The sequence below is a fragment of the Phytophthora cinnamomi genome (genome assembly GCF_018691715.1).
Source record: "Phytophthora cinnamomi strain GKB4 chromosome Unknown Contig90, whole genome shotgun sequence".
NCBI lineage: Eukaryota > Oomycota > Peronosporomycetes > Peronosporales > Peronosporaceae > Phytophthora > Phytophthora cinnamomi.
The window spans coordinates 151,578-210,898 of record NW_027151023.1 but is presented as its reverse complement, the minus strand read 5'-3'; the positions used below and the strand labels follow the sequence as shown (position 1 = coordinate 210,898).

The following is a 59,321-nucleotide window of genomic DNA, read 5'->3' as shown; positions in this document are numbered from 1 at the left end:
ACCTGAACGGATACACGTCGTTCCGTGTGCCCGAGAGTCTCAAAGAGCTCCGTGCTAAGTTCTTAGCACGTGAGGGTTCGGGCGCTGGCGATGATCGCAGCGCTCGTGTTACTTCCACTGCGCCAGCGCGTACTGCTCTTCGTACGCCCTCACCATTTCCGGAACGTCCTCCAGCAAGACGTTCCGCGGCTCCCATGTATCTCGATGGGGAGGAAATCCTCTCCAACGAATACGAAAACGAGCCCCTTGAGGGTTCGTTTTCGGGATACTATGGTCAACAATCTGCTCAACAATCCAGCGGGTTGAGCCACGGGCGTCACGGATCGGTGGTGGCGGGGGTGGGAACATGCCCCGGGTATGATCAGCCCCGGGCTGATCAGTATGCGCCTCTCCACGACCGGGTGACCGCCGTGGAGCGTCTGCAGGGCGCTGAGTTCGCCGCCCTGAAACAGGAGCTGGCGAACCAGAAGGCCCAAGTCGCGGCGGTCTCGCAGACCGCCTCGAATATCCAGGTCGAGCTGGGGACCCAGATGAAGGGGTTGCTCCAATGCGTCCGCGCGCTGGAGGAGAGGCTGCTCGTCGCCGAGGCCAAGTCCTCCGCTTCTGCCTCGGCTCCTGCCGAGGCTTCGGGTCAGCCGAGCTAGATGGCTCGTGCTGCAGGTATGGCTTCAGCCGTCCGACGTAAAAGGTCGGATGGAGGCGCATGCTAGACGGTATGTCTAGCGTGTATGCGTTGCCGTGCCGTGCCAACACAGTGAACGGCCCGATGAAGCGCGGAGCAAGCTTGCTTGCTCCGAAATCCGAAACTGCATGTCTAGGCAGGTTTTGTGTAGCTAACAAAACTAATGAACCAACTTTAAATTCATTTGTGTTGCCTCTGCCCGCATTGTCTGCGTTCAGCCTCTGTTGGTCAACAGAAGCTGCTATAGTGTCTTGGACAAACCGGATTACGGCTTGTCTTTTGGTGATGAAGTTGATTGCATCCGAGCTGAAGTCATTCAGCTCGCTCTCCGCTAGAGGCCCGGCCTCTGCGTGGTTCTTTGCGGTGTCTGCGCCCTGCGCAGACCCGTGGTCTTTGTCCTTGTTGTTGGGGGAGTCTGCGCCCTGAGCAAACTCATGTGGTTTGTCCATTGTTGCAGCTGACACTGTGCAAGTGTCAGCGGTTTTCTGCGGCTGCTGTATTGCAGTCGTAGATCCTCCCCCACTTAAAGTGGAAGCCATCACTCCGAGTAAACTCGGTAGGCGTGGATGCCGCATGGCATTCACGTAGAACGGTGTATGCCCGGTCGAGGCATGCACTGAGTTGTTGATGGCAAACGCTGCCATCGATAAGCACTCGCTCCAGTATTGGAACGAGTGAGCGTAGCTCTTCAACATATCGACGAGCACGCGATTCACGCGCTCGGTTTGACCGTCCGTCTGCGGATGATCCGCAGTCGACATGGAAAACTGGCTCCCAAGAAGTGTAAACACTTCTTGCCACAGATGTGCTGTGAAGCGCGGGTCTCTGTCCGACACGATGTCGGTCGGCATGCCATGGTGTTTGAACACCATGTCGACGAACAGACGGGCCGTCTGCTCCGCGGTCACTTCTGCCGGCACCGCAGCAAGATGTACCATCTTGTTGAAGCGGTCGACGAAGACCACAACACCGGTATTCCCTCCCCTGTCCGGGGGAAGACCAAAGATGAAGTCCAAAGACATGGACTTCCAACACTCCGACGGAGTCGGTAGTGATTGCAGTGGAGCCTGCGCAAACGGCGCAGGCTTTACGCCTTGGCATACCTCGGAAGCACGGATGTACTTGCGCACCCACTTATACTGGTGGTGCCAGTAGAAGTCGCGCGTGAGAAGGACGTAAGTCTTCTCACGTCCGAGATGTCCCGCAGTCGGGGCATTATGATACTCGTACATGATCCTGAGTCGCAGGTCATGGTCATTTGGCACGACAACGCGATCCGCGTTGTCGTCGACTGCATTGTAAAGCAGTAATCCGTCGTGCACTCGAAAGCGGTGTGCACGCGCTCGAAGGTGCTTAGGCAGCTTCTGACGGGACTTGTCAGAAGGCGCTGTGCCATAGGCCAGCAAGAGCTTCGTGTCCGCGTCGTGCGCGTACGCGGCCTTCACACCATCCAACAGAGATGATGTGGGTTTGCTCGATCGCATGGCGTCAATGGCATTGACGTCAGCAGCTTCTGCGTAGTCCGGCCGACGTGATAACGCGTCGGCCACCACGTTCAATCTTCCGGGTTTGTATTCGACCCGGAAGTTATACTCCGCAAAGAATGAGAGCCATCTCGCCATTCTTTGTGATATGTGTGGCGACTTCACTGCGGTGCGCAGTGATGCATGATCGGTGTAGACCACAAATGGTCTACTCCCAAGCAAATACACTCGGAACTTTGCGAGTGCATACTTCATGGCAAGGGGTTCCTTGTCATGCACCGGATAGTTGCGCTCATCTGGCTTCAGCTGACGCGATTGGTAGTAGACGACACGATCACGGCCCTCGTGATCGTACTGCATCAACGCGCATCCGATCGCGAAATCGGATGCGTCACACACTACGTGAAATGGGCGCTCTTGGTCAGCCACTGCCAAGAACTGCGCCTCAGTCAAGCCCCGCTTGACTGCATCGAATGCCTTTTGGCAATCGGGTGTCCAATTCTACACAGCTTCTTTCTTAAGAAGTTGTGACGGCGGGCGGATCTTGCCCGCATAATCCTCCACGTACTTGCACAAGTACGTGGCCAAGCCAAGGAACTGCCTCAGTTCCTTGACACTTGAAGGCGTTGGCCATTCGTTAACCCGTCTGACCTTTTCTGGGTCAGGGCGAACACCATTCTTCCCTACGAGACACCCGAGGACGGGTATCTCGCTCGCCCCGAAGATACACTTCTTCAGGTTCGCGTAGAGCTTATGCTTTCGCATAAGCTCAAGTAGCCTCCGGAGAGGCACCCTGTGCATCTCTACGTCGGTCTTCCCGTCCACAGCTCGGCTGTGGATGAACACATCATCGAAGTAGCTCGGCGCGAAGTCGCGCACCGAGCGCAACAAGTGCGTCACGCACCTGTTGAAAGTCGCAGGGGCATTCTTAAGCCCCTGTGGCATTACTAGCCATTCCCAGAGCATGTCGCTTGGCGTGCTCACTGCCGTGAGAGGGATATCGCTCTCACGCATTAGGATTTGGTAGAATCCATCTCGCAAGTCGAGAGCACTGTAAACGGTGCTCCCGGCCATCGAATCGATGATAACATCTTTTCGCGGTATCGGCGTCTGCGCCGGTACCGTCGCATCGTTCAGCTTGTTATACGCATGAACGATGCGCCATCCGCCCTGTGGCTTCTTGACACAGAACGTCGGAGCACTGTGCGGGGACTTTGATTCCCGCACTTGCCCTGCTTTGCGACGACTTTCAAAGAAGTCGTCGATCGCTTTTACTTGCCCTCGCGGCAGTGGCCACTGTCGCGTGACACAGAACTTCGTGCCGGGCACGAAATCAATCTCGTGCTGAATGCCCTTATCCTGCGAAAGCTCCGCAGGAATCTCTTCCGGGAGTACGTCTTTGTACTCCCTCAACAGTTCGTAATAGGGACTCGACTTAAGCGAGTCCCAACCTTGTTCCTCGAAGCGCTCTCGCTTCGTCTTCGCACTGAGTGTTCACTCTCAGTGGTACTTCTCATGAAGAGCTGCCTCAGCTGTTCGCTCTCGCTCGCCGTTCTTTCGCTGTCCAAAAGAACGCAGACTTGCTCGATGCGTCCACCGTGCAAGTCGCGCGTGAAGCGCTTCCAGCTCATGGCTGGAAGCGAAGTCAACTCCGACGCCGTCGTCGGAGGACTAGCGAGTTCCATCTCACGATACTGGAATCCAGTATCGGTGCGCGTCAAGACGCTTAGCGTCTTGACATTCGGCGTCACCGCCGCAGTCTGCCCAGCAGACTGCTCTTGTTGCGTCTCGGTCCCGGACCGACACTTGCGCAGCGTTCTCCGCTTGCGCCGTCTTCTTGTTGCGCGGAGCCCGGCTCCACACAGTTGTTCGCCGGCGGACCCTGTCCGCGGGCGCGCGGTGTGGTGCAAGCGATCGGGAGAGGCGACATCGTGATGAAGATGCAGACCCCGCGCGGCGTCAAGAAGGGTGTGCTCACGAATGTGTGGCACATTCCCGAGTTGTCGCGCAACCTGTTCTCCGTCGGCAGATTCACCAAGGACGTCGGGCCTGTGACGTTCGAGAGCGACGGGTGCTTCACGGAGACGAAGGGTCTCAAGTGGAAGCTCGGCGCTCGCGAAGGCAAAGGGCTGTTCAAGCTGAGCATGACACCGGTGATGCCTGACGAGGCCAATGTGGCAAGCTCGAAGGATCGCAAAGGGGACACCACGTCGTACCTCTGGCACCTTCGACTTGGTCACATTGGCCATGGCGGTCTAGACGCCATCGTCAAGAAGGGCTACGGCTCTGGCATCGACATGACGTCGGTGAAGCAGTGGGAGCTGTGCGACGGATGCTCACTCGGCAAGCAAACGCGAGTGAGCTACATGAAGTCGTCTCCAAACCGTGCGAAGCAAGTGCTGGAAGTGGTTCACAGCGATGTGTGCGGCCCCATGCAGACGTGTACGTTTGGTGGCAAGCGCTACTTCGTCACGTTCATCGACGACAAGTCGCACTTCTGTGTGGTGTACTTGATGCGGAACAAGTCGGAGGTGGCCGCCAAGTTCGCTGAGTTCGTTGCGTTGGCTGAAACGCAGACCGGTAAGTGTGTGAAAACGCTCCGGAGCGACAACGGTGGCGAGTACACTTCGCGCGAGATGGCCAAGTTCTGCAGCGACCGTGGTATCGTGCAGAAGTTCACGCCGCCGTACACGCCACAGCTGAACGGCGTGGCGGAACGGATGAACCGGACGGTGGTGGAGTGTGCGCGCTGCATGTTGGAGTATGCCGGGTTGTCGAAGGGTTACTGGGGTGAAGCGGTGGTGACAGCCACGTTCCTCCGGAACCGGTGTCCGACACGCGCCATTAGCCACGACAAGTCGCCGCACCAAGTTTGGACGGGAAAAAAATGTTGTGGGTCTAACTTGACTCACTACTTTAGCTTACACGTTGCGCAACGTGTATGAAGAAGCGTAAGTACTTAGTAATTACTTAGGTTAATTATATTTGAATACACAAATATAAGTTAAGTAAGAAGAGGATTCCAAGTGACTTAGATTAGGTAAAATGAGAACTGTATTGTTTGTAAATTGATCTTCCTCTAAAAGCTGCTAAAAACTGTTTATCATCTATGAAAGGGTTGGCAGCGGCTGGCTGTCAGAGCCCCGCTAATATGCATGTCTCTGATTGGTAGAAAGATGCTGCTTTCTACCAATAGGATCTTTGGGTATGTGTGGACCACTCACTGTGGTGGTCCACTTCAATGTATCCATTGGTGTGTCTTACACCAATGTGAGGAAGTATCCAAAACGTTTAACAGATAACCTATCTGTTAAATTCACAAGTGGCTTGCAGCCACTTGTGCGTGTAACCCCGTTACAAGAAGCCACTGCTGGCGAACCTCAAGGTGTTTGGTTGCCACGCGTACGTGCTGGTCCCGGAGGCGAAGCGGTCCAAGTTTGACGCCCGGTCGGTGCGTTGCCGGTTCCTGGGGTACTCGGAGCACGAGAAAGCGTATCGGTTTGAAGAGATCGAGAGCGGTCGCGTGTTGGTGAGCCGCGACGCGCAATTCATGGAAGACGTCTTCGACGGTGAGAGACGCAAATATGCTTCGAAGGAGGTGGTGATTGGTCTTCCAGATGAAGACGATGAAGATGCCACGGATGAAGAGACTCCGTCCGAATCGGATGAGTACGACAGTGAGGATGAGGCTGCGCGGGATGAAGACTTCGAACCCGGCAGCAAGCGACACCCGCGGACGCAGTCACTAGAAGAAGCCGTGGAGATGCCGAGGGCCAAGCGATATGCGCCGCAGAATGGACGTTCGACGCTGGATGAGATGTCTGCGGCGGCCCAAACGAGTCAAGATTTTGAGGCTGCGTACGTCGTGGATTCAGTGGAAGAGATGCCGACTACGTTCAAGTCGGCGATGGAATCCAGCGACGCAGCCAAGTGGAAGGAAGCATGCGACTCGGAGTACGACTCGCTGCTCAAGAACAAGACGTGGGAAGCGGTGCCACTGCCGAAGGGACGCAAGGCCATCGGCAACAGATGGGTGTTTCGCGTGAAGGAGAACCAGGCTGGAGAGGTCGAACGGTTCAAGGCGCGTCTGGTGGCCAAGGGGTTCTCGCAGAAGTACGGCATCGACTACGACGAGACCTTCGCTCCAGTGGCCAAGTTCACGTCGATCCGGGCCGTGCTGAGTTTGGCCGCCAAGTATGGTCTCAAGCTGCATCAGATGGATGTGAAGACGGCGTTCCTGAATGGCGGCTTGGACGAAGAGATCTACATGGTGCAACCGGACGGCTACGTCGATGAAGACCACCCGGACTACGTGTGCAAGCTGAAGCAGTCATTGTACGGGTTGAAGCAGTCGCCGCGCATGTGGAACAAGACCATCGACGAGTTCATGCTGAAGCTGGGAGTTCACCAAGTGCGAGTCCGACCATTGCGTCTACGTGAAACGCGACGGACACAGCATGATCTTCGTGGTCATCTACGTGGACGACCTGATCCTGGCCAGCAACGACGACGAGCTGATGGAGTCGACCAAGCGCGCACTCAGCAAACGGTTCGAAATGACAGACCTCGGCGAGCTTACGTACTTCCTCGGCATGGAGATCAAGAACGACTTGGAGTCCGCCAAGGTGACGATGCGGCAGACCAAGTTTCTCAAGTCGATCCTGAGCAAGTTCGGCATGCAGGACAGCAAACCCGTGAAGACGCCGCAGGATCCAGGACTTAAGTTGACCAAGAACATGTGCGAGGGTGGCTGCAAGCATGAAGACACGATGAAGAACGTGCCGTATCGGAGTGCTGTCGGCGCGTTGATGTACCTGATGGTGGCGACGCGTCCGGACCTGGCTGCTGCAGTAGGCGTGCTGAGTCAGTTCGCCGCCGACCCGTGTCCCACACACTGGCAAGCCCTCAAGCGTGTGCTCCGGTATCTGCAAGCCACGCCCACGCATGGCATCGAGTTCTCGAAGGGTGATGGCTGCGGAGTTGTGTGTGGCTACTCGGACGCAGACTGGGCTGGTGACATCGAATCGAGAAGAAGTACAAGCGGCTACGCGTTCATGATGAACGGCGGGTGCATCAGCTGGAGGAGCAAGATGCAGCGGACGGTGGCGCTGTCATCTACAGAGGCGGAGTACATGGCGCTGTCAGAGGCGACGCAGGAGGCGGTGTGGCTCAAGGTGTTTCTGCGCGAGCTCGGCGAAATGGCAAGCAATGAAGCAATCAAGATCTACGAGGACAACCAAGGCTCCATCGCGTTGGCCAAGAACCCGGAGTTCCACAAGCGCACCAAGCACATCGACATTCGCTACCACTTCGTGCGTGAGAAGGTGGAAGACGGTCAGGTGGTGTTGGAGTACTGCTCGACGAAGGACATGCTGGCCGACATCATGACGAAGGCAATCACTTCTGTGCAGTTCGAAGTTCTGCGACACAAGCTGGGGATCCAAGGTGCAGCCGACGTCGAGTCGCGTGGGAATGTTGTCAAGGGATCGCCTCGACCAGCTGCGGTGTACCAGTAAGGTACCGGTGTGACCTTCACTCAGTGGTGCCGCCATCATTCGTGTGATGATGGGACGAGGATTACGGGACGCTGATGATGGGACGCGTGGGTACATGATTGTGGGTACAGGATGGGCATCTACGTGGCACTCGCTGATTGGCTGAAGGACCTTCTATCCAGTTAGGAATCCAGTAGAGTGTATCCAGCAGGAATATCCAGTAGGCTTAGAGGTAGCACGCAGTTCGCGAACTAAGGACCTAAATCAATCACTTTGCATTCTGACATCAAGTGCTCAAACGACCTTTACTTTTGATTGAAGAGGCTGCGAGGGCCTTCAATGCCGAGCGTGAAAGTCGCCACTGCACGTACTGCCGAAAATCGGGGGGAAAAGTGCTGGACCAAGCAGAAGGAAGAGAATCGAGGTGCACGACGTGGCCGGTCTGGTCGTGGTGCGAACAACGTCCAGTGGCGTGACGACAGCGATGACGACTGCGTCGCGTTCGCGGTCTCTATGGAGTGTGGAGTCTCCAGGACCAACAAGTTTCAAGGCTCATGGGCGATCGACAGTGGTGCCACGCACCACATCTGCAACGACAAGGCCAAGTTTGTCGACATCAAGGTGTGCAACGAAGGTGAACTCACGGTCGCCAACGGTAACACGGCCAAGATCATGGGAGTCGGGACGGTGGTGCAGCGGGTCACTTTGCCCAACGGCAAGGAGCGCGACATCCGCATTCAAGATGCACTTTACGTGCCAAGCATGAACAAGAACCTACTTTCGGTGCCGCAGATCAACCGAAGCGGACTGTTCAAGGTGGTGTTTGATGGTGCTGAAATGCACATCGCACAGAAGAAGTCGAAGAAAAACCGTGGCTTCCGCGGACCTGATCGACGGGCTCTACTGGCTCCGAGTCCCAAGCTGCGCTGCGAATTCGGTGTCCAAGGCGTCGGTCAACGCGGTGGATCTTCATGCGCGTTTGGGTCACGCGCCGAATGACGTTCTTCGGAAGATGGTCTCAAGTGGCATGGTGACGGGTGCGAAACTGCCGACATCGTCGAAGAAGTCAAGCCAATGTCGTGGGTGCCAACAAGGTAAAATGGTGCAAAAGCCCTTCCCAAGCAACCCGAACAAGCGCAAGTACAAGCCGTTCGAGTTCCTCCACTTCGACATCTGCGGGCCCATGGAGGGAGAGTCGCTGGGTGGCAACCGCTACTTGCTGCTGATCACGGACGAATCCAGCGGCTGCATGTCGGGATTCTGTCTGCGAGCCAGGTCGGAGAGCGAAGGCTGCTTGCGCCGATTTATCACCAAGGTGGAGAAGCAATTCGATGCCAGGGTGAAGTTCGTGCGCCATGACGGAGCCAAGGAGTTCGCGACCAATTCGCTCTTGGCGTACTACGAAGACCACGGCATCGAAGTGCAGCTCACGGTTCGGTATGCGCATCAAACCAACGCGACGGCTGAACGCGCCAACCGAACCATCGTGACCATCGGCCGCAGCATACTTCACTACGCTGGGCTGGACAAGACGTTCTGGGCGGAAGCAGCGATGACGGCGATTTACATCAAGAATCATCTGCCGTCACCCAAGTCGCCCGACAAAACTCCGTTCGAGATCGTCTACAAGTCCAAGCCCAACGTCAAGCACATGCGGATCTTCGGGTGCAAGGCCTACGTTTTGACGCCGAAGGAGAAGCGACTCAAGTGGGACCCGAAAGCTCGTGAAGGAATTTTCATGGGTTACGAGGAGCGTCCCAAGGCGTATCGAGTTTATGACATCGAGGCGGGGCAGGTGGTCATCTCTCGCGATGTCACATTCGATGAGTCAAGCTTCGACGACTCCAAGGCTGCTGATGGTGAAGAAGTCAACCGACTTACCGACGTTTTCGACGACATGCAAGTCTCCGACGACTCCGGCACAAGGGTGTTCACGCAGGCGGGGAAGCGCAAATCGCGTCCGGACAACCAAGATCGCGACAACGTTCGACGTCCTCGTCGTAGTGCTGGACTCGAAGAAGCAAGTGCGCCTGGACGCTCGGTTGACGAAGACCAACGTGAATCTACGCCGGCACAAGAAGAAAAATTGGAAGAAGACGATGAAGACGGCTCGACTCCGCCCATGTTCTGGCGTGCAAGTGCGAATGCTGTGGAAGCAAGTGACAGCGCGGAGCCGAAGACGTTTCAAGAAGCTGTGAACGGACCAGACCAAATCCAATGGCGCAAGGCAATTCGCGCCGAACTCAAGTCAATGCGGCTGCGAGGTGTTTTCCGCACCGCCAAACTGCCCAACAATCAACGCGCAGTCGGTACCAAGCGGGTGTTCAAGATCAAGCGCAACGCGGATGGATCGATCGAGAACTTCAAGGCTCGGCTCGTCGCGAAAGGTTCGTGCAGAAGTACGGCTTCGACTACACCGAGACGTTTTCGCCCGTGGTCATGTACGTCACGCTGCGAATGATCATTGCGGTTGCCAAGTACTTCGGATGGCCGATGGACCAGCTCGACGTGGTGACTGCGTTCCTGTACGGATTGATGAAGGAGAAGGTGTTCTGCAGCGTGCCTGAAGGCGTGGAACTGAACGACGGTTTCGACTGCGTGGAACTGCTCAAGGCGATTTACGGGCTCAAGCAAGCATCGCGCGTATGGAACGAGACCTTCGACGAGTATGTGCGCTCCATCGGTTTTCGCGTGTCAAGCTACGACCCCTGCCTCTACATCAAGGTCGTCGATGGCGAATGCGTTCTGCTGCTGGTCTACGTGGACGACGTGTTGGTGACCGGGAGCTCAGCGGAAATGATCGCGGAAGTCAAGCGCCAACTCAAGTCGCGGTTCGAGATGACCGACAGTGGCAAGTGTTCCTTCATCCTTGGGATCGAGGTGGTCGACAACGCGGATGGCAGTGTTACGCTCAGCCAAGCTCGCTACATCAACGACATCCTGGAGCGCTTCGGCATGCAAGACTGCAAACCCGCTGCAAGCCCGGTCGACATCAGCATGAAGCTAGTATCAAGCGACGCCATGACCAAGTTGGACGCGCCATTTCGCGAGGCTGTCGGTGCACTCATGCACTTGATGACATCAACTCGCCCGGACATTGCGTTCGCAGTTGGCTACGTGTCACGCTTCATGGAGAACCCGCAAGTCGAGCACTGGATTGCGGTCAAGTGCATCTTCCGCTACCTTCAAGGGACCAAGTGTAGTGGGTCTAACTTGACTCACTACTTTAGCTTACACGTTGCGCAACGTGTATGAGGAAGCGTAAGTACTTAGTAATTACTTAGGTTAACTATATTTAACTACACAAATATAAGTTAACTTAGACAAGACTCCAAGTAGCTAGTTTAAGGTAAAATGAGAACTGTATTGCTTGTAAATTGATCTTCCTCTAAAATCTGCTAAAAACGGTTTATCATCTATGAAAGGGTTGACAGCGGCTGGCTGTCAGAGCCCCGCTAATATGCATGACTCTGATTGGTAGAAAGATGCTGCTTTCTACCAATAGGATCTTTTTGGTATGTGTGGACCACTCACTGTGGTGGTCCACTTCAATGTATCCATTGGTGTGTCTTACACCAATGTGAGGAAGTATCCAAAACTTTTAACAGATTACCTATCTGTTAAATTCACAAGTGGCTTGCAGCCACTTGTGCGTGTAACCCCGTTACCCCCCCCCCTTAAGGTTAGACGCGCGGGGTCTCCGCACGTCAATCTTCGGAATTGACCATTCGTCAATTCTCCGCGTTTGGAGAAGAAATCCGCGCTCATTCAACGATGAGCGCGCCTCAGAAGAAGTCCACAAAGTCGGTGGGGAGTCATCTCTCCATCGACGACTACTTCGAACGCCAGAAGGCGAAGTACGGCGACGTCGTCGACTTCGACGACGACGATGAAGATATGGAGTGCGAAGAGGACTCGCCCTCAAAGCGTAAAGACTCAGTGTCGAGCGAATCGCTCGACCCTCACGCCAAGAACGTTCGCCCGCGTGAAGGGGACGAATCGGACGCTTCGAGTTCGAAGCGTTCGCGTACTGAGAGCGATACCCCACTCGCTTCCGCTGGGGCTCTCAGTACTCCGCGCGCTGCTGCTGCAGCGCGTGATGTCAAAGCTCAAGGCTCTCCGCGCGCTGCGCCTGCAGCGCGCGATCCATGGATGCCGTCCGCGTCCGAGATCGCGGACCGGTATGGGAACTCGGTACCTCCGAATGAGGTGCCGCTGTACGTATGCAGCGCCATCAAAGATGACGCTGTGGCTGCCGAGCTGCACTTTGATGCGGAAACGCATCAAAGGCGCGATTACTACATCGGACTCTTTCATGAGCTCCGATGATTTCAAAGCAAGAAGACCTCTTCTCGCAGCAAAGTGCCCGAATGGCAGGCACTTTGTCAAAGCTGGAACGCCTTTGATGAAAACTTCTACAAGAGGCCGAGTGCTTACCGTGATCGGATTAAGCAAGCGCGTGATCGCTTCGAGACGTACTCGAAGCGTGGAAAGCTGGAGCAACTTCATGTTGCTGCTGAGGAGGCAAATGTGCCGTGCGCTGTGCCCGAGGGCTTTCAGTGCACGAAGTGCTTTCCAGGCGCGGTCCGCTTGAGCGACCGCGACCTGAACGGGTACACGTCGTTCCGTGTGCCCGAGAGTCTCAAAGAGCTCCGTGCTAAGTTCTTAGCACGTGAGGGTTCGGGCGCTAGCGATGATCGCAGCGCTCGTGTTACTTCCACTGCGCCAGCGCGTACTGCTCTTCGTACGCCCTCACCATTTCCGGAACGTCCTCCAGCAAGACGTTCCGCGGCTCCCATGTATCTCGATGGGGAGGAAATCCTCTCCAACGAATACGAAAACGAGCCCCTTGAGGGTTCGTTTTCGGGATACTATGGTCAACAATCTGCTCAACAATCCAGCGGGTTGAGCCGCGGGCGTCACGGATCGGCGGTGGCGGGGGTGGGAACACGCCCGGGTATGATCAGCCCGGGCTGATCAGTATGCGCCTCTCCACGACCGGGTGACCGCCGTGGAGCGTCTGTAGGGCGCTGAGTTCGCCGCCCTGAAACAGGAGCTGGCGAACCAGAAGGCCCAAGTCGCGGCGGTCTCGCAGACCGCCTCGAATATCCAGGTCGAGCTGGGGACCCAGATGAAGGGGTTGCTCCAGCGCGTCCACGCGCTGGAGGAGAGGCTGCTCGTCGCTGAGGCCAAGTCCTCCGCTTCTGCCTCGGCTCCTGCCGAGGCTTCGGGTCAGCCGAGCTAGGTGGCTCGTGCTGCAGGTATGGCTTCAGCCGTCCGACGTAAAAGGTCGGATGGAGGCGCATGCTAGACGGTATGTCTAGCGTGTATGCGTTGCCGTGCCGTGCCAACACAGTGAACGGCCCGATGAAGCGCGGAGCAAGCTTGCTTGCTCCGAAATCCGAAACTGCATGTCTAGGCAGGTTTTGTGTGGCTAACAAAACTAATGAACCAACTTTAAATTCATTTGTGTTGCCTCTGCCCGCATTGTCTGCGTTCAGCTTCTGTTGATCAACAGAAGCTGCTATTGTGTCTTGGACAAACCGAATCACGGCTTGTCTTTTGGTGATGAAACTGATTGCATCCGAGCTGAAGTCAGTCAGCTCGCTCTCCGCTAGAGGCCCGGTCTCTGCGTGGTTCTTTGCGGTGTCTGCGCCCTGCGCAGACCCGTGGTCTTTGTCCTTGTTGTTGGGGGAGTCTGCGCCCTGAGCAAACTCATGTGGTTTGTCCATTGTTGCAGCTGACACTGTGCAAGTGTCAGCGGTTTTCTGCGGCTGCTGTATTGCAGTCGCAGATCCTCCCCCACTTAAAGTGGGAGCCATCACTCCGAGTAAATTCGGTAGACGTGGATGCCGCATGGCATTCACGTAGAACGGTGTATGCCCGGTCGAGGCATGCACAGAGTTATTGATGGCAAACTCTGCCATCGATAAGCACTCGCTCCAGTATTGGAACGAGTGAGCGTAGCTCTTCAACATATCGACGAGCACGCGATTCACGCGCTCGGTTTGACCGTCCGTCTGCGGATGATCCGCAGTCGACATGGAAAACTGGCTCCCAAGAAGTGTAAACACTTCTTGCCACAGGTGCGCTGTGAAGCGCGGGTCTCTGTCCGACACGATGTCGGACGGCATGCCATGGTGTTTAAACACCATGTCGACGAACAGACGGGCCGTCTGCTTCGCGGTCACCTCTGCCGGCGCCGCAGCAAGATGTACCATCTTGTTGAAGCGGTCTACAAAGACCACAACACCGGTGTTCCCTCCGCTATCCGGATGAAGACCAAAGATGAAGTCCAAAGACATGGACTTCCAACACTCCGACGGAGTCGGTAGTGATTGTAAAGGAGCCTGTGCGAATGGCGCAGGCTTTACGCGTTGGCATACCTCGCAAGCACGGATGTACTTGCGCACCCACTTATACTGGTGGTGCCAGTAGAAGTCGCGCGTGAGAAGGACGTAAGTCTTCTCACGTCCGAGATGTCCCGCAGTCGGGGCATTATGATACTCGTACATGATCCTGAGTCGCAGGTCATGGTCATTTGGCACGACAACGCGATCCGCGTTGTCGTCGACTGCATTGTAAAGCAGTAATCCGTCGTGCACTCGAAAGCGGTGTGCACGCGCTCGAAGGTGCTTAGGCAGCTTCTGACGGGACTTGTCAGAAGGCGCTGTGCCATAGGCCAGCAAGAGCTTCGTGTCCGCGTCGTGCGCGTACGCGGCCTTCACATCGTCCAACAGAGATGATGTGGGTTTGCTCGATCGCATGGCGTCAATGGCATTGACGTCAGCAGCTTCTGCGTAGTCCGGCCGACGTGATAACGCGTCGGCCACCACGTTCAATCTTCCGGGTTTGTATTCGACCCGGAAGTTATACTCCGCAAAGAATGAGAGCCATCTCGCCATTCTTTGTGATATGTGTGGCGACTTCACTGCGGTGCGCAGTGATGCATGATCGGTGTAGACCACAAATGGTCTACTCCCAAGCAAATACACTCGGAACTTTGCGAGTGCATACTTCATGGCAAGGGGTTCCTTGTCATGCACCGGATAGTTGCGCTCATCTGGCTTCAGCTGACGCGATTGGTAGTAGACAACACGATCACGACCCTCGTGATCGTGCCGCATCAACGTACATCCGATCGCGAAATCGGATGCGTCACACACTACGTGAAATGGGCGCTCTTGGTCAGCCACTGCCAAGAACTGCGCCTCAGTCAAGCCCCGCTTGACTGCATCGAATGCCTTTTGGCAATCGGGTGTCCAATTCTACACAGCTTCTTTCTTAAGAAGTTGTGACGGCGGGCGGATCTTGCCCGCATAATCCTCCACGTACTTGCACAAGTACGTGGCCAAGCCAAGGAACTGCCTCAGTTCCTTGACACTTGAAGGCGTTGGCCATTCGTTAACCCGTCTGACCTTTTCTGGGTCAGGGCGAACACCATTCTTCCCTACGAGACACCCGAGGACGGGTATCTCGCTCGCCCCGAGGATACACTTCTTCAGGTTCGCGTAGAGCTTATGCTTTCGCATAAGCTCGAGTAGCTTCCGGAGAGGCACCCTGTGCATCTCTATGTCGGTCTTCTCGTCCACAGCCCGGCTGTGGATGAATACATCATCGAAATAGCTCGGCGCGAAGTCGCGCACCGAGCGCAACAAGTGCGTTACGCACCTGTTGAAAGTCGCAGGGGCGTTCTTAAGCCCCTGTGGCATTACTAGCCATTCCCAGAGCATGTCGCTTGGCGTGCTCACTGCAGTGAGAGGGATATCCCTCTCACGCATTAGGATTGGGTAGAATCCATCTCGCAAGACGAGAGCACTGTAAACGGTGCTCCCGGCCATCGAATCGATGATAACATCTTTTCGCGGTATCGGCGTCTGCGCCGGTACCGTCGCATCGTTCAGCTTGTTATACGCATGAACGATGCGCCATCCGCCCTGTGGCTTCTTGACACAGAACGTCGGAGCACTGTGCGGGGACTTTGATTCCCGCACTTGCCCTGCTTTGCGACGACTTTCAAAGAAGTCGTCGATCGCTTTTACTTGCCCTCGCGGCAGTGGCCACTGCCGCGTGACACAGAACTTCGTGCCGGGTACGAAATCAATCTCGTGCTGAATGCCCTTATCCTGCGAAAGCTCCGCAGGAATCTCTTCCGGGAGTACGTCTTTGTACTCCCTCAACAGTTCGTAATAGGGACTCGACTTAAGCGAGTCCCAACCTTGTTCCTCGAAGCGCTCTCGCTTCGTCTTCGCACTGAGAGTGTTCACTCTCAGTGGTACTTCTCATGAAGAGCTGCCTCAGCTGTTCGCTCTCGCTCGCCGTTCTTTCGCTGTCCGAAAGAACGCAGACTTGCTCGATGCGTCCACCGTGCAAGTCGCGCGTGAAGCGCTTCCAGCTCATGGCTGGGAGCGAAGTCAACTCCGACGGCATCATCGGAGGACTAGCGAGTTCCATCTCACGATACTGGAATCCAGTATCGGTGCGCGTCAAGACGCTTAGCGTCTTGACATTCGGCGTCACCGCCGCAGTCTGCCCAGCAGACTGCTCTTGTTGCGTCTCGGTCCCGGACCGAGACTTGCGCAGCGTTTTCCGCTTGCGCCGTCTTCTTGTTGTGCGGAGCCCGGCTCCGCACAGTTGTTCTTCTGGTCCAGGCCCGGCCGTGGACAGTTGTTCGCCGGCGGACCCTGTCCGCGGGCGCGCGGTATCAAGCCCGGCTTGACCGCATTTTCCGTCGTGCAGCCCGGCTGCACGGTAACGTGTCCCTTCGCCGGCAGACCCTGTCTGCGGGCGCGCGATATCAAGCCCGGCTTGATCGCCTGGCGCTTCGTCGTGCAGCCCGGCTGCACGACAGCATGCCAATTGCGTCAGTGCGGTACGTTTGCAACCGTCCGCACTGTTTGCAGCGTCAACTCCCGGAGTTGACACGCCTTCGTCACCTCGACGCCATTCATTGGCGGAGCTCCTCATTACCGAGGGTGCGTCGGCTCCCGGAGCCGACGCGTCGTCGTCGACCTGACCGCTTCGGGTCAGGGACTGTCCCTTACACGCTTGAACGTGGGTGTTGGTTCCCGGAACCAACACATCTTTTTCTTCCGACGTCGGCAGCATTGCCGACGTGAGTCTCACTTGTGCGCGCCCTCGCGCACTTCTTGGGCACTCCGGGACAGCAGCATAAAGCGCTGTCTCGACTGGTGAGCCGCGCGCACCTGCTGGTGCGCGCTCTGCGGTAACAGGGCCATCGCTCTCTGTTCCGCTGTCGCGTCCGAAGCGCACGAGCGTGCGCTTCTTCCAGTCTATCACCGGATCATGCCGTGCAAGCCACGGCATGCCCATTACTACGTCGAACTTATCGTCCAGGTCCAGGACGATAAAGTGTTCGACAAACACTCGTTGTTTGTACGAGAAGCGCACGTTCACGACGCGCTTCTCGGTCTTTACGATGGCACCTGTTGCCAGTCGTACCTCCAGAAGACTTCGAGGTGTATCTACCTCCTCGAAGTCAAGTCTCGACAGGCTTCGTAGTCGAACAAAGTTGTTCGACGCGCCTGAATCTACCAAAGCTCGAAGAGAGTCACTCGCTCTCTTCGAGTAAACCTTCAAGATGACTAGGTTCGGCCTGTCATCTTGTTTCTTGCAGTGAGAGCTGGTCTCACTGGGGGCTGCAGTCCTCAGTGTCGCGTGCCCGATGTCGGCACGCGCGACTGCATTACCAGTAGGGCGCCCCGCGCCTACTGGATGTTCGCGTTTTTGTTGGTCCGCGGCGATGCCTAGCATCGCCACGACGGCCACCTCCAGGGGGCATGGGAGCTGTGCACTCCCGTGCAAAGTGACCGATCCTTCCGCAACGGAAGCATCGCACGTTACCTCCCTGCTGCTGGTAACCAGCAGTTGTTGCATTCGAGAGGTCCATTGGTTCTGGACCTCCCGGCCTCGCTACCGGGCGCGGTTGCGGCCTCGGCACGTTCACATGCAGTTTAGCCTGCCGCAGGCTAAACTCTTCTTGCATGGCAAGAGTATCGCAGCTTCGAGAGTACTCGGGTACTCTCGGAAGAGATAGGTCTTCACAGGCCTATCTCTAAGCCCTTCATGAACGTGACGACCTTGGTCGCCTCGTCAATTGGTTAGTCACGATATTTGATACCAAATATCGTGCGCGCTGCGCGTAAGCATGGACGTCATGCTTACCCTGTTGAAGGTCGAGGAACTCCGCCCTCGACCGGAACTCGTTTTGCGGGGCTCAAACGCTTGTTTGAGCTCCTCTTTGAACACTTCGTACGTGCTGAAGCACGTAGGATCGGAGAGTCGGCGTCCATACGCCCAACTCCTTGCGCGTCCGCCAAGGCAGTACATGGCGAACGCGACCTTCGACAGCGGGTCGACGATGCGTCGAGCCGCTATGGCTGTGTCGAGTTCGACAAGCCATCGGAGGAGAGGCTCGCCCTCTCTTCCCACGTAATTGCTTACGCTCAACTTTAATGGTTGAGCACGCGGTGTCGTCCCTGACGTCGCCGTCACTGAGGAAGCAGCGTCATGCTGCTCCTTCATGATGAACCCCAGAGCCACACCATGTTGCTCCGTCGGCGATAGCGTACGCAGCATCGTAGCTATCGCCTCTTCTCCAATGACTGTTGACAGTCGTTGGAGGGCCTCCCACTCTGGGTCAGACGGGTGGGGGCAGTCAGCGCGTGCAACATGCGTTGCAGGCGTGTTGGAGCTCTCCATGGGCACCTCCGTGCTCATGTGGTTCTCGGCTCCGCGTTCGTACACCGCGTACGAACGTCAAGCAGTCGGTCGTTGGACGGACTACAAAGTGCTACCAGGTGTAGTGGGTCTAACTTGACTCACTACTTTAGCTTACACGTTGCGCAACGTGTATGAGGAAGCGTAAGTACTTAGTAATTACTTAGGTTAATTATATTTGAATACACAAATATAAGTTAAATCAGATAAGACTCCAAGTGACTTAGATTAGGCAAAATGAGAACTGTATTGCTTGTAAATTGATCTTCCTCTAAACTCTGCAAAAAACTGTTTATCATCTATGAAAGGGTTGGCAGCGGCTGGCTGTCAGAGCCCCGCTAATATGCATGTCTCTGATTGGTAGAAAGATGCTGCTTTCTACCAATAGGATCTTTGGGTATGTGTGGACCACTCACTGTGGTGGTCCACTTCAATGTATCCATTGGTGTGTCTTACACCAATGTGAGGAAGTATCCAAAACGTTTAACAGATAACCTATCTGTTAAATTCACAAGTGGCTTGCAGCCACTTGTACGTGTAACCCCGTTACACCAAGTCGCACGGAATCCGCTTTTCGCCGGGCAAGGACACCGACTTTCAAGATTACTCGGATGCCGACTGGGCTGGTGATCTTAGTGATCGCAAGTCTACGTCGGGCTACCTGTTTCAAGTCGCCGGCGGACCGATCTCGTGGGGTTCCAAGAAGCAGTCAAGTGTGTCACTCTCGACAAGCGAGGCCGAGTACATCGCACTGAGTTTGGCGATTCAAGAAGGCAAGTGGGTGCACAAGCTGCTGTGCGAGATCCTGGTTGCTGCAGGCGGAGTCACGCCCGAGTTGAAGATTTTCGAAGACAACCAGTCGTGCATCAAGATGACCAAGAACCCCGTCAACCATGGCCGCGCCAAGCACATCGACATCAAGTACCATCACATCCGCGACGAAGTCAAGCGCGGCGAAGTGATCGTCGAGTACTGCGAGACTGCCACCATGCTGGCCGACATCATGACCAAGGGACTTGCCGGACCACGCCACAAGGACTTGACGGCTGCGCTCGGCGTTCACGCGTGTTCGCATTGAGGGGGCGTGTTGCAGGGTACTGAACCTTGGTACGCTGTACCAGTTCCGAGGTACCCGAACCGGTTAACCGAACCGGTCCAATACGACCACACGTTGATTAGACGAGTAGGTTGATTGGACGAGTAGTGTAGAATGATGGTTGATTAGACGCACTAGTTGATAGGACGCACGGCCGCGTGTCTTTAGCACTAGCCTAGGGTGTAAGCTCCAACAATCCAATCACTTCTGAATTTCGATTCAACTCCCCAAGTGACCTTCCTCGCCTCGCCGCAAGCCTCGGCGGTGTCAACGACCAAGTCAACCAGTGCAAGACCCAACTACGACCTTCGTCAGGTTATGAGCCCAAGCACCATGTCCTCTGTCCAAGACACCAAGATCTCCATCGACAAGTTCAACGGCGACAACTACGCCGCGTGGAACCGCTACATGCGTGGCGTGTTCCTGACCAAGTCGGTGTGGAGCGTCGTGAACCGCGAGACGAAACCAAGCTTCGCGGACACGAGGGCCAAGGACGACTACGTCAAGTCGAGCAACATCGCGTTCGGCCTGATGTTGCTCCACATGGATGCTGACTACCATCATGTGGTCGACGACTGCGAGGAAGCGTGGGTGGCCTGGACGCGACTGCGTTCGCTCTACGGGGGGTCGCAGAAGGCTGGACGCATCTACCTGAAGCGCCAGCTCTTCAGCATGGAGATGGCAGAAGGCGGCAATGTGCTTCATCATTGCAATGAAGTCCTCAACATCAGCGCCAAGCTCAGCAATATCGGCGCCAAGATGGAGGATGAAGACGTGGCGATCTGCTTGCTCAGGAGTCTGCCCAAGAGTTTCGAGAACGTCGTTCTCAACTTGGAGATGAGCAACGCTGAGCTGCGCACTCAAGATGTGATCAAGGTGCTCACGAATGAGCACATCAAGCGGCAGGGCGAGAAGACGGCTCAGGTGAAGATTGAAGTGGCTGCGAGGGCCTTCAATGCCGAGCGTGAAAGTCGCCACTGCACGTACTGCGGAAAATCGGGGCACGTCGTGGAAAAGTGCTGGACCAAGCAGAAGGAGGAGAATCGAGGTGCACGACGTGGCCGGTCTGGTCGCGGTGCGAACAACGTCCAGTGGCGTGACGACAGCGATGACGACTGCGTCGCGTTCGCGGTCTCTATGGAGTGTGGAGTCTCCAGGACCAACAAGTTTCAAGGCTCATGGGCGATCGACAGTGGTGCCACGCACCACATCTGCAACGACAAGGCCAAGTTTGTCGACATCAAGGTGTGCAACGAAGGTGAACTCACGGTCGCCAACGGCAACACGGCCAAGATCATGGGAGTCGGGACGGTGGTGCAGCGGGTCACTTTGCCCAACGGCAAGGAGCGCGACATCCGCATTCAAGATGCACTGTACGTGCCAAGCATGAACAAGAACCTACTTTCGGTGCCGCAGATCAACCGAAGCGGACTGTTCAAGGTGGTGTTTGATGGTGCTGAAATGCACATCGCACAGAAGAAGTCGAAGAAAAACCGTGGCTTCCGCGGACCTGATCGACGGGCTCTACTGGCTCCGAGTCCCAAGCTGCGCTGCGAATTCGGTGTCCAAGGCGTCGGTCAACGCGGTGGATCTTCATGCGCGTTTGGGTCACGCGCCGAATGACGTTCTTCGGAAGATGGTCTCAAGTGGCATGGTGACGGGTGCGAAACTGCCGACATCGTCCAAGAAGTCAAGCCAGTGTCGTGGGTGCCAACAAGGGAAAATGGTGCAAAAGCCCTTCCCAAGCAACCCGAACAAGCGCAAGTACAAGCCGTTCGAGTTCCTCCACTTCGACATCTGCGGGCCCATGGAAGAAGAGTCGCTGGGTGGCAGTCGCTACTTGCTGCTCATCAGGGACGAAACCAGCGGATGCATGTCGGGATTCTGTCTGCGAGCCAGATCGGAGAGTGAAGGCTGCTTGCGCCGATTCATCACCGAGGTGGAGAAGCAATTCGATGCCAGGGTGAAGTTCGTGCGCCATGACGGAGCCAAGGAGTTCGCAACCAATTCGCTCTTGGCGTACTACGAAGACCACGGCATCGAAGTGCAGCTCACGGTTCGGTATGCGCACCAAACCAACGCGACGGCTGAACGCGCCAACCGAACCATCGTGACCATCGGCCGCAGCATACTTCACTACGCTGGGTTGGACAAGACGTTCTGGGCGGAAGCAGCGATGACGGCGATTTACATCAAGAATCGTCTGCCGTCACCCAAGTCGCCCGACAAAACTCCGTTCGAGATCGTCTACAAGTCCAAGCCCAACGTCAAGCACATGCGGATCTTCGGGTGCAAGGCCTACGTTTTGACGCCGAAGGAGAAGCGACTCAAGTGGGACCCCAAAGCTCGTGAAGGAATTTTCATGGGTTACGAGGAGCGTCCCAAGGCGTATCGAGTTTATGACATCGAGGCGGGGCAGGTGGTCATCTCTCGCGATGTCACATTCGATGAGTCAAGCTTCGACGACTCCACGGCTGCTGATGGTGAAGAAGTCAACCGACTTACCGACGTTTTCGACGACATGCAAGTCTCCGACGACTCCGGCACAAGGGTGTTCACGCAGGCGGGGAAGCGCAAATCGCGTCCGGACAACCAAGATCGCGACAATGTTCGGCGTCCTCGTCGCAGTGCTGGACTCGAAGAAGCAAGTGCGCCTGGACCCTCGGTTGACCAAGACCAACGTGAATCTACGCCGGCACAAGAAGAAAAATCGGAAGAAGACGATGAAGACGGCTCGACCCCACCCATGTTCTGGCGTGCAAGTGCGAATGCGGTGGAAGCAAGTGACAGCGCGGAGCCGAAGACGTTTCAAGAAGCTGTGAACGGACCAGACCAAGTCCAGTGGCGCAAGGCAATTCGCGCCGAACTCAAGTCAACGCGGCTGCGAGGTGTTTTCCGCGCCGCCAAACTGCCCAACAATCAACGCGCAGTCGGCACCAAGTGGGTGTTCAAGATCAAGCGCAACGCGGACGGATCGATCGAGAAGTTCAAGGCTCGGCTCGTCGCGAAAGGCTTCGTGCAGAAGTACGGCATCGACTACACCGAGACGTTTTCGCCCGTGGTCAAGTACGTCACGCTGCGAATGATCATTGCGGTTACCAAGTACTTCGGATGGCCGATGGACCAGCTCGACGTGGTGACTGCGTTCTTGTACGGCTTGATGCGGAACTGGACGACGGTTTCGACTGCGTGGAACTGCTTTTACCGAGACCTTCGACGAGTATGTGCGCTCCATCGGTTTTCGCGTGTCAAGCTACGACCCATGCCTCTACATCAAGGTCGTCGACGGCGAATGCCTTCTACTACTGGTCTACGTGGACGACGTCTTGGTGACCGGAAGTTCGGCTGATCTGATCGCGGAAGTCAAGCGCCAACTCAAGTCGCGGTTCGAGATGACCGACAGTGGCAAGTGTTCCTTCATCCTCGGGATCGAGGTGGTCGACAACGCGGATGGCAGTGTTACGCTCGAGCCAAGCTCGCTACATCAACGACATCCTGGAGCGCTTCGGCATGCAAGACTGCAAACCCGCTGCAAGCCCGGTCGACATCAGCATGAAGCTAGTATCAAGCGACGCCATGACCAAGTTGGACGCGCCATTTCGCGAGGCTGTCGGTGCACTCATGCACTTGATGACATCGACTCGCCCGGACATTGCGTTCGCTGTCGGCTATGTGTCACGCTTCATGGAGAACCCGCAAGTCGAGCACTGGATTGCGGTCAAGCGCATCTTCCGCTACCTTCAAGGGACCAAGTCGCACGGAATCCGTTTTTCGCCGGGCAAGGACATCGACTTTCAAGGATACTCGGATGCCGACTGGGCTGGTGATCTCAGTGATCGCAAGTCTACGTCGGGCTACCTGTTCCAAGTCGCCGGCGGACCGATCTCATGCGGTTCCAAGAAGCAGTCAACTGTGTCGCTATCGACAAGTGAGGCCGAGTACATCGCACTGAGTTTGGCGATTCAAGAAGGCAAGTGGGTGCACAAGCTGCTGTGCGAGATCCTGGTTGCTGCAGGCGGAGTCACGCCCGAGTTGAAGATTTTCGAAGACAACCAGTCGTGCATCAAGATGACCAAGAACCCCGTCAACCATGGTCGCGCCAAAAGGAAGGTCGTTTGAGCACTAGATGTCAGAATGCAAAGTGATTGATTTAGGTCCTTAGTTCGCGAACTGCTTGCTACCTCTAAGCCTACTGGATATTTCTGCTGGATACACTCCACTGGATGCCTAACTGGATAGAAGGTCCTTCAGCCAATCAGCGAGTGCCACGTAGATGCCCATCCTGTACCCACAATCATGTACCCACGCGTCCCATCATCAGCGTCCCGTAATCCTCGTCCCATCATCACACGAATGATGGCGGCACCACTGAGTGAAGGTCACACCGGTACCTTACTGGTACACTGCAGCTGGTCGAGGCGATCCCTTGACAACATTCCCACGCGACTCGACGTCGGCTGCACCTTGGATCCCCAGCTTGTGTCGCAGAACTTCGAACTGCACAGAAGTGATTGCTTTCGTCATGATGTCGGCCAGCATGTCCTTCGTCGAGCAGTACTCCAACACCACCTGACCGTCTTCCACCTTCTCACGCACGAAGTGGTAGCGAATGTCGATGTGCTTGGTGCGCTGCTTGCAGATACCGGAGCACACGCTTGAGGGCTTGCCAGTGTGTGGGACACGGATCGGCGGCGAACTGACTCAGCACGCCTACTGCAGCAGCCAGGTCCGGACGCGTCGCCACCATCAGGTACATCAACGCGCCGACAGCACTCCGATACGGCACGTTCTTCATCGTGTCTTCATGCTTGCAGCCACCCTCGCACATGTTCTTGGTCAACTTAAGTCCTGGATCCTGCGGCGTCTTCACGGGTTTGCTGTCCTGCATGCCGAACTTGCTCAGGATCGACTTGAGAAACTTGGTCTGCCGCATCGTCACCTTGGCGGACTCCAAGTCGTTCTTGATCTCCATGCCGAGGAAGTACGTAAGCTCGCCGAGGTCTGCCATTTCGAACCGTTTGCTGAGTGCGCGCTTGGTCGACTCCACCAGCTCGTCGTCGTTGCTGGCCAGGATCAGGTCGTCCACGTAGATGACCACGAAGATCATGCTGTGTCCGTCGCGTTTCACGTAGACGCAATGGTCGGACTCGCACTTGGTGAACTCCAGCTTCAGCATGAACTCGTCGATGGTCTTGTTCCACATGCGCGGCGACTGCTTCAACCCGTACAATGACTGCTTCAGCTTGCACACGTAGTCCGGGTGGTCTTCATCGACGTAGCCGTCCGGTTGCACCATGTAGATCTCTTCGTCCAAGCCGCCATTCAGGAACGCCGTCTTCACATCCATCTGATGCAGCTTGAGACCATACTTGGCGGCCAAACTCAGCACGGCCCGGATCGACGTGAACTTGGCCACTGGAGCGAAGGTCTCGTCGTAGTCGATGCCGTACTTCTGCGAGAACCCCTTGGCCACCAGACGCGCCTTGAACCGTTCGACCTCTCCAGCCTGGTTCTCCTTCACGCGAAACACCCATCTGTTGCCGATGGCCTTGCGTCCCTTCGGCAGTGGCACCACTTCCCACGTCTTGTTCTTGAGCAGCGAGTCGTACTCCGAGTCGCATGCTTCCTTCCACTTGGCTGCGTCGCTGGATTCCATCGCCGACTTGAACGTAGTCGGCATCTCTCCCACTGAATCCACGACGTACGCAGCCTCAAAATCTTGACTCTCTTGGGCCGCCGCAGACATCTCATCCAGCGTCGAACGTCCATTCTGCGGCGCATATCGCTTGGCCCTCGGCACCTCCACGGCTTCTTCTAGTGACTGCGTCCGCGGGTGTCGCTTGCTGCCGGGTTCGAAGTCTTCATCCCGCGCAGCCTCATCCTCACTGTCGTCCTCATCCGATTCGGACGGAGTCTCTTCATCCGTGACATCTTCATCATCTTCATCTGGAAGACCAATCACCACCTCCTTCGAAGCATATTTGCGTCTCCCACCGTCGAAGACGTCTTCCATGAACTGCGCGTCGCGGCTCACCAACACGCGACCGCTCTCGATCTCTTCAAACCGATACGCTTTCTCGTGCTCCGAGTACCCCAGGAACCGGCAACGCACCGACCGGGCGTCAAACTTGGACCGCTTCGCCTTCGGGACCAGCACGTACGCGTGGCAACCAAACACCTTGAGGTTCGCCAGCAGTGGCTTCTTTCCCGTCCAAACTTGGTGCGGCGACTTGTCGTGGCTAATGGCGCGTGTCGGACACCGGTTCCGGAGGAACGTGGCTGTCACCACCGCTTCACCCCAGTAACCCTTCGACAACCCGGCATGCTCCAACATGCAGCGCGCACACTCCACCAACGTCCGGTTCATCCGTTCCGCCACGCCGTTCAGCTGTGGCGTGTACGGCGGCGTGAACTTCTGCACGATACCACGGTCGCTGCAGAACTTGGCCATCTCGCGCGAAGTGTACTCGCCACCGTTGTCGCTCCGGAGCGTTTTCACACACTTACCGGTCTGCGTTTCAGCCAACGCAACGAACTCAGCGAACTTGGCGGCCACCTCCGACTTGTTCCGCATCAAGTACACCACACAGAAGTGCGACTTGTCGTCGATGAACGTGACGAAGTAGCGCTTGCCACTAAACGTAGACGTCTGCATGGGGCCGCACACATCGCTGTGAACCACTTCCAGCACTTGCTTCGCACGGTTTGGAGACGACTTCATGTAGCTCACTCGCGTTTGCTTGCCGAGTGAGCATCCGTCGCACAGCTCCCACTGCTTCACCGACGTCATGTCGATGCCAGAGCCGTAGCCCTTCTTGACGATGGCGTCTAGACCGCCATGACCAATGTGACCAAGTCGAAGGTGCCAGAGGTACGACGTGGTGTCCCCTTTGCGATCCTTCGAGCTTGCCACATTGGCCTCGTCAGGCATCACCGGTGTCATGCTCAGCTTGAACAGCCCTTTGCCTTCGCGAGCGCCGAGCTTCCACTTGAGACCCTTCGTCTCCGTGAAGCACCCGTCGCTCTCGAACGTCACAGGCCCGACGTCCTTGGTGAATCTGCCGACGGAGAACAGGTTGCGCGACAACTTGGGAATGTGCCACACATTCGTGAGCACACCCTTCTTGACGCCGCGCGGGGTCTGCATCTTCATCACGATGTCGCCTCTCCCGATCGCTTGCACCACACCGTCGTCCGCGAGATGCACGTCCACCGGCGAGATCTTCTTGTAGTTCCTCATGAACTTCTTGGAACTGGTCATGTGCTGCGTCGCACCCGAGTCGACCAGCCACACCTCATTCGACTTGGTGGTGTTGCTCTCACCACCAACCGAAAAGAGGAAGTCGCCAGAGTCGTCCTCACTCTGTGCGACGTTCGCTCGCTGCGGCCTCTGCCGCTCCGCGTTCTCGCGGATTCGCACAGGACACTTGGCGATCCAATGTCCTTGCTCCCCACAGTAGTGGCAGGCGCTGGCCTTGTTAGCAGTCGCCTGCCGTCCCTTGCGCTTGCCGTTGTCGCTTGTCATGAACGCTTGGCCTTGACCGTGCGCGGCTCCGTCGACGCCGCCACCTTGCTCCTTGCGCTTCATGTCCTCATGCAGCAGCCGAGCCGTCACGAGTTCCCACGACAGCGAGTCGGCTCTCGACTCCAACGCCGTGATGAGGAACTGGTACGACTCGCTGAGACTCCCAAGAAGCGTGATCACCAAGTCATCCTCGCTGACCGGAGCGCCCACTGCGTCGAGCTGCTCCGCCAGAGTCTTGATCTTGTTGATGTGCTCCAGCACATCATCACCTTCCTCCATCATCGTCGTGAAGAAACGTCGACGAAGGAAGAGCTTGTTGGCCAAACTCTTCTTCTCGAAGTGTCCTTCCAGTCTTGACCATGCATCGTACGCATCCTTCGCCGACCGGACCAGCGGCAGCTGCGAATCTTCCATCGCGAGACAGATGATCGCCAGCGCCTTGCGAGACTTCCTCTTGAACGTCGTTTGGTCCAGCGTAGTGGCGCAGTGCTCCAGCTTGATCTCTCCACTTGTCACTTCCCATAGGTCTCGTTCCTCGAGCACCATCGCCATCTTGAACTTCCACGTGTGGAAGTTGGTTCCGTCGAACTTGTTGATGCGAGAGGTCGTGGTCGAGGCGGCGTCCATGACGAAAGCGTAGTCGGAGTCTTCAGCAGGGAAAACGGGGCTTGGGCTCATAACCAAAAGTAAAGGTCGTTTGAGCACTAGATGTCAGATGCAAAGTGATTGATTTAGGTCCTTAGTTCGCGAACTGCGTGCTACCTCTAAGCCTACTGGATATTCCTGCTGGATACACTCTACTGGATTCCTAACTGGATAGAAGGTCCTTCAGCCAATCAGCGAGTGCCACGTAGATGCCCATCCTGTACACACAATCTTGTACCCACGCGTCCCATCATCAGCGTCCCGTAATCTTCGTCCCATCATCACACGAATAATGGCGGCACCACTGAGTGAATGTAGTGGGTCTAACTTGACTCACTACTTTAGCTTACACGTTGCGCAACGTGTATGAGGAAGCGTAAGTACTTAGTAATTACTTAGGTTAACTATATTTGAATACACAAATATAAGTTAACTTAGACAAGACTCCAAGTAGCTAGTTTAAGGTAAAATGAGAACTGTATTGCTTGTAAATTGATCTTCCTCTAAAATCTGCTAAAAACGGTTTATCATCTATGAAAGGGTTGACAGCGGCTGGCTGTCAGAGCCCCGCTAATATGCATGTCTCTGATTGGTAGAAAGATGCTGCTTTCTACCAATAGGATCTTTGGGTATGTGTGGACCACTCACTGTGGTGGTCCACTTCAATGTATCCATTGGTGTGTCTTACACCAATGTGAGGAAGTATCCAAAACGTTTAACAGATAACCTATCTGTTAAATTCACAAGTGGCTTGCAGCCACTTGTACGTGTAACCCCGTTACACCATCCCCCCCTTAAGGTTAGACGCGCGGGGTCCCCGCACGTCAATCTTTTGGAATTGACCATTCGTCAATTCTCCGCGTTTGGAGAAGAAACCCGCGCTCATTCAACGATGAGCGCGCCACAGAAGAAGACCTCGAAGTCGGTGGGGAGTCATCTCTCCATCGACGACTACTTCGAACGCCAGAAGGCGAAGTACGGCGACGTCGTCGACTTCGACGACGACGATGAAGACATGGAGGGCGAGGAGGACTCGCCCTCAAAGCGTAAAGACTCAGTGTCGAGCGAATCGCTCGACCCTCACGCCAAGAACGTTCGCCCGCGTGAAGGGGACGAATCGGACGCTTCGAGTTCGAAGCGTTCGCGTACTGAGAGCGATACCCCACTCGCTTCCGCTGGGGCTCTCAGTACTCCGCGCGCTGCTGCTGCAGCGCGTGATGTCAAAGCTCAAGGCTCTCCGCGCGCTGCACCTGCAGCGCGCGATCCATGGATGCCGTCCGCGTCCGAGATCGCGGACCGGTATGGGAACTCGGTACCTCCGAATGAGGTGCCGTTGTACGTATGTAGCGCCATCAAAGATGACGCTGTGGCTGCCGAGCTGCACTTTGATTCGGAAACGCATCAAAGGCGCGATTACTACATCGGACTCTTTCATGAGCTCCGATGGTTTCAAAGCAAGAAGACCTCTTCTCGCAGAAAAGTGCCCGAATGGCAGGCACTTTGTCAAAGCTGGAACGCCTTTGTTGTAAACTTCAACAAGAGGCCGAGTGCTTACCGTGATCGGATTAAGCAAGCGCGTGATCGCTTCGAGACGTACTCGAAGCGTGGAAAGCTGGAGCAACTTCATGTTGCTGCTGAGGAGGCAAATGTGCCGTGCGCTGTGCCCGAGGGCTTTCAGTGCACGAAGTGCTTTCCAGGCGCGGTCCGCTTGAGCGACCGCGACCTGAACGGGTACACGTCGTTCCGTGTGCCCGAGAGTCTCAAAGAGCTCCGTGCTAAGTTCTTAGCACGTGAGGGTTCGGGCGCTGGCGAAGATCGCAGCGCTCGTGTTACTTCCGCTGTGCCAGCGCGTACTGCTCCTCGTACGCCCTCACCATTTCCGGAACGTCCTCCAGCAAGACGTTCCGCGGCTCCCATGTATCTCGATGGGGAGGAAATCCTCTCCAACGAATACGAAAACGAGCCCCTTGAGGGTTCGTTTTCGGGATACTATGGTCAACAATCCGCTCAACAATCCAGCGGGTTGAGCCGCGGGCGTCACGGATCGGCGGTGGCGGGGTGGGAACACGCCCCGGGTATGATCAGCCCCGGGCTGATCAGTATGCGCCTCTCCACGACCGGGTGACCGCCGTGGAGCGTCTGCAGGGCGCTGAGTTCGCCGCCCTGAAACAGGAGCTGGCGAACCAGAAGGCCCAAGTCGCGGCGGTCTCGCAGACCGCCTCGAATATCCAGGTCGAGCTGGGGACCCAGATGAAGGGGTTGCTCCAGCGCGTCCGCGCGCTGGAGGAGAGGCTGCTCGTCGCCGAGGCCAAGTCCTCCGCTTCTGCCTCGGCTCCTGCCGAGGCTTCGGGTCAGCCGAGCTAGGTGGCTCGTGCTGCAGGTATGGCTTCAGCCGTCCGACGTAAAAGGTCGGATGGAGGCGCATGCTAGACGGTATGTCTAGCGTGTATGCGTTGCCGTGCCGTGCCAACACAGTGAACGGCCCGATGAAGCGCGGAGCAAGCTTGCTTGCTCCGAAATCCGAAACTGCATGTCTAGGCAGGTTTTGTGTGGCTAACAAAACTAATGAACCAACTTTAAATTCATTTGTGTTGCCTCTGCCCACATTGTCTGCGTTCAGCTTCTGTTGGTCAACAGAAGCTGCTATAGTGTCTTGGACAAACCGGATTACGGCTTGTCTTTTGGTGATGAAGTTGATTGCATCCGAGCTGAAGTCATTCAGCTCGCTCTCCGCTAGAGGCCCGGCCTCTGCGTGGTTCTTTGCGGTGTCTGCGCCCTGCGCAGACCCGTGGTCGTTGGCCTTGTTGTTGGGGGAGTCTGCGCCCTGCACAGACTCATGTGGTTTGTCCATTGTTACAGCTGACACTGTGCAAGTGTCAGCGGTTTTCTGCGGCTGCTGTATTGCAGTCGTAGATCCTCCCCCACTTAAAGTGGGAGCCATCACTCCGAGTAAACTCGGTAGACGTGGATGCCGCATGGCATTCACGTAGAACGGTGTATGCCCGGTCGAGGCATGCACAGAGTTATTGATGGCAAACTCTGCCATCGATAAGCACTCGCTCCAGTATTGGAACGAGTGAGCGTAGCTCTTCAACATATCGACGAGCACGCGACTCACGCGCTCGGTTTGGCCGTCCGTCAGCGGATGATCCGCAGTCGACATGGAAAGCTGGCTCCCAAGAAGTGTAAACACTTCTTGCCACAGGTGCGCTGTGAAGCGCGGGTCTCTGTCCGACACGATGTCGGTCGGATGCCATGGTGTTTGAACACCATGTCGACGAACAGACGGGCCGTCTGCTTCGCGGTCACCTCTGCCGGCACCGCAGCAAGATGTACCATCTTGCTGAAGCGGTCGACGAAGACCACAACACTGGTGTTCCCTCCGCTATCCGGGGGAAGACCAAAGATGAAGTCCAAAGACATGGACTTCCAACACTCCGACGGAGTCGGTAGTGATTGCAGTGGAGCCTGCGCGAATGGCGCAGGCTTTACGCGTTGGCATACCTCGCAAGCACGGATGTACTTGCGCACCCACTTATACTGGTGGTGCCAGTAGAAGTCGCGCGTGAGAAGGACGTAAGTCTTCTCACGTCCGAGATGTCCCGCAGTCGGGGCATCATGATATTCGTACATGATCCTGAGTCGCAGGTCATGATCGTTTGGCACGACAACGCGACCCGCGTTGTGGTCGACTGCATTGTAAAGCAGTAATCCGTCGTGCACTCGAAAGCGGTGTGCACGCGCTCGAAGGTGCTTGGGCAGCTTCTGACGGGACTTGTCAGAAGGCGCTGTGCCATAGGCCAGCAAGAGCTTCGCGTCCGCGTCGTGCGCGTACGCGGCCTTCACATCGTCCAACAGAGATGATGTGGGTTTGCTCGATCGCATGGCGTCAATGGCATTAACGTCAGCAGCTTCTGCGTAGTCCGGCCGACGTGATAACGCGTCGGTCACTACATTCAATCTTCCGGGTTTGTATTCGACCCGGAAGTTATACTCCGCAAAGAATGAGAGCCATCTCGCCATTCTTTGTGAAATGTGGCGACTTCACTGCGGTGCGCAGTGAAGCATGGTCGGTGTAGACCACAAATGGTCTACTCCCGAGCAAATACACTCGGAACTTTGCGAGTGCATACTTCATGGCAAGGAGTTCCTTGTCATGCACCGGATAGTTGCGCTCAGCTGGCTTCAGCTGACGCGATTGGTAGTAGACGACACGATCACGGCCCTCGTGATCGTGCTGCATCAACGCGCATCCGATCGCGAAATCGGATGCGTCACACACTACGTGAAATGGGCGATCTTGGTCGGCCACTGCCAGATCGGCGCCTCAGTCAAGCCCCGCTTGACTGCATCGAATGCCTTTTGGCAATCGGATTTCCAATTCCACACAGCTTCTTTCTTAAGAAGCTGTGACAGCGGGCGGATCTTGCCCGCACAGTCCTCCACGTACTTGCACAAGTACGTGGCCAAGCCAAGGAACTGCCTTAGTTCCTTGACACTTGAAGGCGTTGGCCATTCGTTAACCACTCTGACCTTTTCTGGGTCAGGGCGAACACCATTCTTCCCTACGAGACACCCGAGGACGGGTATCTCGCTCGCCCCGAAGATACACTTCTTCAGGTTCGCGTAGAGCTTATGCTTTCGCATAAGCTCGAGTAGCTTCCGGAGATGCACCCTGTGCATCTCTACGTCGGTCTTCTCGTCCACAGCCCGGCTGTGGATGAATACATCATCGAAGTAGCTCGGCGCGAAGTCGCGCACCGAGCGCAACAAGTGCGTTACGCACCTGTTGAAAGTCGCAGGGGCTTTCTTAAGCCCCTGTGGCATTACTAGCCATTCCCAGAGCATGTCGCTTGGCGTGCTCACTGCCGTGAGAGGGATATCCCTCTCACGCATTAGGATTGGGTAGAATCCATCTCGCAAGACGAGAGCACTGTAAACGGTGCTCCCGGCCATCGAATCGATGATAACATCTTTTCGCGGTATCGGCGTCTGCGCCGGTACCGTCGCATCGTTCAGCTTGTTATACGCATGAACGATGCGCCATCCGCCCTGTGGCTTCTTGACACAGAACGTCGGAGCACTGTGCGGGGACTTTGATTCCCGCACTTGCCCTGCTTTGCGACGACTTTCAAAGAAGTCGTCGATCGCTTTTACTTGCCCTCGCGGCAGTGGCCACTGCCGCGTGACACAGTACTTCGTGCCCGGCACGAGATCAATTTCGTGCTGAATGCCCTTATCCTGCGGAAGCTCCGCAGGAATGTCTTCCGGGAGTACGTCTTTGTACTCCCTCAACAGTTCGTAATAGGGACTCGACTTAAGCGAGTCCCAACCTTGTTCCTCGAAGCGCTCTCGCTTCGTCTTCGCACTGAGAGTGTTCACTCTCAGTGGTACTTCTCATGAAGAGCTGCCTCAGCTGTTCGCTCTCGCTCGCCGTTCTTTCGCTGTCCGAAACAACGCAGACTTGCTCGATGCGTCCACCGTGCAAGTCGCGCGTGAAGCGCTTCCAGCTCATGGCTGGGAGCGAAGTCAACTCCGACGGCATCATCGGAGGACTAGCGAGTTCCATCTCTCGATACTGGAATCCAGTATCGGTGCGCGTCAAGACGCTTAGCGTCTTGACATTCGGCGTCACCGCCGCAGTCTGCCCAGCAGACTGCTCTTGTTGCGTCTCGGTCCCGGACCGAGACTTGCGCAGCGTTTTCCGCTTGCGCCGTCTTCTTGTCGTGCGGAGCCCGGCTCCGCACAGTTGTTCTTCTGGTCCAGGCCCGGCCGTGGACAGTTGTTCGCCGGCGGACCCTGTCCGCGGGCGCGCGATATCAAGTCCAGCTTGATCGCATGGCGCTTCGTCGTGCAGCCCGGCTGCACGACAGCATGCAAATTGCGTCAGTGCGGTACGTTTGCAACCGTCCGCACTGTTTGCAGCGTCAACTCCCGGAGTTGACACGCCTTCGTCACCTCGACGCCATTCATTGGCGGAGCTCCTCATTACCGAGGGTGCGTCGGCTCCCGGAGCCGACGCGTCGTCGTCGACCTGACCGCTTCGGGTCAGGGACTGTCCCTTACACGCTTGAACGTGGGTGTTGGTTCCCGGAACCAACACATCTTTTTCTTCCGACGTCGGCAGCATTGCCGACGTGAGTCTCACTTGTGCGCGCCCTCGCGCACTTCTTGGGCACTCCGGGACAGCAGCATAAAGCGCTGTCTCGACTGGTGAGCCGCGCGCACCTGCTGGTGCGCGCTCTGCGGTAACAGGGCCATCGCTCTCTGTTCCGCTGTCGCGTCCGAAGCGCACGAGTCGTGCGCTTCTTCCAGTCTATCACCGGATCATGCCGTGCAAGCCACGGCATGCCCATTACGTCGAACTTATCGTCCAGGTCCAGGACGATAAAGTGTTCGACAAACATCCATTGTTTGTACGAGAAGCGCACGTTCACGACGCGCTTCTCGGTCTTTACGATGGCACCTGTTGCCAGTCGTACCTCCAGAAGACTTCGAGGTGTATCTACCTCCTCGAAGTCAAGTCTCGGCAGGCTTCGTAGTCGAACAAAGTTGTTCGACGCGCCTGAATCCACCAAAGCTCGAAGAGAGTCACTCGCTCTCTTCGAGTAAACCTTCAAGATGACTAGGTTTGGCCTGTCATCTTGTTTCTTACAGTGAGAGCTGGTCTCACTGGGGCTGCAGTCCTCAGTGTCGCGTGTCCGATGTCGGCACGCGCGACTGCATTACCAGTAGGGCGCCCCGCGCCTACTGGATGTTCGCGTTTTTTGTTGGTCCGCGGCGATGCCTAGCATCGCCACGACGGCCACCTCCAGGGGGCATGGGAGCTGTGCACTCCCGTGCAAAGGGGCCGATCCTTCCGCAACGGAAGCATCGCACGTTACCTCCCTGCTGCTGGTAACCAGCAGTTGTTGCATTCGAGAGGTCCATTGGTTCTGGACCTCCCGGCCTCGCTACCGGGCGCGGTTGCGGCCTCGGCACGTTCACATGCAGTTTAGCCTGCCGCAGGCTAAACTCTTCTTGCATGGCAAGAGTAATCGCAGCTTCGAGAGTACTCGGGTACTCTCGGAAGAGATAGGTCTTCACAGGCCCATCTCTAAGCCCCTTCATGAACGTGACGACCTTGGTCGCCTCGTCAATCGGGTTAGTCACGATATTTGATACCAAATATCGTGCGCGCTGCGCGTAAGCATGGACGTCATGCTTACCCTGCTGAAGGTCGAGGAACTCCGCCCTCGACCGGAACTCGTTTTGCGGGGGCTCAAACGCTTGTTTGAGCTCCTCTTTGAACACTTCGTACGTGCTGAAGCACGTAGGATCGGAGAGTCGGCGTCCATACGCCCAACTCCTTGCGCGTCCGCCAAGGCAGGGCATGGCGAACGCGACCTTCGACAGCGGGTCGACGATGCGTCGAGCCGCTATGGCTGTGTCAAGCTCGACAAGCCATCGGAGGAGAGGCTCGCCCTCTCTTCCCACGTAATTGCTTACGCTCAACTTTAATGGTTGAGCACGCGGTGTCGTCCTTGACGACGCCGTCACTGAGGAAGCAGCATCACGCTGCTCCTTCATGATGAAGCCCAGAGCAACACCATGTTGCTCCGTCGGCGATAGCGTACGCAGCATCGTGGCTATCGCCGCTTCTCCAATGACTGTTGACAGTCGTTGGAGGGCCTCCCACTCTGGGTCAGACAGGTGGGGGCAGTCAGCGCGTGCAACATGCGTTGCAGGCGTGTTGGAGCTCTCCATGGGCACCTCCGTGCTCATGTGGTTCTCGGCTCCGCGTTCGTACACCGCGTACGAACGTCAAGCAGTCGGTCGTTGGACGGACTACAAAGTGCTACCAGGTGTAGTGGGTCTAACTTGACTCACTACTTTAGCTTACACGTTGCGCAACGCGTATGAGGAAGCGTAAGTACTTAGTAATTACTTAGGTTAATTATATTTGAATACACAAATATAAGTTAAATCAGATAAGACTCCAAGTGACTTAGATTAGGCAAAATGAGAACTGTATTGCTTGTAAATTGATCTTCCTCTAAAATCTGCAAAAAACTGTTTATCATCTATGAAAGGGTTGGCAGCGGCTGGCTGTCAGAGCCCCGCTAATATGCATGTCTCTGATTGGTAGAAAGATGCTGCTTTCTACCAATAGGATCTTTGGGTATGTGTGGACCACTCACTGTGGTGGTCCACTTCAATGTATCCATTGGTGTGTCTTACACCAATGTGAGGAAGTATCCAAAACGTTTAACAGATAACCTATCTGTTAAATTCACAAGTGGCTTGCAGCCACTTGTACGTGTAACCCCGTTACAATTGCGGTCAAGCGCATCTTCCGCTACCTTCAAGGGACCAAGTCGCACGGAATCCGCTTCTCGCCGGGCAAGGACACCGACTTTCAAGATTACTCGGATGCCGACTGGGCTGGTGATCTTAGTGATCGCAAGTCTACGTCGGGCTACCTGTTTCAAGTCGCCGGCGGACCGATCTCGTGGGGTTCCAAGAAGCAGTCAAGTGTGTCACTCTCGACAAGCGAGGCCGAGTACATCGCACTGAGTTTGGCGATTCAAGAAGGCAAGTGGGTGCACAAGCTGCTGTGCGAGATCCTGGTTGCTGCAGGCGGAGTCACGCCCGAGTTGAAGATTTTCGAAGACAACCAGTCGTGCATCAAGATGACCAAGAACCCCGTCAACCATGGCCGCGCCAAGCACATCGACATCAAGTACCATCACATCCGCGACGAAGTCAAGCGCAGCGAAGTGATCATCGAGTACCGCGAGACTGCCACCATGCTGGCCGACATCATGACCAAGGGACTTGCCGGACCACGCCACAAGGACTTGACGGCTGCGCTCGGCGTTCACGCGTGTTCGCATTGAGGGGGCGTGTTGCAGGGTACTGAACCTTGGTACACTGTACCAGTTCCGAGGTACCCGAACCGGTTAACCGAACCGGTCCAATACGACCACACGTTGATTAGACGAGTAGGTTGATTGGGCGAGCAGTGTAGAATGATGGTTGATTAGACGCACTAGTTGATAGGACGCACGGCCGCGTGTCTTTAGCACTAGCCTAGGGTGTAAGCTCCAACAATCCAATCACTTCTGAATTTCGATTCAACCCCCCAAGTGACCTTCCTCGCCTCGCCCCAAGCCTCGGCGGTGTCTACGATCAAGTCAACCAGTGCAAGATCCAACTACGACCTTCTTCAATCGACGGTCTCTACTGGCTCCGAGTCCCAAGCTGCGCTGCGAATTCGGTGTCCAAGGCGTCGGTCAACGCGGTGGATCTTCATGCGCGTTTGGGTCACGCGCCGAATGACGTTCTTCGGAAGATGGTTGTGGTGTAGCGGGATTAGCAAAATCTGCGAGATTGCTAGATCCAACTTCCCAACAGCGCCCGGACACCGACTAACGGAGGGGGTACTCCGATGATCCGTGATCAGTGCTGAACTCCTCACCTTGTGTACCCGTCGGTAGGGCTGGGTCTTGCTCCTCTGGTAACTTCTGAAGAGTCCAAGCGTTGAAGTAGGAACGTCTTGGCGAGACGCGGGGATCCGGTGGAGCAGCGCGGAAATCTTCACTCTGCTCGCGGTTCTTGGTCCAGATCAAGTGATTCCCGACTTGGATCTGGCGGCCTGGATCTGGATCCGGCCGAGTGGTTGCCTTGTGGTGTGTTGTAGGCCCTTGTTGCGAGTTGGTAGGTCGCCCTTTGTCGTACTTGCCGCTTCCTATAGCGGGATCAGGGCAGTTGAGAGTCTTGGATCACCCGGCCAAGTAGTTAACTCCGGGTGATCTGGGATCTGCACTTGTAGGGAGTTCACTAGGAAGGTTGATCTGGCCAATATATTATCCAGATTATTCAGCCGACACTAGATCTGCTACCCAGTACCTTGCTGCTTCTTGGTGGGCCAATGTCGATCCCGATTCCAGGCGAAGGCACTTGCGTTGTCCAAGGCAAATTTGAGTCTCTGGGGGGTGAGGGCCGCTTGCTGGCGCTTGGTAGTCTTGGGGTGCGTGTGAAGCCAAATCCAATCTCCACAGCGTACGTCGAGCGGGGCCAATATGCGTTTCCCCGTTGCGAGTCCAGACCACTTGAGCACTTCCAGGCAAATTCGACTCTGATTTATGGTTATGTCCAATCCTATCCCAAAATCCTATCACCCAATCCGAACTATCTTCCCATCTGTACCTGCCGGCTCTATGGACCACATCTACCTTCACTGCATCGTCACTTGTTCCCTCCGTTGAGCTGTAGCCGCCAGATCACCCACTGGGTCCCAGATCCACCAGATCCCCAGATCTCCATATCCGCCGGATCCGGATCCACCTGATTCCCAGATCCGGATCTGATTCTCAGATCCAGATCCGCTGATCTCCGAAGTGCCTTGATCTGGGTCGGTCTGCGTTGATCTGGGGTCCCTGTGCTGTTGCGACCTCCTTTCCTCACTTACCTCGTCGTAGCCGTCTACCAGAGGCTTGGATCCGCCCTGGCGTACGGGATCCGGATTCAGATCCACATGGGTACATGTGATCTGGATCCACCTCTCCCAAATCCGCTTGATCCACGCTGATCCTCGCTGATCTTGAGTCCTTGGGTCGTCGCAAACTCCTTTCTCCTCTTCGCTTGCCATTGCCACCTCTCAGAGGCCCAGATCCGCATGGGTGAATCGGGTCTGGATCCACATGGGTACATGTGATCTGGATCCAACCACTTCCGATAGTGCGGATCTGGCCCTCTGCCGTATGTAGACGTCTTCTGTGTCATCTTGTAGTATTTCCCGTAGTCTCCCTTTGACACCACACACATCTGACAGCCTCGATCCACCCACATCACCAGATCCCCTCGATCTGGCTTCTCGGGTGTCACTTCCGCGGTATAGTGACTCCGTCAAGATCCATCTTTCTTGCCGATTGCTCCCAATCACCCCTTTCCCGGAATTCGCTTCTCCACAATCGCCTCCTGCGCGTAGTTGTTGCCGCATAACGGCATCACTGCGGGCACCTTTGATTTGTTGCCCACTGGCGCGCTAGTGTTCCCCATGTCCGGCCCCGACCGAAAGTCATCTGGCCAGCGCCCGGATCCAAGCGCTCCGCGTAACCGCCCGGATCTGGATCCACCCGATCTGACTGCTCCGACCGGCGCCACGCCTGAAGAACTCCGTCGCTTGAACCGGGCCCTCTCTACTCGCTCGGTCCACCTCGTCGCGGATCACCGAGCAGCTACGGCGGCCCGCGACACGACCGAGCGTCAGCGGACCCAGATCTCCCGAACGCTGCTTCAGCAGACTCACGAACTGCGCGAGTTGGAACGCCTTTACAAGAATCAAGGCGAGGAATTCCAACGTCTCCATTCGGAGGTCTCCGGCCTCCGTTCCGCCAGCAGCGACGTGAGTGGGGACCATGCCCAGCAGGTCGCGAGCCTGCAAAGCCAGATCACGCAGCAAACTGCAGAGATCCAAGATCTGGGACGTCGGGTCGCTCGGCTCACGGAGGAGCGAGATCGACTTCGCGACAACAATGACCATCTCGCGAGTGAGGTAGAGTTGGCTGGCGCCGAAATCCATAATCTCCACGAGGAGCAGAGGTCTCTGGACAGGCAGATCGACCACGCCCAAGATGCGCGTGAATTAGCTGAGAGTGTCACGATCCGAGCGCAAGAGGCCCTCTACCATGCTGAGGACGCCTTACATGAGCGAGATCGGGCGGCCCGCGTTGCTTCCGCCCCAATCAACTGGTGCAGGAGCGAGATCGCCTCATCCAAGAGCGGGATCGGGCCCAAGCTGCATCCACCGAGACTGACCGTCGCTTGGGGATCACCCGCGACGAGCTGCAAGGCATCCGGGTGCTCCTCCGGCAGACACAGGCCGATCTCAACACCGCTCGATCCACCCAAGCTGCAGCCACTGCGGATCTGATAAGTACCGTGGAGGATCGGGACAACGCTATACTGGACGCAGATCGCGCACGATCTGAGCTCGAGGATCTCCGTACGTTCCTCCGTCTTGGCTTGAAACTCCTTGGCCGTGAACTGACGCATATCTGCCGCACAGGGGCGAGTTTGGACACTGCTGAGCGGACTGTGGGTCTGCTTGAGAGCCAGATCCATCAGATCCGGGAGCAACATGAACGCCTTCAGCTGGATCATGACACTCTACAGCGGAATCGCAATGCTCTCCGCTTGGAGCATGACGTCGCTCTCCAACGTCTCGCGATCGTGGTCACTGCAGTAGGTGCACGGCCTCTCCCCTCCGACGAGTTGGGAGATCCGGCGGCTTTGCTCCGTACACTTCGCGAGCTGCCTCAGCCTCAAGGAGATCGCCAGAGCGCCGGCGAGGTCCCAGATCAGCCCGCCCCAGAGCATTTTTCCGCTGAAGCAGCCAAGCGCCCAGATCAGGAAGAGAAGCGTCCCAAGCGAAGTGGCGAGATCGCGGATCCGGAGCCCTCGAAACGTGCTTGCCGTGACTCCACTGCGGGGAATCGCGATTCAGCACGTCCAGGCGAGCGCCCACTCCGATCCGTGCCTAACCAGGGGGCCAAACGTTCCGACGTCGAGATGGCTAAAGATCAAGCAGGATCGGAACCAGCGCACCACCCGGATCAGGACGATCTGGCTGACGAAGGCCAAATCGACGATGACGGCGGCTTCGTAGAGGACGACGAGGACGAACCCGGAGAAGATCACGGCCACCCGGCGGCCGAAGAGGCTGACGACGAGAACGAGGAGGAGGACGGCGAGGATACCAGCGGCACTGGCGGCACCAACGATGATGAAGAAGAGGATGAAGAAACCGCCCAGATCACCAACGAGTTGCTCGAAGCCCAGACTCTGCAGGCGATGGCTCAATCCCGATCCGCCGAGCGTCGTCGTCAGCACGCGTCTCCCCGGCGTGGACCTGTGATCGGTGGATCCGGTGGATCCCCGGATGATGATCCCGAAGATGACGAGGATCCGGATCCGCGAGGGCCAAACCCAGCCCCGGCTAATCGGCGTCGTCCCGCCCGTAATCCACAAGTACCCGTCGCTCCATTCGGATCTGAGGCGCAATGTATCCCTGGACGAGCGCAACCTCGGATCTTGATCCAGGCGGACGTAGATCCCTGGATCTCAGAGGAGCTCGACAACAAGACCCTCGCTGCAATGCGGATCCAGGCGCTGTTCCCTGTCCTGCCGATTCAGCTGGGCTGGATCTTCCCTTACTTCGAGTTGGCAGAAGATCGGTCTCAAGTCGCCGACACCGACTTCTGCTGGGAGCTGATCACGGAGAACCACGTACGAGCTCTACTAGCCACGCGTCCCTGGGAAGTTCTTGAGAACTCAGATGGCGCGATCTCGTTTGAGACGGATGTTGGTGGCCGGCTTGGACTCGCGGTCCGGCAATATCAGAGTTACGAAAAGGCAAATCGTCAAGCCTACTGGGAATCCACGCACTCTTTCCCGATCTTACCGGCATCGGCGAAGGCTTATCCCTGGCTGACAGTGTATCACAAGGAGCGCAACAATCGCAGATCGCACGCCGGGAACCGCTGGAAAGGGTTTCTGCAGGTCTTGATAGTGGCCATGCAGGAGGGGTGGTGTGATCTGGACATCCTGTTGGATTCCTGCTTCCTCCACTTCCCCCGCCGCCACGAGTCCGTGATCTGGTATCCGGGATACGAATCTCGTCAAGCCAATATCAAGAACCGTCGTCTCAACCGCCCCGAGCCCACCGATCTGTTGGAGGCTCTTGACGAGTGTAACGGTGCTGACTCGTGGCGCAACCACTACCGCGACAGCCCTCAAGATCACCCAGCGCGCCAGATCGCACGCCTCACCGACAAGTTCTTCGGTGTCCACACTGCTGACGCTGAGTAGGGGGCCGGACCCTTCCGAGTCGCCTCGGATCGTGACCGGATCCACTACCTGATCGTTGAAGTCTCCCCTGTCTAGGCCAGATGCAGCTTGCATGTCTTATTTCTTTCACCAATACCGCTTTCGCCATATCGACATGTTCCACCCTCGTCTAGCGATCTTCAGATCGGTCATTCGCCGTCTTGGTTACCCAGCTTGCACTGCTTCACATTGTCCTCACCTCAGATCCGGATCCACCTCATTCCGACATATTCCAATTCGCTTCGGATCCGGATCCACCTGATCCAGCTCCACTTCAGATCCGGGGTCACGTGATCTATCCCTCCTTGCATCGGATCCACGTAGTACGGGTAGCGAAAGACCTGAATCAGCTTGATCCGGATCCACTCATCCCAGATCCGTTTGGCCGAGATCCATATGCGCCAGATCCGCCTGATCTTCGGCGTCTCGGCTTTGAGTTGTATTGAGTGATCTGGGACCTTAGGCGAGCATTATCACCGTACCAGTCTTCAATTTGCCAATATCTGACGCACACAACGCCAGATCTCCACATGCAATAAACATCACCCATCCCATTAATCTGCAGCCACCCTGCAGATCCTTCTTCCAACACACCGCTGGAGTGACCAACTCACTCCAGCTGATCCCTGTCTCACTACTCCTCGTGAGACTGCATCACGCCAAACCGGTTCCGATTTGCCCGATCCCGCAAGAAATCGTGGAGTATCGCACCGCAATTGAGGTCTGTCTCATCGGTCCATGTCGGTTCGTCGTACCCTCTCCAATGCACCAAGAATTCCCTGTAGATCCGGCCATAACGAGTTCGCTTTCCTGTCCTCATGTCTGTAATCCTCTCCACCTCGTATTCGTTCTCGTCCAGATCTTGGATCCAGCTATCTTCAGGCAGCAGGGCTTCATCGAAATCAAGACGATCTGTATCCTCGACTGTCAGCCGGATCTGGGGGCGATCTGGGAATGTCTTCACCAGCTTCAGCTTGGAGACATGCACCACCGGGAAGAGGCGGTACTCTGTACCTGCCAACTCGATCCGAGCTGCATATTCGCCGATCTTCTCCGCCACACGGAATGGGCCGTTCCACAGGTGCGCCAACTTCCGAGCATACCCTTCTTTGACGCGATCCAGGTATAACCAGACACGGGATCCGACCTCGATCTGGTGCGGGCGCACTCCTTCGTTATGGTGGTCTGCCCGATCCGAGATCGCCTCTCGCAACTTCTCATTGACTTGCTCTCGTGCCTGTTGGTAATAGCGCTGGATCTGGTATCTCCACCTCCGAGGATCTCGATCCTGACGTCGAGTGCTGCCTAACGGGATCGTCGCCTCCAAGGTGGATCTAGGATCCCACCCATGTACCAGGTAGAACGGGGTTTCCCCCCGGATCCGATCCTGAGCAGTGTTGATCGCGAAGGTAAGCCGTTCCGCGTAATCATCCCAATCACGCTGATCCAGATCCTGCACGTACATCTTGAGTGCCCTGGTCGCTGTTTGCACCATGCGTTCGGCTGTGCCGTTGGCCTGGGGACGGTAACCCATAGTGGCGCGCTGTCGTTGTCCTAAGATCCGGTTGAACGATCTGAAGAAGTCGGACATAAACCCTGGCTCACGGTCGTGTCGGATCACTTCGCTGGCGCCGAATCGCCTGAACACGCACTCCTCGTATGACTCCGCGATCGTTTGTGCCGTTCTCGAGGCGCTAGCTTTGGCGATCACATATCCTGTGAACAGATCCACCCAGATCAGCAGCTCCGTGTTACCTTTGTAGGACTTGGGCAACGACGGGATGTGATCCATGGCTATGATCTGGAACGGGTAGGTTGCCTGGATGTTACCGGGTGACTCACCCTGGATCCGGGGTCGCCCCTTGCCCGTCTCGCAGTCCACGCACTCTCCGACATATTGCTGCACGCTCCGATAGAGACCTCTCCAGTGGAAGTGATCTCGGATCTTCTGATACGTGCGTCCGATCCCTTGGTGGCCACCTTCCAGACTCGCGTGATAGTGATGCAGAACATCCTGTTGGAGTGTCTCCGGAATCACCAGTCGCATCAGTCCATCTCGATCCGCCTCCGATCTCCTCGTAGGATGGCAGTAGAACAACAGATCACTCAGATCCACTTCGTAATCCATGCTAATATTGCCATAGGATCTGGCCTCATCCTGCGTCAGATCTTGCGCCGCCCCGACCAAATACTTCTTCAGCCCGGCGATCCACGCCTCCTCGTCCTGAGCTTGCCGGATCCGATCGATCCTCAGTTCTCTCACTACCTCTTCTTGTAGGACGGTAGGTGTGGATCTGGATCTAGCCTTCGATCTGGTGGTTGCTGGCGAAACTCGGGCGACCGAGTCGGCCTCCTCCTTCCTAACCACCAGTATCTCGTGCAGTCGATTCAATGTGACCAGATTCAGGAGATCCGTTTCATCGTCGACCAGGATTCCGCCTTGTCGTTGGAGTGCGGCGCTCGCTAGACTATCAGCGCTACCGTTCCAGTCGCGCTTGACGTGTACCAGCTCGTGATCGGGCCAGATCCGCAGCCGATCTAGGGCTTTTTGCCTTAGCAGTGTGAGCCCTGGTGCTTTGCAGTCGATCTCACCTCTCACTTGGCGGATCACCAGGTTTGAGTCGCCACAGATCACTAGCCTGCGCCGATCTTCTCCCTCGGGTAGGTCCATACACAGCAGGAGGCCGTGGTACTCGGCTTCGTTGACAGTCAACCCTTCAGCATAGCCGGATCTAGCTTTTACCACACTCCACTCGGGCAGCTTCCATAGGATCGCGCTGTAAGCGCCTCCACCACGTTTGACGCGGGTGGATCCGTCGAAGCTGACCACAAAAAGCTCTTCATCTAGCCGTACAGTCGGGATCGGTACTTGGATCTGGCGCCTGGGTTCCTTCTTCGGCGCAATCGCTATCAAGGCCTGATCCACTTGTGATCTGGGTGTGATGCTGGCGGCGATCGCCCCCAGGATCTCGTCTTCGCCCTTGGTACACTTGACGATCTCTAGCGTCCACGGAGAGAGCAGGGCGGCCCACTGTCCTAGGCGTCCTTGTAACCCCGGTGATCTGAAGAGCCACGCCAGTGTGGAGTACCTGGTCAGGACTTTGATCGGGCGGCCCACCAACATATTATAACCCAGATCCAGGATCCGCAGCAACGCTAACACCTCCTTCTCGATAATCCCATAATTGAGTTCATTGGACTTCAGCGTGCGGCTTACGAAGGTAACCGGATAGTGGATCCCATCATGTTCCTGCATCAGGGCTGCCGAGATCGCCCAATCATTTGCGTACACCACCACTACTGGTTGTAGACCAGAGTTGAAGTGGCGCAGGATCGGAGTCGAGGCAACCTTGCTCTTCAGCTTAGCAAACGCCCGGTGAGCTCGGATCCAGCGAGAATCGATCTCGCCCAGACCACTCAGGCCCAGATCACCTGTCTTCAGACTATGAGAGCTCAGATCTGGTATCTCCGGATTACGTGCTTCCAGATCCGGTATCACCAGATCAGGATATCCCGATGCTTGGTGTTCCAGCGCTGACCTGGGGGCTTCGCCTCCATGTGGAGTCGGCGTAACGCCGCTGGGGTGCAGATCACTTGGTTGTGTGGTCTCATCAATTGTGGTTCCAAGATCACCAGATCCCAGATCCTGACTCGGTGATCCGATGTGATCTGGGGTGGGCTGATCCAGGTGTGCCTTGATATGGGCCCGAGCTTCCGCCTTTGACATCGCGACGAAGTCCACCTCTCGCAGCTCATACAAGATCGCAGCGTAAATTGCATAATCCTCGATAAACCGACTGTAATAATTTAAGCTTCCGAGGAACGACTGCATTGATCTGAGTGATCCCGGGAACGGCAAGTCCACCAAGGCAGATAGATCCTTGGGATTCGCCTCCAGGCCTGAGTTGGATACCTTATGGCCTAGATATTCCACCTTGGCTTTGCCCCAGAAGCTCTTCACCACGCTAATCGAGATATTCCATTCGTCACACGCCTCCAGCAGATCGTCGACCCGTCCACACAAATGATCCCACGATCTGGCGGTCACCAAGATGTCGTCAATATAAGATCTACGTCCCAACACCGAAGGCTTGATCGAACTCTCCCGATCACTACTTGCCGGGTGCAGATCAGCTCGATGTTCGCTAGATCTGGATCTACTCATATCAGATCCGGACCGGCCCGATCTGGGATCGCCCGATCCGAATCGGCCGGATCCGGGCTTACCAGATCCAAGTCCGTCGGACCTAGATCCACTTGATCTGGGGGAATGCTGGGTCGTACTCTCCAGATCACCACTCATCCGGTATCGACAAGCTCGAACTTCGTCAGATCCGGGTCGACCAGGCCGAACAGCTCCAGATCCAGATCCGCCCGATCCGGGCTTGTCGACTTCGCTTCCGTCCAAGCCAGCTCCCGTTGATCTAGGCGGAAGACCACTTGACGTGTCCAGATCACCGTGCTCCGGGGCAAAATCTGCTCGATCGTCGTCGGATCCGGATCCGCTTTTGTCAGATCGCGGGATCCGGGTGAACCCATATAGCGCATTATCCAGCATCCTCTGGTAGATCTGGGGGGCGTTCTTCAAGCCAAACGGCATACGATTCCACTCGAACAGACCGAACGGGGTGATGAAGGCAGAGATCGCACGAGCCCGATCTGTCATGGTCACCACTCAAAATCCGCTTGCCATGTCGAGAGAGCAGTACCAAAGTACCTTGTCCAGATCTTCGAGCAGGTCGTTGATCAGGGGCATTGGGTAGATCATCAGCCTAGTTAGACTGTTAACCAGCCGATAATCCATGCACAAACGTATATCTACGCCGTTTTTCTTGATGATCACCACGATTGGGGAGGCCCATGGCGAGATCGAGGCCTTGATGATCTGAGCTCCGAGCAACCCTTTGATCAGATCTGACAGCTTCTCGCGAAACTGAGGCGCATCCTTACGCACACGCTGGGCAATGGGCCTCGCGTCGCCCACATCAATATCACAAACTACGCCACGGGCGGCGGGGGGCAACGCATTGCCTTTGCCGATCAGCAGGTGTCGGCGCTTCCAGATCAACCCGCGTAGGCGCTCGATCTCCTCCGGTGAGTTGATCTCCGGATCGCCCACTTGTATGTCCTCGATCTTCACGTCTGCCGTCCCCACCGTGACTTCAGGCAGCACCGCCATCTCGGCTTCGACGTCTTCTGCATGCAAATCGCCACTCTCATGGATGCAGACTTGCTCGTCCTCGACCGGATCCGAGCCAGCCTGATCTGCATTAAGCGGGTTTGTAGCGGCCGTCGAGCCCGGTGCTTGGTTGGCCTCCTGTCTCATTCCGCCGTGTAGATCCTTGCCCTTTCCCGCTTGGTCATCACTTGATGCGTGTGTGCCAGCTGGATCTGCGTCCTGTCCCTTATCACCATATGTCAGATTTGCAGATCCGCTCCCTGTCTCTGGGTGATTACCACCCTGATTACTCTCCGATAGGACAACGGGCTGATCCGCCTGTCCCACGCCAACTGGATCTTCGGCACCTTGCGCGTACAGCGTCGGATCTTGATCGGTGGGCACCTCGCCTGGTCCCGTCGATGGATCTGGGGATGGCAGGTCCTCGGCGGCTTGCTGCGGATCCTGATCTGGCCTGGGCATGTCCGCTAGCGCATGATCTTGGTCATCTGACGTCGTTGTCGCCTTCAGCGCCCAAATCCTGGGGGGTTCGCACACACTGTCTGGCACCACCTTCGGATCTGGCCGTCTTGTCGCCAGACCGCCCCGGCCACACCCACCACCGGGTGATTTGGCTTCAACTGGGGTGATCTGGGCTTGCGACAGCTCGGGGATCACCTCCCACTGCATGGCGAGCGTCGAGCACCCGGGCGCCGCTGCGGTTGTGACTCCTTGTGCTCTGTCGCCCGTGGCGAGACCTAGATCACCCTGGCCTGGTCCCGTCGCGTCCTCGGTGTCGAGATCCGCGCTCTTGCAGGTCTTGGGCAGCCTCGCCGACTGTGGATCTGAAGGTTCCACGGATTGTAAGGCTTGGAGGTACAGTGTCTCAGCAGTCCCCTGGGGCACATCACCCTGGACCGCCTGCGCATGTGGATCTGGTTGTGGTTTGTTCCGACAGCTCTCCAGGTCCCGCGATCTAGTTTCAACGGGCTGCGCCCGTGGCAGATCCGGCCTCCGCAGTATCGCGCGCGGCACAGGGTACTTGGGACGCTCAACCATCGGCGGCGGCGGGGTCCGTGGGGGATCTGCCTTCGCGGACCCGGCTTCAGTGGTGGCCTGCATGGCGAGATTCTGCCACTCCAAGTAGCGGCGGGATCCGACGGTCACGAAGCCCTGCAGCCGCGGGATCCGGTCGCCCGCGAGCCACATGCCGATCCGCTCGTCGCGACACAGCACCAACTTCTTCTCACCGACGTTGGTGATCTGAAGGTACTGTGTCTTGCCTGGTCCTTTGGTCACGGTCGGCACCCACAGATCTCCGCGTGTAACCCACAGCTTGTCTTGATCCGATGTCTGCAGGCGCAGCGGAAGCTCGACGGACTCTCCGGCACCCAGCTGCAGGTGCCGATCCAGCCTCACGAGCCTAGCCTTGTCATTGTAGAGCTGTCACCTTCCACTGAGCTGGATCCGGACCTCGTCGGGCAGGCAGAGTGATCCATCGGCCAGGTCCAGCCGGATCCCGGCCGGGACCATGAAGTCCATGCCCAGGATAGCTTCTTGGCCAGATAGATCACCTACCCAGATGTCGAAGAAATACACCAATGATCCTGCTAAGGTAATCTTGATCCGAGTTCTTCCTCCCGTTGTGTAGACATTGTCACCGATTCCAACGCATTCTTGACTCTGGCTCCTGTCGATGTAGCACCCAACCTTACGAGCAAAGGCGGTGTCCACGATGGACACCTCGGCACCTGTATCGAGGAGTAAGATCGCTTTCTCATTGTTGATCTTGCCGGTGATCTTGGCTTGTCGGAACCACTTGCCCGGTGAATGTTGCTTCCAGTAGCCCCGAGACTCTCCTGGAAGGAGATCTGGCGACTCCGGATCACCGGATCGTCGATAGGCCTCGACGCGGCCGGATCTGGGCGTCTGGGATGTGGTATCTTCTCCATCCGCGGGCCGGAACCACAGATCTGGATCCTGTTGCTTCCAGTACCCCTGCGGTACCTCCGGATCCAGATCCACGGTCACCGTCGCGTCGGATCTGGCAAAGTCGTCGACTTGATAGAGACTTGAGACCACAGCAGTACGTTTCCCATGTAGATCACGTGTATTACCTTGTAGATCTGGTCGCTTGCTAACTTGATCTACCGATGTCTTGTTCACAAATGCATAGATGCAATACCTAGAACGCTCGGCTCGTACCGGATTCCAACCCGGCGAGCGTCCTAGTTTAACATCTTCTCGGCTTTCTCTGGTAGCATCCCCGCGTGCTTGGTCGGGTTGTACCACTGGCGGATCCAGTTGTAGAACTCCTCCATTGGGTACTTGCCCATGTCGTGGAGCTCCCCACACCCGCGGCACACGAAGAGGCAGTGATCTGCCGGGTGGCCTCTCTTGCCGCACTTCTGGCAAGTCAAGCGCCTCCAGCATCCTAGCTCCGTGTGCTTCCGGGATCCGCAGTGCGAACAGCGACTGCGATCGGATCCGTCGGCATGGACTCTGGATCTGTGGTCACGAGGCACTTGATCTGCTGAGCGGCGTTCCAGTTGGTCCCGAACTAGGGTATTCGACACTTCCTCGGCTTGTGGATGTTGTTCACCGCCCGCGGCCATGTAGATCCGGCGGTAATCGTCCCCGTCCGAGTCAGATCCGTCTGAACTTGAGTCAGATCCGGAGTCGGGGGCCTGGATCTAGACCGCTCGCACATGTTTCGCTGGGACTGCCGGTGCGGGCGTCGCTGAGGCCTTCTGCCGGTACTTGCTGGATCCAAATGCAGACTTCTTCATCCGGTTCTGCGCTCGATCCAACGCGCGCAGGACTTCTTCGAGCTCATCCGCATCTGGAAGTCGTAGCAGCGTCAGCCGATCGGCCAGATCCTGATCTCCCAAGGTTCCAATGAAGTGATCCACATGTTCGCGCTTCTCTTTGGGTCCACCGTCCTTGATCTTGAGTCTTGCACGTAGTCCAGCGACATTCAGCCGATGCAGGTACTCCAGCGCAGACTCATCAGATCGCTTGCGAGCATGGTAATACTGGCGGGCTACCGAGATCCCGAACCCACAGTACTGGATCTGGAAGCTGCGGAGCAGCTCCGACCACTTGTTGCGTGTGGATCGGGGTAGCTGCCGGTACCAGTTCCTCGCTGATCCGGATAACAGATCCGCGAAGGTCAAGCACTTTTCTCCGTCGGATGCTTGATCGCGTAGGAACGCCGACTTCACCTTGCCGACCCAAGCTCTCGCGCGATCTTCGTCTTGGTCTTTACTAGAGAACTCCTTGAGATCCGAGATTGCCGAGATCCGGACGCGTTGGATCATGGTGGATCCGGTGGATCCGGCTGTGGTTGTGGCGACAGCGGCGCGGCTCGGTGTCGGTAAGTCGAGTTCGTCGGGATCGTACTCCCAATGAGAGTGATCTGGATCCGGCGACTCGGTGGACTCCATGTCGACGTCCTGTGATCCAGGGTTCTGGATCGCTTGGGGTACCGGCGTCTGTTGCTCCCTCAGGAAGCGGCTCATCGCGGCTTGGAAGTAGGACTCCAGCCTGCCAGTCGATTCGTCGGAGCCGGATCCGATCGCCGTGGTGGCTTGATCTGCCTGCTTGGCCGCCTGCTTCCTGGATCCAGATCGAGGGTGATCTGGGCGCTGGGCCTTGGATCGAGCTTGGAGCATCGATGCGCCAGACGGTCCGAGCGACATACGTCGTGGTTCCGATGAAGTGTCGGATCCAGCTTCCGCGGCAGACACGAAGGGCGATGACGTCCGGCAGCTTGTCGAGTCGACCTTGGTGGATACTGATCCGGGATCTGGGACCATCGGCACCGATGTCGCCGGGATCCCACCCACCAAGACCCTCAGCTTGTCGAAGAGGCCGTGAGTCGAGGCTTGGATCTGGTCCAGATCCAGATCGAAGAGATCATTTGGATCAAACTGTCCCGCCACATGTCCGGTCTCCTTCAGCAGATGCATCAGGTTCTTCGCCGCGACCAGCTTGCTGTCAGCCGTCGCGGGAGCTGCGATGGGGCCTTGAAGGTGTCCGATCTGCTTCAGATCCAGGATCCGCATCACTGGATCTTGGACGATGAAGTCACGCAGCTCCGCACGGCGGAACGCGAACTCCAGAGCGGCTTCCGACCATCCGGATCCGGGATCCTTGGGGTCTTCTTCGTCCAGATCCGGGGCCTTCATCTTCCTCCGCGCCGCCGATGTCTTCGGCTGGTCGTGATCGAGCGGCTTGGGCAGTGGAGGGGTGTAGGGAAGTTGCTCACGTTTGAGCTTAACCGGTGAATCAGCAAATGTATACCGATTTGTGCCAGCCTTGGTTTGTTTTGTTGGTGGATCTAGACTCACGTCTAGATCCACCGGGGTCCCCGAAGGGACCTGGGGAGGAGGTTGAGGTTTGTCTTCCAGATCCGGATCTGCCTCTCTTCCGTCGACAGAGGTCCTCCCAGCACTCTGTCGATCCGTGGATCTTGCTTCATTCAGCGGCGTCGTCGTCGATCCCAACTCCGATGACGCCTGGTCCCCTTGTTCCATCCTCACTTGAACTTCTTCTTGGGACTCACGGTGAAATCCCGAGTCACCAGAAGATCCGGGCACGCGCACCATTGTGGTGTAGCGGGATCAGCAAAATCTGCGAGATTGCTAGTGTAGTGGGTCTAACTTGACTCACTACTTTAGCTTACACGTTGCGCAACGTGTATGAGGAAGCGTAAGTACTTAGTAATTACTTAGGTTAATTATATTTGAATACACAAATATAAGTTAACTTAGACAAGACTCCAAGTAGCTAGTTTAAGGTAAAATGAGAACTGTATTGTTTGTAAATTGATCTTTCTCTAAAATCTGCTAAAAACTGTTTATCATCCATGAAAGGGTTGACAGCGGCTGGCTGTCAGAGCCCCGCTAATATGCATGACTCTGATTGGTAGAAAGATGCTGTTTTCTACCAATAGGATCTTTGGGTATGTGTGGACCACTCACTGTGGTGGTCCACTTCAATGTATCCATCGGTGTGTCTTACACCAATGTGAGGAAGTATCCAAAACGTTTAACAGATAACCTATCTGTTAAATTCACAAGTGACTTGCAGCCACTTGTACGTGTAACCCCGTTACACCATCCCCCCCTTAAGGTTAGACGCGCGGGGTCCCCGCACGTCAATCTTTTGGAATTTACCATTCGTCAATTCTCCGCGTTTGGAGAAGAAACCCGCGCTCATTCAACGATGAGCGCGCCACAAAAGAAGACCTCGAAGTCGGTGGGGAGTCATCTCTCCATCGACTACTACTTCGAGCGTCAGAAGGCGAAGTACGGCGACGTCGTCGACTTCGACGACGACGATGAAGACATGGAGGGCGAGGAGGACTCGCCCTCAAAGCGTAAAGACTCAGTGTCGAGCGAATCGCTCGACTCTCACGCCAAGATCGTTCGTCCGCGTGAAGGGGACGAATCGGACGCTTCGAGTTCGAAGCGTTCGCGTACTGAGAGCGATACCTCACTCGCTTCCGCTGGGGCTCTCAGTACTCCGCGCGCTGCAGCTGCAGCGCGTGATTCTAAAGCGCTGGGTTCTCCGCGCGCTGCAGGCGCAGCGCGCGATCCGTGGATGCCGTCCGCGTCCGAGATTACGGACCGGTATGGGAACTCGGTACCTCCGAATGAGGTGCCGCTGTACGTATGCAGCGCCATCAAAGATGACGCTGTAGCTGCCGAGCTGCACTTTGATGCGGAAACGCATCAAAGGCGCGATTACTACATCGGACTCTTTCATGAGCTCCGATGGTTTCAAAGCAAGAAGACCTCTTCTCGCAGCAAAGTGCCCGAATGGCAGGCGCTTTGTCAAAGCTGGAACGCCTTTGTTGAAAACTTCAACAAGAGGCCGAGTGCTTACTGTGATCGGATTAAGCAAGCGCGTGATCGCTTCGAGACGTACTCGAAGCGTGGAAAGCTGGAGCAACTTCATGTTGCTGCTGAGGAGGCAAATGTGCCGTGCGCTGTGCCCGAGGGCTTTCAGTGCACGAAGTGCTTCCAGGCGCGGTCCGCTTGAGCGACCGCGACCTGAACGGGTACACGTCGTTCCGTGTGCCCGAGAGTCTCAAGAGCTCCGTGCTAAGTTCTTAGCACGTGAGGGTTCGGGCGCTAGCGATGATCGCAGCGCTCGTGTTACTTCCGCTGCGCCAGCGCGTACTGCTCTTCGTACGCCCTCACCATTTCCGGAACGTCCTCCAGCAAGATGTTCCGCGGCTCCCATGTATCTCGATGGGGAGGAAATCCTCTCCAACGAATACGAAAACGAGCCCCTTGAGGGTTCGTTTTCGGGATACTATGGTCAACAATCCGCTCAACAATCCAGCGGGTTGAGCCGCGGGCGTCACGGATCGGCGGTAGCGGGGGTGGGAACACGCCCCGGGTATGATCAGCCCCGGGCTGATCAGTATGCGCCTCTCCACGACCGGGTGACCGTCGTGGAGCGTCTGTAGGCGCTGAGTTCGCCGCCCTGAAACAGGAGCTGGCGAACCAGAAGGCCCAAGTCGCGGCGGTCTCGCAGACCGCCTCGAATATCCAGGTCGAGCTGGGGACCCAGATGAAGGGTTGCTCCAGCGCGTCCGCGCGCTGGAGGAGAGGCTGCTCGTCGCCGAGGCCAAGTCCTCCGCTTCTGCCTCGGCTCCTGCCGAGGCTTCGGGTCAGCCGAGCTAGATGGCTCGTGCTGCAGGTATGGCTTCAGCCGTCCGACGTAAAAGGTCGGATGGAGGCGCATGCTAGATGGTATGTCTAGCGTGTATGCGTTGCCGTGCCGTGCCAACACAGTGAACGGCCCGATGAAGCGCGGAGCAAGCTTGCTTGCTCCGAAATCCGAAACTGCATGTCTAGGCAGGTTTTGTGTAGCTAACAAAACTAATGAACCAACTTTAAATTCATTTGTGTTGCTTCTGCCCGCATTGTCTGCGTTCAGCTTCTGTTGATCAACAGAAGCTGCTATTGTGTCTTGGACAAACCGAATCACGGCTTGTCTTTTGGTGATGAAACTGATTGCATCCGAGCTGAAGTCATTCAGCTCGCTCTCCGCTAGAGGCCCGGCCTCTGCGTGGTTCTTTGCGGTGTCTGCGCCCTGCGCAGACCCGTGGTCGTTGGCCTTGTTGTTGGGGGAGTCTGCGCCCTGCGCAGACTCATGTGGTTTGTCCATTGTTGCAGCTGACACTGTGCAAGTGTCAGCGGTTTTCTGCGGCTGCTGTATTGCAGTCGTAGATCCTCCCCCACTTAAAGTGGGAGCCATCACTCCGAGTAAACTCGGTAGACGTGGATGCCGCATGGCATTCACGTAGAACGGTGTATGCCCGGTTGGGGCATGCACTGAGTTATTGATGGCAAACTCTGCCATCGATAAGCACTCGCTCCAGTATTGGAACGAGTGAGCGTAGCTCTTCAACATATCGACGAGCACGCGACTCACGCGCTCGGTTTGGCCGTCCGTCAGCGGATGATCCGCAGTCGACATGGAAAGCTGGCTCCCAAGAAGTGTAAACACTTCTTGCCACAGGTGCGCTGTGAAGCGCGGGTCTCTGTCCGACACGATGTCGGTCGGATGCCATGGTGTTGGAACACCATGTCGACGAACAGACGGGCCGTCTGCTTCGCGGTCACCTCTGCCGGCACCGCAGCAAGATGTACCATCTTGCTGAAGCGGTCTACAAAGACCACAACACCGGTGTTCCCTCCGCTATCCGGGGGAAGGCCAAAGATGAAGTCCAAAGACATGGACTTCCAACACTCCGACGGAGTCGGTAGTGATTGCAGTGGAGCCTGCGCGAATGGCGCAGGCTTTACGCGTTGACATACCTCGCAAGCACGGATGTACTTGCGCACCCACTTATACTGGTGGTGCCAGTAGAAGTCGCGCGTGAGAAGGACGTAAGTCTTCTCACGTCCGAGATGTCCCGCAGTCGGGGCATCGTGATACTCGTACATGATCCTGAGTCGCAGGTCATGGTCATTTGGCACGACAACGCGGTCCGCGTTGTGGTCGACTGCATTGTAAAGCAGTAATCCGTCGTGCACTCGAAAGCGGTGTGCACGCGCTCGAAGGTGCTTGGGCAGCTTCTGACGGGACTTGTCAGAAGGCGCTGTGCCATAGGCCAGCAAGAGCTTCGCGTCCGCGTCGTGCGCGTACGCGGCCTTCACATCATCCAACAGAGATGATGTGGGTTTGCTCGATCGCATGGCGTCAATGGTATTGACGTCAACAGCTTCTGCATAGTCCGGCCGACGTGATAACGCGTCGGCCACCACGTTCAATCTTCCGGGTTTGTATTCGACCCGGAAGTTATACTCCGCAAAGAATGAGAGCCATCTCGCCATTCTTTGTGAAATGTGTGGCGACTTCACTGCGGTACGCAGTGAAGCATGGTTGCTGTAGACCACAAATGGTCTACTCCCAAGCAAATACACTCGGAACTTTGCGAGTGCATATTTCATGGCAAGGAGTTCCTTGTCATGCACCGGATAGTTGCGCTCAGCTGGCTTCAGCTGACGCGATTGGTAGTAGACGACACGATCACGGCCCTCGTGATCGTGCTGCATCAACGCGCATCCGATCGCGAAATCGGATGCGTCACACACTACGTGAAATGGACGATCTTGGTCAGCCACTGCCAAGATCGGCGCCTCAGTCAAGCCCCGCTTGACTGCATCGAATGCCTTTTGGCAATCGGATTTCCAATTCCACACAGCTTCTTTCTTAAGAAGCTGTGACAGCGGGTGGATCTTGCTCGCATAGTCCTCCACGTACTTGCACAAGTACGTGGCCAAGCCAAGGAACTGCCTCAGTTCCTTGACACTTGAAGGCGTTGGCCATTCATTGATCACTCTGACCTTTTCCGGGTCAGGGCGAACACCATTCTTCCCTACGAGACACCCGAGGACGGGTATCTCGCTCGCCCCGAAGATACACTTCTTCAGGTTCGCGTAGAGCTTATGCTTTCGCATAAGCTCAAGTAGCTTCCGGAGATGCACCCTGTGCATCTCTACGTCGGCCTTCCCGTCCACAGCCCGGCTGTGGATGAATACATCATCGAAGTAGCTCGGTGCGAAGTCGCGCACCGAGCGCAAAAAATGCGTCACGCACCTGTTGAAAGTCGCAGGGGCGTTCTTAAGCCCCTGTGGCATTACTAGCCATTCCCAGAGCATGCCGCTTGGCGTGCTCACTGCCGTGAGAGGGATATCGCTCTCACGCATTAGGATTGGGTAGAATCCATCTCGCAAGACGAGAGCACTGTAAACGGTGCTCCCGGCCATCGAATCGATGATAACATCTTTTCGCGGTATCGGCGTCTGCGCCGGTACCGTCGCATCGTTCAGCTTGTTATACGCATGAACGATGCGCCATCCGCCCTGTGGCTTCTTGACACAGAACGTCGGAGCACTGTGCGGGGACTTTGATTCCCGCACTTGCCCTGCTTTGCGACGACTTTCAAAGAAGTCGTCGATCGCTTTCACTTGCTCTTGCGGCAGTGGCCACTGCCGCGTGACACAGTACTTCGTGCCCGGCACGAGATCAATCTCGTGCTGAATGCCCTTATCCTGCGGAAGCTCCGCAGGAATGTCTTCCGGGAGTACGTCTTTGTACTCCCTCAACAATTCGTAATAGGGACTCGACTTAAGCGAGTCCCAACCTTGTTCCTCGAAGCGCTCTCGCTTCGTCTTCGCACTGGGAGTGACTTCACTCTCAGTGGTACTTCCCATGAAGAGCTGCCTCAGCTCTTCGCTCTCGCTCGCCGTTCTTTCGCTGTCCGAAAGAACGCAGACTTGCTCGATGCGTCCACCGTGCAAGTCGCGCGTGAAGCGCTTCCAGCTCATGGCTGGGAGCGAAGTCAACTCCGACGGCATCGTCGGAGGACTAGCGAGTTCCATCTCTCGATACTGGAATCCAGTATCGGTGCGCGTCAAGACGCTTAGCGTCTTGACATTCGGCGTCACCGCCGCAGTCTGCCCAGCAGACTGCTCTTGTTGCGTCTCGGTCCCGGACCGAGACTTGCGCAGCGTTTTCCGCTTGCGCCGTCTTCTTGTTGTGCGGAGCACGACTCCGAACAGTTGTTCTTCTGGTCCAGGCCCGGCCGTGGACAGTTGTTCGCCGGCGGACCCTGTCCGCGGGCGCGCGATATCAAGTCCAGCTTGATCGCATGGCGCTTCGTCGTGCAGCCCGGCTGCACGACAGCATGCAAATTGCGTCAGTGCGGTACGTTTGCAACCGTCCGCACTGTTTGCAGCGTCAACTCCCGGAGTTGACACGCCTTCGTCACCTCGACGCCATTCATTGGCGGAGCCCCTCATGACCGAGGGTGCGTCGGCTCCCGGAGCCGACGCGTCGTCGTCGACCTGACCGCTTCGGGTCAGGGACTGTCCCTTACACGCTTGAACGTGGGTGTTGGTTCCCGGAACCAAAACATCTTTTTTCTTCCGACGTCGGCAGCATTGCCGACGTGGAGTCTACTTGTGCGCGCCCTCGCGCACTTCTTGGCACTCCGGGACAGCAGCATAAAGCGCTGTCTCGACTGGTGAGCCGCGCGCACCTGCTGGTGCGCGCGCTGCGGTAACAGGGCCATCGCTCTCTGTTCCGCTGTCGCGTCCGAAGCGCACGAGCGTGCGCTTCTTCCAGTCTATCACCGGATCATGCCGTGCAAGCCACGGCATGCCCATTACTACGTCGAACTTATCGTCCAGGTCCAGGACGATACAGTGTTCGACAAACACTCGTTGTTTGTACGAGAAGCGCACGTTCACGACGCGCTTCTCGGTCTTCACGATGGCACCTGTTGCCAGTCGTACCTCCAGAAGACTTCGAGGTGTATCTATCTCCTCGAAGTCAAGTCTTGACAGGCTTCGTAGTCGAACAAAGTTGTTCGACGCGCCTGAATCCACCAAAGCTCGTAGAGAGTCACTCGCTCTCTTCGAGTAAACCTTCAAGATGACTAGGTTCGGCCTGTCATCTTGTTTCTTGCAGCGAGAGCTGGTCTCACTGGGGGCTGCAGTCCTCAGTGTCGCGTGCCCGACGTCGGCACGCGCGATGGCATTACCAGTAGGGCGCCCCGCGCCTACAGGATGTTCGCGTTTTTTGTTGGTCCGCGGCGATGCCTAACATCGCCACGACGGCCACCTCCAGGGGGCATGGGAGCTGTACACTCCCGTGCAAAGTGACCGATCCTTCCGCAACGGAAGCATCGCACGTTGCCTCCCTGCTGCTGGTAACCAGCAGTTGTTGCGTTCGAGAGGTCCATTGGTTCCGGACCTCCCGTCCTCGCTACCGGGCGCGGTTGCGGCCTCGGCACGTTCACATGCAGTTTAGCCTGCCGCAGGCTAAACTCTTCTTGCATGGCAAGAGTAATCGCAGCTTCGAGAGTACTCGGGTACTCTCGGAAGAGATAGGTCTTCACAGGCCCATCTCTAAGCCCCTTCATGAACGTGACGACCTTGGTCGCCTCGTCAATCGGGTTAGTCACGATATTTGATACCAAATATCGTGCGCGCTGCGCGTAAGCATGGACGTCATGCTTACCCTGCTGAAGGTCGAGGAACTCCGCCCTCGACCGGAACTCGTTTTTGCGGGGGCTCAAACGCTTGTTTGAGCTCCTCTTTGAACACTTCGTACGTGCTGAAGCACGTAGGATCGGAGAGTCGGCGTCCATACGCCCAACTCCTTGCGCGTCCGCCAAGGCAGGGCATGGCGAACGCGACCTTCGACAGCGGGTCGACGATGCGTCGAGCCGCTATGGCTGTGTCGAGCTCGACAAGCCATCGGAGGAGAGGCTCGCCCTCTCTTCCCACGTAATTGCTTACGCTCAACTTTAATGGTTGAGCACGCGGTGTCGTCCTTGACGACGCCGTCACTGAGGGAAGCAGCATCACGCTGCTCCTTCATGATGAAGCCCAGAGCAACACCATGTTGCTCCGTCGGCGATAGCGTACGCAGCATCGTGGCTATCGCCGCTTCTCCAATGACTGTTGACAGTCGTTGGAGGGCCTCCCACTCTGGGTCAGACAGGTGGGGGCAGTCAGCGCGTGCAACATGCGTTGCAGGCGTGTTGGAGCTCTCCATGGGCACCTCCGTGCTCATGTGGTTCTCGGCTCCGCGTTCGTACACCGCGTACGAACGTCAAGCAGTCGGTCGTTGGACGGACTACAAAGTGCTACCAGGTGTAGTGGGTCTAACTTGACTCACTACTTTAGCTTACACGTTGCGCAACGTGTATGAGGAAGCGTAAGTACTTAGTAATTACTTAGGTTAATTATATTTGAATGCACAAATATAAGTTAACTTAGACAAGACTCCAAGTAGCTAGTTTAAGGTAAAATGAGAACTGTATTGTTTGTAAATTGATCTTCCTCTAAAATCTGCTAAAAACTGTTTATCATCTATGAAAGGGTTGGCAGCGGCTGGCTGTCAGAGCCCCGCTAATATGCATGTCTCTGATTGGTAGAAAGATGCTGCTTTCTACCAATAGGATCTTTGGGTATGTGTGGACCACTCACTGTGGTGGTCCACTTCAATGTATCCATCGGTGTGTCTTACACCAATGTGAGGAAGTATCCAAAACTTTTAACAGATAACCTATCTGTTAAATTTACAAGT

At 56.4% G+C, this 59,321-nt stretch overlaps 2 protein-coding genes across 2 annotated transcripts; one reads left to right on the top strand and one right to left on the bottom strand.

Annotated features, from left to right (window-relative positions):
* Nucleotides 1-18,381: 18,381 nt before the first annotated feature.
* Nucleotides 18,382-19,479, top strand: IUM83_18327 (Integrase catalytic core protein; the record flags this gene model as incomplete). The annotated part of the gene is made up of 2 exons (XM_067943319.1): nt 18,382-18,431; nt 19,038-19,479. The coding sequence occupies 2 exons, from the start codon at nt 18,382-18,384 to the stop codon at nt 19,477-19,479; spliced, it is 492 nt and encodes a 163-aa protein (XP_067784526.1).
* A 19,250-nt stretch (nt 19,480-38,729) lies between these two features.
* On the bottom strand, nt 38,730-39,814 carry IUM83_18326 (uncharacterized protein; the record flags this gene model as incomplete). The annotated part of the gene is made up of 2 exons (XM_067943318.1): nt 38,730-39,257; nt 39,470-39,814. 2 exons carry the CDS (start codon nt 39,812-39,814, stop codon nt 38,730-38,732), a joined length of 873 nt encoding a protein of 290 aa, XP_067784525.1.
* Between the last annotated feature and the right edge of the window lie 19,507 nt (nt 39,815-59,321).